This window comes from Chelon labrosus (assembly GCF_963514085.1).
Source record: "Chelon labrosus genome assembly, chromosome: 4".
NCBI classification, from domain to species: Eukaryota; Metazoa; Chordata; class Actinopteri; order Mugiliformes; family Mugilidae; genus Chelon; species Chelon labrosus.
The window spans coordinates 16879286-16949087 of record NC_140340.1 but is presented as its reverse complement, the minus strand read 5'-3'; the positions used below and the strand labels follow the sequence as shown (position 1 = coordinate 16949087).

The following is a 69802-nucleotide window of genomic DNA, read 5'->3' as shown; positions in this document are numbered from 1 at the left end:
ATATACATGGCAAATGAAGCTGATCTGATCAGAAGCAGGAATTCACAAGGTAGGACATGATGGTACACAATATTTACTGACATCACCTTTACACGTCGCCTCCCAGAAATAACAAGCAGATTTACACAAGGTACAGAACAATGTCATGCAACAGCAGCGTATGGGTTGAATTACTTAGGATTTGGTAAAGTCGACTAATATGTGGTGAAAGTCGAGTCACGTCGACTAGTCGATGACGTCACTCATAAAAACACAGTGAAAGTAATACTTTGCAACAATGAAATCTAAGTTTGCCGTGTCAAAAGAGCAGGCTCTCACAAAAGAGCTGAACTTCCCATCACTAGTTTGATGAGGTCGTTAATTGACTGTCGCTGAGAGGATTTGGACTGTTCCCCTGTTAGCATTAACGGATGCCTTTTCAGATGCGTGTGAATTGCAGTAGTACATTTGTTGTATTTCAAGACTGACTTACATATTCTGTATGTCACGGTACAATGGGTTTCATCTTTAGTGAAGTATTTTCCACGTACTTGATGAACCGCTGCTAGTCAGTCAATGACTGACTGGGCTCCTCACTTGTCTTCTTGGGGGCGTCCATGTTGTTATTGTCACGTGACGGGTGACTAGATGACTTCCTGTTTAAAGCGTCATATATTTTTGCAGCATTAGTCCTGTATTCATGGTGAAATAAACATTTAGTATTGTTTTCTAATGCTACCTTTGTTAAATAAAGCAATACATTTATTAATCTAAGGAGATTAAACACTCTATATTACTAGATGCAATAAACTGACAGGAGGACCTATTTCTTTCTGCAAAGAAGCAACCATGGAAGTAAAATATGGGCAACAGAATTACATAAAAGCACCAAAATAGCACACTGTAAAATACATGTTAACAAGTAAGCATGCTGTATTTTAAAATGGGTTAAATCATCTTTAACAATGCATCAGTTCATTTATGTTATGTAGGGAGAATCTTAATCCTGAAAATCTTCTGAGAAATAAGGAACAAGTATGTTAAACACATGTGGTGGTGATTTCAGCTTCTATTTACCATTAAAAATATCATTACTATGGTCCCATGAGGGCGTTTATTAATATATGATGACATTTATGTTATCCTTATAATAAGTTGAGTCAGAAAGTGTTACCATAAGTTTCCCACGACATTCTTGTTCACTTAGTTCACGGAGCTTTGTCACCTCTATGCTCTCAATGACCTCTGCATCTCCGGATCACTTGCAGCAGTTCACCTCAGTCACCCCTGCTGCCACTACTTCTCCTCAAAATGAACATTACAGTAGTAAAATCACACACAGCTTTTCCGGTGAGCTTTTGCCAGGAACCATTTAATTGTAACAGATTTCTGACCGCACATATGGCTATGCTGTTGCCCATCCACATTTGAAGAACAAGCCTCAGTGGTGGCCTCACTTCCACTCCAACACTTTCCAGTCCTTCAGCTTGTTACTGTCAGAGAGGAGGAAAGTGGGTCCTACTCTGTCCAGGGAATCCTGACCCAGATTCTGCCTTTCCCTCTGCAGCCAGGAGGCAACAGCAGCCACAGTGTCTAGCAGGAGGTCAGCAAGTTCACGGAGATCTCCTTCCTTACAACTCCAACCCTTCCCCATCATCTCTATCAATAGGAATGACCTAGTTTCTGGCCAAAGCCAATAATCTATTGCTCAGTGCATTGTGATAAACTAAAACAAAGAAAGTTTGACAGCGTCACAAAATCTCTGATCGTCAGGAATTTTAATGCAGAATCAAAGCCACACAAAACGTACAATGAATCAGGATGCACTGAAAAAAAAAAGTGATGGGAATGGCTGAATGACAGATAGCGTTATTAATTTTAATGAGAGTGGAAATCTTTTGTTACACTACTTAGAAACGTCTCTGTGAAAGTTTCACTGCCGCACAGTGAGACAGTGTGATGTGGGGCAAAACATGTAGCTGGAGGGTGGAGGACGTGTTGGTGGGGTGCTCCTTGCATTACTTCATGGCTGCTCTGTTGTAAATATTTTCGATCTTAGTGTAAGGGCGGGCTTCGTGGAAAGGGGCACCTCACATTCTAGGTCAGCACTGTTACGTGACCACTCATGTTGATGTGACTGTACAAAGCATTTCCATCTCTGCGACGGATCCCAGATAATCTCCTCCACTTATTTTTCCAGTGCTGCTGGCTCCATCTTGGACACTGTGCCTACGCCCCTGCATAAAGTAGTAGCCTCCACTTTGAACCCAATCATGAACTCTCTGACCTGTCAGTCATTTTGGACATGAGAAACATTGAGTCATCAGGTTTGCCTGCCCTGTGTGCTAATGACTCTGCTGCTGCCTTAGAGGGTCAGCTGCCCCCAATCTCAGTTCATCACTTATCTCTCTGGCTGCCGATGTCCAGACTTCAATGGCCTCGCTGATCCAACTGTGAGACACAAACTGTAATCAAAGTGATATCTAAAAGACAAAGCCTGAGTGGTCAGAGGGTTAAAAAATCTGGATTAGCACTAGGAGGTATTCAGTCAGTGCAAGAGGCTTCAGTTCAGTGGCAGCACCAAAGAGAAGAGTACATTTGACAGTACAAGAAAACTCAGAGCTTTCCTTCTTCACTTGTGTCAGACCATTTTTTTAATTTCATTTTTGATTAACTATTTACTTTTTTGAATTCTCTTCTTTCTGCACATAGATTTCTGCAACAGAGGGCATAAGGGACAGGGGGGCATTTCATGGAACTGATGATGGATTTGTTTTTGTGTGTTATATTCTTGTACTCACACCAGAGAAAAAAATCATCAGTGGCACAAATGCTCATCCTCCATAACAGATTGATTGCGGTAATACCATCGGTTTTCTGCACAAGGTCAAAAATGAGGGTGTTGCGTATGTTCTGTTTGCCCTTTGAGGACAGCACAAGAACACTTGTTTTCTCTATGACTTGGACCGGCGCAATGCCAGCTTGTCTGTGACACTGCCAGTGTTCACTATGCCAGTACAGATCAGGACACGGCAAGGTTGAAGTCCTGGAGTAAGGCCTTGCTCAACAGCCAGATGTTTCGAGCAGTTTGAGTAATATAGGCAATAAGGTTGAACAGATCTTTTCAGATTAGATTATGGACGTGATTCACTTTTAAAATGCTGCTGCTTTGTCACTCTCTTTACAGGAATGGTTTAATAATCATTTATATCAATAAAAGTAAACACTTTATTGTAAATTGATGGCAGAAAATGAAATAACAGTCAGAAATGCTTAACCAAATGCTTTCTCCAAAATGTAAAATTCATGAAAAAATATGATGCACTTTAGATAATTCATTCATTCATCTTCTGTAACCGCTTGTCCTGTGAAGGGTCACGGGGGGTGCTGGAGCCTATCCCAGCTGTCCTTAGGCCAGAGGCGGGGTACACCCTGGACAGGTCGGCAGTCTATCGCAGGGCTAACACAGAGAGACAGACAACCATTCACACTCACACTCACACCTACGGCCAATTTAGAATCACCAATTAACCTAACAAGCATGTCTTTGGATGGTGGGAGGAAGCTGGAGTATACAGGGAGAACATGCAAACTCCACACAGAAAGGCCCAGTCAGCCACTTTAGATAATATTAAATGTAAATGTGTCTTTTTACTGTGTGGGACCAGAGGAATTAGAAATGTCTGCCTAAAAAAAAAATTTAAAAAAACATGAAGTTATCAATTAATTAAAAAGTCACTGACTTTTAATCAACTTACTGCTTTAGATAGAAGTAAAAGCAGTCATTTTGAGTTTAATCAGTGTAATAACAAAAACAAAAAGTGTGACGTGATCTAAAGATGTGGATGTTTAATATAAAGACAGGAACCAATAAAATATAAAACTGGCATAAAATATCGTATGCCAAAGCTACCAGATATCAGTTGACGCTAACCTGTGTGTTCTGAATCTGAGAGCAAACGAACACTGTGTGCATTTGTAGGTGCGTGGGTGGTGTTTTTTTCTTTTTTCTTTTTTTTCTTGTGGTTAGGAGGGGGTGTTGGGCGATTGATGTGTGTGTGCTACACCTGGAGAGACTTTTGCTCACTCACCCAATACGCTGCAAACATCAGATGGAGTTCAAGGCTGTTCACATGCCACCTGAGAGTCTGTGAACGAGCACTTTAACGGGGTAACAGCACGGGGCCCTGGACATGTTATTTGAGTCATGCCAGCTCTGAGGGCGCTGTGTGTGTTTAAGTGTATTTGTATGTGTGTTGTTGTGGGGACCACTATCAATTGTCGACCTCGAAAAGTGAGGACACCGTGGCCAGTGTGGTCTTGCAAAGAGCTGTCTGCAGTTTTGGATTCGGTTTGGATGAAAATCCAGCTTAGGTTGGGGTTTAGGTTGTGGTCAGGCATTTAGTTATGATGGTAGGGTCCTCACCAGAGACAGAAGGACAAATGTGTATGTGTGCATGGGAGAGATTTGCAGGTGATTTCACCACAGAATCATCAACAGATTCCTAATGTCACTGTTTGACACTTATACAAACACAAGAGGATCTGGGGAAGTCCAAATTTGAAGCCACACAATGATGTGGGCATATGGGCGTTTGCAGTGAAGTAGCCTACTTAAAATGTCCACAATAATGTGCCAATAAAATAAAATGTCAAAAAACAAACAGACAAACAAACAAAAAAACTTCGTCCAGCCGCAAAAAACACACACTCCAAAACACAAACGGAGCAAACAAGCAGGCTGCAATCAGTCAAATATTTGCCCGGTGCAGAAGTGTGGCAGTAGTATTTGCTTTGCCAGAGATTCGGTTCTTCCAATCGCGGGTCGCTGTGAAACACGGTTGAAGCGAACCGCGTCACCTCCGCAATGGCCTGTGTGTTTATTTATAAAGCGGGGGGGGGGGGGGGGGGCAAGGGCACTTCCTCGGTCTATCTGGGGTCATACGATCCTCTCAACGTGGATCCATAAATGAATGGTGGGCTCGACAGCCACACCATGCAGGACCGGTCCCTGATTGGTTCGGTGCGCGGCAGGAATAAACACTCTCAGGGTATATATATTGCGGTAAGGTGTGACACTTCCAAGAAACGAGAATCCCCGAAGATAACCGAATAAAGAAGAACTGCTACTGAAGATTAGATTTTAAAAAAAAAATAAAAAATTCAGAATGAGGGCGCAAATCCAAAAAGTTCCTCAGATCGTTGAGCTGCTGAAGAAGAAGACTGTGGGGCTGCAGCACTTCAAGCCAACATCCTCAGTGTGCGTCCTGGAGGAGAAGGATGCTCTGGAGGCTGTGCCTTGCCCTCACGCTGCCTCCAGAGCGCACAGCTTGGACGCGATCCCGGGACCCACCAATTGGCCTCTGGTCGGCAGTCTGGTTGAACTCCTGCGTAAAGGAGGACTGACAAGACAACACGAGGCGCTGGTAAAGTACTATTTTAAACTTGTTCTCAAAATGTGCTGAATACGTCGTATAGTTTAGTTAAAGTAACGAACAACAACATATGTGATACGTTTTCATTTAAATCAGCTTTCTCTTAAAATTAATCCGAACTGACATCTTTTTCAGGTTGACTATCACAAGAAATTCGGAAAGATTTTCCGTTTGAAGCTGGGCTCTTTTGAGTCTGTGCACATCGGCGCACCTTGCTTGTTGGAGGCACTCTACAGAAAGGAGGGAAATTACCCTCAGAGACTGGAGATCAAACCCTGGAAAGCATACAGGGACCTGAGGGACGAGGCGTACGGACTCCTCATACTGTAAGTAAGCTGTCGACTCCTCGTTTATAACTCACCGGGACGCATTTTTTACGCGCAAGCAGAGGCGCAGATGTTTTGTAATTAAAGCGCACTGAATGGGGAAATCCAAACTGTTGGTTTGCAGGGAGGGAAAGGACTGGCAGAGAGTGAGAAGCGCGTTTCAGCAGAAGCTCATGAAACCGACAGAAGTGGTGAAACTTGATGGCAAAATAAATGAGGTACGATTCCGACCTGAAACATGAATTGAGTTATACTTCATGTTGGAGCCACTGGTGATCAGAGACTGAGACTTTCTGCTTGTGAAAACAGGTGTTGGTGGACTTCGTGGGCAGAATTGGGAAAATTAACGTCAGTGGGAAGATTGAAGACTTGTACTTCGAACTGAATAAATGGTCGTTTGAGAGTAAGTTAAGCTGTTTTCTGTTCACGTATTCTTTAAAGCTACAAACCAAGAATCAGATTCATTGCAGACTGACTTAGTAATCGTTTTCTTGATTAATTGTTTGGTGTATAAAATCTATAACAACTGCAAATCACAACAGCATGTTAAGTTTACATGTAGTGATTTGACTGACCAGTTGTCCCTAAATAACAGATGATGAATTTATTAAAAAAGACAAATAAGAGCAAATAAAGCAAATGAACATCTGGCATTTTGAAAGAAAATTACTAATCGATTACCTCGTAAAAATAGTTTTTGTGGATGTCTGTCAATTTAAAGATTTGTTGAAGATTACATCTGGCTTTCATGTTCCGTAATGATGCTTCTGTTTTTGTCTCATTTCATTACAGTATAAAAAGTGTAAATATAGGATTGCCGTCGTTAAGTTGTGTTGAGTCTCAATCTTTGCTCTTTCTTCTTGTCACTCAGCCATTTGCCTCGTCCTTTACGACAAGCGGTTCGGTCTGCTGCAGGAGAAAGTCAACGAGGAAGCCATGAACTTCATCACAGCTGTGAAAACAGTGAGTACGCTCGTCACTATTTCTCTCTTAAGAACAGTGTGAACTGCGAGCGAGGACACTTGCGGCCACCTGTGACGATCCTCTCCCCGAGCCTGTAGAAACATCACAGTTCATCAGGTTCAGCTCATGTTCTCGGTCAGCTGAACTGCAGCAGTTCAGTGCCTGACTGACGCTAACTGGGATTTACTGGTGCAAACCAATATCGTCCACAGTCAAGAGATGACAAGTGGAGGCTCACAAAGGTCTCCTGGGGCAGTGGATGCAAGAATCTTTAAATAATTCAATCAGGCTTTCAGGAGGTGATTACGTCTAACTCCTAATCATTTTCTCTATTCTTTTGTTCTTTCTGTGGCCCTGCAGATGATGAGCACGTTTGGTATGATGATGGTCACACCTGTGGAGCTCCACAAGAGCCTCAACACCAAAACATGGCAGGACCACACCACAGCATGGGACCGCATTTTCAGCACAGGTACAAAACCCAAGTATATGCCACACTTCAAAATTACACTCACACAACCCTTCTCCCTGCACTGATTACTCTCAAAGCTCAGGTACAGTTGATCTTTGCTCCCCCTGTGACGTACAGACCAGTTTGAGTTCAGTTCAGGCACGGGGGGAGGGCGGAATGAGAACTGAACCGGGTGCCTCAGTGGTTTGTGTACTTGGCACTCCGGGTAAATGGTAGCCAGAGTTGTGGTAAACCGCATGACCCAAGAGAGAGAAATATGCCAAATATTTGAAGTAGCAGGAGGTGGAGGGGCAGAGGGACAAAGATGCTGCTTACAGCCTCTCACAGGCGTACACGAACACACGCTTCCCCGAAATTCAGTGGCAAATTTCACAAGACAAAGGAACGTGTAGTGTGTTTACTGGTGTGTGTGATGTGGTCATGGGATTCAGATCCTCATCCCCTATAACAGTCAAAGATTAAACAATCCTGCAGTACAGAAATAGAGAGGCAGTGTCTGATCAGATAATATGGATATCATTCAATGTAACAACAACACACCAGACTATGAAAGATATTTAAAAGTGGAAATTACACTTCACACATTAAGTGTGTGGTGGGTTTTTCTTCAAAACTGTCAACATTTCAGATCACCACACTCTACCTCACTGACAACTGTAGATATATTACAAGAAAACAGTACAATAAATCTAGGAAAGTCTGGTGTAAATGCATGGTGTAAATCAGATAATCAATTAATCCACTTATTTCTAGCTTTACAAATGGTCCGACAACCAACCTTTGAGAAGTGAGATTTCAAAGCAGCACGAGACCTAAACAAAGACCAAATGACCTTTGCCCTTGGTGCAATTGCATCTGAGAATTGATGGAGAAAGAACTTTAAGAGGCTCTGGTCAAAAGTCAAAAAGGTTTCTTTAATCAGTGATTCACAGAGAGTCTAAATACAGGTTCTCTCTGGAGAGAAGCTCCTCTGGCTCTCTCCCTTACACACACAGCTTTTATACAGATAATCTTGTTATGTGGTTTCCTTGGTAATGTGAGTACTATCAGTCCCTTATCACAAGTTGCTCGCAACATCCTCAGTGCAATGACCTTGTGAAGGCACAAGAACAGATGAGAAATCCAACCATAGAGATGTTACATAAAGCATCATAAAGATATTAATAAAAGGATTATGCACAGGTTATACATTTAGCTGGGTCATTGTTATACAAGTCTATCTATGTGTACCTAGTCTAAAGTTGAAGGTACGGTGAGCATAGAACACAATCAGTGATACAATCAGTAGTATTTTTCTATCAAGAATTAATCCAGTTTATGTTTCCAAGAAAACCTTAACTACTGCGACTAAGAGGACCTATTAGTTGCTAATCACACTAAAGAAGGTAGAAAGAGTGGCACAGAACTTATTAAGGTGAATGTCAAAACCATTTAATAGCTTTACATGTTTTGTCTGCTACCTTTACATAGCCCTGTGTAAATCAGTATGTATCTTAACGGCTTCATCTTTACGCAGCCAAAGTCTACATCGACAAGAAGCTGAAGAGGAACGCCGTCAGAGCTCCCGACGATTTGATCGGCGACATCTTACACCACAGCTGTCTTTCAAAGAAGGAGCTGTACGCAGCCATCACCGAACTGCAGATCGGAGGAGTTGAGACAGTGAGTAACACTTTGAACAACATTTCATTCACAGGAGACTTAGGTTACGAGATTGATGCCTTCGCTCAGCTTAGTCTAGCATGAAAAGTCTTATAATAATTTTAAATGAAACTTTAAATGAAAGGGCGACCTATTTCCTACTTCTTATGCTAAGCCCAGCTAACGGCTGCCGGCTATAGCTTCATACAGATGCAGTATAGGAGCCGGACCAAGATTCTTAATATAGGAAAGCAAATGTGCTTCCAAAATACTTGAGTCTTTAATTGTATTTCCTCCAATTGCAGTTTTTTGTTTATCTGTACTTTATTCTCTTAGAGAAAAATGTAATCATCTTATGGCTGCAGCACACCGCCACATACAGTAGCTGTGATCACCTTTTAAATGTTTTACCTTTCGCCTATTTTCCTGCAAGTGGGGAATGGGGGGCGGGGGGTGCAGTCAACCTCTAAAATAAACAGGTGCTGCAGTTACAGTGCTTCAAAAGCGGAAAATGGATGTGGTGTGGGTGTAACTGAGGAGCCTTTGAGGAAGCCCAAACATTCTTCAGCTCCTTTCAGGACCCCACAGAGGAATGCACTCAGAGTAGCTGCCTCAATAAGTGACATCTCCTCTCTCCTCCTTCCTTCTTTTTTTCTCTCTTTCTCTCTCGCTGTGTTTTTACGTTTCTCAGACCGCCAACAGCATGCTGTGGTTTATTTTCAACCTGTCACGTAACCCCGGAGCCCAGAGGAAGCTGCTGCAGGAGATCAGAGAGGTGGTGCCTCCTGGCCAGGACCCGTGTGGAGAGCACATCAAGAGCATGCCCTACCTGAAGGCCTGCCTCAAAGAGTCAATGAGGTACAGTAGGACAGCAACATGATGGGTCTAGTTTCCAGCCTTCATACTAAAGCCTGACTAAAACTGTCCTCCTGCCCTAGTCCACATGATCTGATTGGACAAAAAGGACTCAAGTCATTAACAGGCGCCACACAAGCCGCCCAGCCTTATTGATAAAGCCTGTTTACTGCCTAAAAGGAAAACACTGCAGACTCTATAGTTAATAATTTCCCGAAAGAACACCCTAATTAAACATTGGTCAGAGATAAGACAATATTCATTTGCAAGAAACCTCATAAACTTACGATTCAGAATACACAGGAACACTATATAAACATACATAATGATGACATAACATCTGTGATGAAATCTGATTTAAACAGTCATTCACTTCGAGTCAGACTCTCTGGCTGCACCATGATCTCATCCAGTGCCACGGAGATTAAGAAGGAAAACTCACACACATGACTGCCTCAACAACAAGCTTCATGCAAAGCAGTGGCATGACCAGTGGTCCCAGCTTAAAATCAAACACGGTCACGTTCATACAGTTTCCGTTCCCTTATATGGCCTACTTTCTCCCATCTTCTCGTGCAGTCACAAGTTGCCAGAAATGTTACTAAAGGCCAGCGTCATAACCACATCACCCAGGGAATGTACATGACCTGTGACTGGAGATTATATCTCACCTCATCTTGCACCAGAGCATGTTTTGCTCCTTTTAAACAGCTTAGACACATGTGTGTGTGCGTTAGGCTACACTGAAGCTTCAGTGAGGCCATATTCTCAAGCATGTATTTTTTTTTCTCATTCTTACAGGTTATCACCATCAGTCCCATTCACCAGCAGGACCCTGGACAAAGACACTGTGTTGGGAGATTATGCCATTCCCAAAGGAGTAAGTGGCTTATTTCATAGTTCCAATACACCTGACAGGAGCAGATTACATTCTTGTATTAATTTACATTTGACTTGTGCCTGAACGTAGCATGTTAGAAAAAACAGCTCACGTACTGTACAAAGACTGAATGGAGCAATGTGTAATTTAGAAGGAGGATCTTTATTGGGATTTATAATCTACAGTATTATGTATTTCATTTATCTGTAAAATAGAAGCAATTCTGCAACTAAAAGCAAAAACTAATTGTTATTTCTCTCCATTTACAGACAGTGTTAATGATTAACAGCCATGCACTGGGCTCCAATGAGGAGTACTTTGATGACAGCAAGCAGTTCAAACCCGAGCGGTGGCTGCGAGAGAGCAGCACCATCAACCCTTTTGCCCACGTTCCCTTTGGTATTGGAAAGAGGATGTGCATCGGCCGGCGGCTGGCAGAGCTGCAGCTGCAGCTGGCCATGTGCTGGGTAAGATAATTGTCTGTCACACTGAACCAATGTACTGTAAGCTCAAACCGAGACAACACTTTGTGGGGCAAATCAAATCAACGACTGTGTTTCTTACAGGTGGTCAGAGACTTCGAGATCATAGCAACCGACAATGAGCCGCTCGACGTGATCCATTCAGGACTTTTGGTCCCCAATAGGGAACTGCCGGTCGCCTTCATCAGGAGATGAGGTAAGAAGAACAGTCATTACTCTCTAGATGAGAGATTAGCACTGACACATCTGCACAGTTGACGTTAAGCTTCTAAACAGTGACCAGTTAACGTTTGGTGTGGGAAATACACATTAGGGCTGCCTAGGCAACCAGAACCTGGGACATCCATTAACGACCAGGTGTCAGGTGCCCAGCATCGGCCAATGGCCAAATCGCCTCATGTGTGCACAAGGCATTAAGTGGTTTTATTTTCATTATTCTAAGTACATTTAGGTATGAATGCATGGATTCAGGACTGGTGTTTTAAATGTGATATAATGAGGTTTTACTACCGCAGGGGTTTGTAATAGCAACAGTGCTCCCTTCATATTTGAGGCATTGCCCTGGATGGTGCAAATTCTTAGAGACAAACACCATAAATATCATAATTCAATTATATCTTTGACTCATACAGTTTTCACAATTCACTTGCCGTGTAAAGCACTCAAATTGATTCATCCACAGCTTGGTAATAAAAACCTCTTATATTTGCCTGTCTGAGCCCCTCCAACTCCAACCTGAGTTTTTCTTTCTCACTCACTGCCAAAGTGAGGACTACTTTACATTCAGCATGATTAATCATTTCTTCTGTCTCTCCCCCTCTCAGGCTCCCTATTCCGCTCTTCTGGACGTAGAGACAGAAAGATGATACCTCTGTTGCTATGGTCCCGATGGTCCAATGACTCCCTGCATTGCTGCTCTGTAAATAGAGAAATTATTATACATGTAATAGTGACATAAATACCTCAAACTTATTTAAGACTATTACTTGTGACTGTTAATGACTGACCAAAATACCAGTTGTTATGTACAAATTGAATGTTGTTCCGAGGCAGCTGTCTTCGAATCATAACGTATATATATGTAGAATGTAGAAGAACAATGATAACTTAATGCTTCTCCTTGTTTAATAACTTGTATATATATCTATATATATTTAGATATATATATGTAGGACATGCATATGTTTATTTTTCACTGTGTATATAAAGTGCAATTATAATATTGTATTAATGTGCTTTGTTTTATGTAGAGACATATTTTATTCACCTAAATAAATGCATTAATAAATGTATAAACACCACACAACCTGTGTATGCGTTTTAAACTGGTGAAAGACTCGGCCATAAAGTCTTGGAGCAATTTAGGGTTTTTCCAACTTGAGGAATAGAGCTAAATAAACACCTTAAACCTTAACTGTTCTTTCTAACTGTGTATGTTTAGAGACAAGGGCAGATTTCTTTAGACTTTGCCCTAATACTAAATTCAAATGGTCTAATTCAAGATTTTTTCAAGATGTATTTTATGGGTAATTCAGCTTCCTTTTCGGCTTTTGATGGCTTAAAATTAAAAAGATGTGTCACAACTCATCCAGGTAGCTTCTTTGGTTCAGGAGTTTGGGTTTCAGTATACAGCTCATGAACAGATGTCCTGACATTTTCTTTTAGAATTTCTTGGTCCATCAGTGATGGGAAAATGCCCTTGCCCAGACTGAGCAAAACAGGCCCAAACAAGGACATTACCACCCCCATGTTTCACGGATGGGATGAGGATCTGATGTTGGAATGCAGTGTTGTTTAATCTCCAAACACGAGCCTCTGGTTTAAACCAAATAATTATACTGTCCACAAAACGTTTTCCCAGTAGTCTTCTGGCTTGTCCACATGATCTTTAGACAACTGCACATAGACAGAAATGTTCTTTAGGAGAGCAGTGGCTTTGTCCATATCACTCTGTCATGCGCACCATGGTTGTTCAGTGTTCTCCTGATGGTGTATTCATGAACATTAACATTAGTCAATGTGAGAGAGGCCTTTAGTTGCTTGGATGTTACCCTGGATTCCTTTGTGACCTCTCAGACTGTTATGCGTCTTGCTTTTGGATTGATCTTTGTTGGTCGGCCACACCTGTGGAGGGTAACAGTCGTCTTAAATCTCCTCCATTTCTTCACAATCTGTCTTACAGTTGATTCTCTACAGATGGTTTTGTAACCTTCTCCAGCCTGATGAGCAACTCAGTCTGTGGTCCTCAGAAAGCTCCTTTGCACGTGCCAAAAATGTGTTTGTGAAGACCAGACTGTGACAAATTCCTCATTTTGTTTTGTTTTTTTCAAACAAAGCGCGGCACTGAACGACACCTGAGTCTCATAACGTTGGTCAGAAACACTTTTTAACAGGTGGACTCTAATTTAGCCTTGTAAAATTAGAACTTAACTTGTAATCCTAGAGGTGCTTTTACATTTGCACCTCACAGATATGTAATATTGGCTCACTCTCCTGAATAAAAAAATACACAAGTGTAATATTTTTGGTTAATTTCCTACCTGGGTTCTCTTTGCTCACTTTCAGGACTAACATGAAAATCTGTTGATAGATTTTATAGACAAGCGAAGCTATTTTAAGATGATTGTATTGTTAAATGTATGTGGACACTGCAAATGTCACTGGAAAGATTTGAAGCCATTGAGAAGAACAAAAAAAACTCTCAGAAATCTTTGATTGGAGAATTGAAACTTACTACACCTAGCTTACAAGGCTTGTGCTGAGCTATAGAGCCAACTACCCAATTAAACGTCAATAATAATCCATAGCACCGGATATTGAAGACTGTCTTTATAAAGGCTTTACTGTAAGTACTATAAACAAGAGTAAAGCCCCCAAGGCGATCCATAGTTCCATAGTTTACCAATCCTCTTACGTATGTTGAATATACAGTGAGAAGAAAAACTACGTTGTGTGTGAGAGCTCTTCCAATCAAGAAACTTTTAGTGAGACTCTTTCAGCTTGTTTTAAAGTAAGTATTTACCCTTGGTTCATAATCAGTGATGTCTTTATCAGGGTTTATATACTCACCTAATCCTGCAATCATGTTACACAAATGACATAGTCTGCTTTTACCGTATGCCGATGATACCAGGGATCCTTATGGGATTAAACACAGTGTTATCATATTTGAAAAGAAAAGGGTAACTGGGCTAAATAATAAAGAAAAAAACAGGAGTCATGCAACACGTTTAGTGCATTGAGGACATAACTTCAGTAATAATCCATAGCACCGGACATTTAAAGCCGCCACAGACCAAGCCAACGATCAGTCTGTGGTCGCTAGATTTGCGTCCTGCACTGTTGCTACTAGTCGGCTCATCGTGTTGCTTCGGTGTGTCTGTACCTTTACACCACAAATTACAAATAAAAAGACTGATCATCTTGCAACACATCTAATGACCCTATAAGTTGGCAGCTACTGACAAGTAGTTTCATCTCAACCAGCTACAGCTCTAAAATGAAACTAAATGTATGAATTCAAACAATTTATTAATGTGATACACAGTATATTAGTCAGAGGAATTACTTATGCAGAACGAGTATTTTAACAGTTGATAGTTTAAACACCTCTGTGCTTGAGGACTGTATTCTACTGGTGTCTTCTGTCTTCTCACATCAGTTGACTCTCTGATTCATGTAACTCTGACGACTCTCACATGATTGTTATGTGACTTAAACACACATGTGACCTCAGGTGACTTCAACACGTGAACCTTAAGAGGTTAAAATGCTTTCGCTTAACTCCAGTCACGTCTGAGAGGCCACAGCACGAGAAGTCTCGAAAGCAAAACATTGTCAAGACGAATGAACCAAGATGGTGATTGTTCATGTTTTCTGAGCTACATGTCCTCTGTAACTTATAAACCTTAACATATATAAGCAATGAAAACTATAAAATGCTATGGCAAGTACTTGTAGTGGCCATTTAAGAGTGTGATTACTTCAATCAGAGTTTAATTACAGTCATTTCATCCAAAGCAAATGTGCATTGGGTATGAATAGCAAAATTTCTGAGTTTAATTTTAGGTTGATTTTGGTCCTAAGAAGTACTTTCAGCTTTTGAGAATGTTCAGTTGGAACCAGAGACACAATCGTGGCTATGTTTATATTCTGCTAATAATCAGAATAATGGACAAGTCAGAATAAAATAATCTCATATAACCATCTCACACGGAACAGACTGAACAGACTGGAAAGAGTTTCAGTCAGACTGAGGGGTGCTGTAAAACTTTGATAATATGTTAAATGGGCAGATATTAAAGTCAAATAGCCATGCAAAAGCAAGGAAAAAACACATACTCTCTGTGTATGGTTTCCCCCATGTGGGGTAAACATCGGGTGATGTAAGGTGACAGAAACAGTGCGGTAGCAAAACATGTTGTTCAAATAATGAAGAAAACTACATCAGCGGTGCCCTCTAGGTCATGTTTTTGTACTGAATGAATTTAGCGTGGTCAATAAAGTTGGGAGAAAACACTTCTTCTTCTACTTTTTGTTACATTGCCAGCAGCTTTGACTCTCAACTGTAGGCAGAACCACTTTGTTCATGTCCAAAAAGTTTTATTCTGCTGATATTCTTAATGTTTTGGGGCACGAATGTACGTGTAGACATATAAGTCCTGCCTTAACTCCTCATCTCTAATTGTCTGTTATTCATGTAAACGTAGCGAATGTCACTGGAAAGAATCGCTGAGATTGAGGAGAACAGCTAAATGTATAGTCATGTCTTAAATTGAAGGTTAGATGCTGGCGAAGATTGAAATCCCAACATGGTCATTAAGATTACTCTAACCACTGAGTTATAGAGCCACGCAAATCGTTTTGCCTCATTGTGTAACACCTGATAATGTTTAGTGATCAGAGCAACGCTAGTCATGTGCTCAGCATAAAGTATACTTATGAAAAGAAGAGAGAAAGCAAAGTCCTGAACTTCTCAGGAAGGATTATTGAATGATATACTGAAAATGTACACTGCCCCTTAAATAAATGGCTGAATCATATTTACAGAAATCTAAAGGGTTAAACACGGTTACTCTGTTAACAGGCTGTTTCGTTAACAGGAAGCAGAGTGACAAATATCTAAAACTAAGCTGCCTGAATGAATCAAGGGTTTCATTAAATTTAGTGAACTGACTCTTTAAGTAAAAAAAAACAGAACCAGAACCTTCAGTTTAGATGGGAACAACAATATACACAATACTGCCCCTTAGTGGCCAAAAGCTGCATGCACTGACTTTGAATTTATTACGGGTAATATTATGAGACTCAGTCACATTACATGCAGACTTTCTGAGGCAGGAAATAGTGGTGCATAACATGCTGAGCTAGGCGTACTTGATGGCACACTAATTAAAAAAAGAAACAAAAAAACATTTTAGTAATAAATTTAAAGTCCTCCTACAGGATTTCAATTCAGTGTAACTTTATTTCTCCTTACAAAAGCAGCGACTCACACCCAGTTTGAAAGGTGCACATTAGATAGATCAAATCAAGATATATGCTTATAGACTCAATGTTAATTTGAGCCAAATTAATAATCAATAAATATAAATAAAAATAAAAACTAAAATAAAAAACAGCATGTAGAGCGTCATTTGATACATACAGCATACAGCCTCCATTTACCGCCGCTATAGTGTACAATCATCAAAGTACTTGATGCACACAGGAAGAGATGTGGCCTGTGTTTGGAGGTTGCGTGGTGCACACACACATACACACACACACACACACACACACAGAGAGAGAGAGAGAGAGAGAGAGAGAGAGAGATGCACACACTCCTACTGTCTGTTTGTCATCATCAGCAGTGACAGGAAGCGTCTGACGCCGCTCTCTTTTTCATTCACGCTTAGGTGCTGTATTTGAGCGGCTGCCAACGTTTAAAAACGCGCCTTAGGAAACTATAACTTGGTCATTTTTGTTCAATCATCTAACCTCTTGCGTGCTACTTGATAAAGTTGGTGAGTTTGAAAGCTAATCGCCTACAGAGGATCAAACCTGTCGGGAGAGAAACCTACATAGTCAGAGCTGGAGATGTCTTCTGGAGCTTTGGGGCTTGCCGATGACCTGGGTCAAGACATAAGCCAGGAGGAGTTAGACTTTTCCGACTTGTTTCTGTACAATCCACCTGGAGAAGACTTTCCTGTGGGCTGTGATAATGGTGAGTATGCAAAAGTAAAAATAAAAATCTACATTTGTCATTATGTATTGTATAACTTCTTTCAGTTAACCTTGATTAGATCTAGAGTTTCATCATAGCCTGAGAAGACGTTTTGTTATATTGAGATGAACGTTTGGTTGCAAAGATGTCCTTTTGTTTTATTAGAAAGGTAAATCAACCTTTTTTCTAATTTATTACCCATATAAAAACCACAAGCATGTTTTCTTTTCACAGTTTAGTGGTGTCTCAGAGTAAATAATGTGGGAGTAAAATATTGAGATATTCTGAAAACTTAAATTAGTGCTTTCTTTCGTCAATGGCAGGTGACCCGAGTGATCTCCTTCAGAATGACAACCAGCCTCCTCTGCTGGTGGTTGACCATCACAGTGCGTACATGTCCTCCTCCAACCAGCCAGGTCACAGCCAGGACACCTCGGCTCGCAGCCCCAATACAGACAACCTGTCAGGGGCTGTGCTTGACTCCCTGGGGCTGACATCGAGAGCAGGGACTATCCCCGCTCCCAGCCCCAGGATTGAGATCACGCCATCAGGTGACTCTCTTAGCTCTCAGACCCTGGAGCCGAGCCCTGGCTCCAAAGCGCTGGGAGCCTATAGGGAGTGTGTTAGTCCTGCCAGCAGTAATTCCTCCACAGGCTGGCCAGCAGAGTCATATTCTCCCCAGGCTTCGCCGTGTGTCTCCCCTTCTAATGGAGGCAGCTGTGGCATGGGTTTGACTGCCTTGGACCTCTGCCCGGGCCTGCAGGGCATCCACACTTCTTCTGCCCAGTCCTCTCCAGGAGCCTCTCCTCGCAATAGCGTCACAGATGAGACCTATCTCCAGCCACAACACAAGCACGCCTCCTCACCGCATCCCCACCAGCGTTCCCGGTCCACTTCGCCGCATGGAAAGCGCTCCTACAACCAGGCCGACTCTGGTCACGGTAGCACTCCTGTTAAGCAGCGTTCACGGAGCCCCAGCCCCATCCCATCGCCCCATGACCAGCAAGGGTCCTATTACCTCCCCCAATACCAGGCCCTAGCTGACTTTCTGCCCCAAACTCAGACCTCGACCTTGGGCCTGGAGGAGATGCTGAGCAGCCTCAGCTCCAGTCTACCGAGAGCAGTGACTTCTGCAGTGGTGAGAGGCGCACATGGACAGGCCCAGAGACAGGACTGTGTCTACGCAGAGGGGTACCATGGGATCATTGAGCAGGAGAGGATGGGCAGGGCTGCAGCTGAGGCCAAACCTGAGACCTTCATGATCCCAGCTGTGTGGCCTTCTCCTTATCCAGTTCATCAAGTTGGACGGCCCACATTTAGGTATCTTGCTTGTCCTTTCTTATTACTTACGGGGGAAGTAGTGTCTCTCAAATATGACACAGTCAAATGAAATACAACTCTGGTACTTTGCTACAGGGTTCGCAATTAAGTGACATGTTCCCGTCTTATTCCCTTTCCCCTTCCATCTTTCCAGCACTGGTCTCTCCATGGCTCCACTTCCCTCTCTAGAGTGGCCATTGCCCAGTCAGTCTGGCCAGTTTGAGCTACTAATCCAACAACAGCCCAGATCTCACCACAGAGCTCACTACGAGACCGAGGGAAGCCGAGGAGCTGTCAAGACTACCAATGGGGGACATCCAGAGATTCAGGTGAGGGGATTTATATGTAAATACAAGGAAGGAGAAAGAAAGACAGACAGATACCTCTCACGTCAAATCTTCACAAAAGAGAAACGTGGGAGTGAGAGTTTGTAAATGTGCGGTGGTATTTCCTGGATAATGTGTTTATGTAAAGCCAACAGTCATGCAAATGAAGAAAGATCTCAAGTTACTACTCCCACAGTCATGGTTATGAGTCATGCTTTGTTTCTATGTGCTAAAAGAAACCCGCTAAAAGTTACAAATAAAGTTTGTTGACATACACAGAAATACAGACACATGCTTTATTTGCTACTCTAGTGAGTTAAATTATAAGCCTGTTGGCCTTCCTCTCCCTTTTGCTGAAGCGCTATATGCAAAGCAGTGTTCTTGCTTTGCCAGTTAGATAGTGACCTGTGAGGTCATCCCCTCGTAGGAAAGAGATTTAATGTGCACTGCAGTGTTTTTTTAAAAGACTCCTGCTTTTGAATGGTCTTTAAAGTGAATTTAATACATTATGAAACAGGCTTTTAAGCACCTTCGTTTCCCCCACCAGCTCTGTGGCTACCAAGGCCCATCTCCGTTAGGGCTGCAGGTCTTCATTGGGACAGCCGACGAGAGGATTCTGAAACCCCACGCCTTCTACCAGGTCCACCGTATCACCGGGAAGACTGTTACCACTCCCAGCATGGAGAGGGTGATCAATGGGACTAAAGTGTTGGAGATCCCTCTGGAGCCAAAGAATCACATGAGAGTGGTGTGAGTACAAAGAAAAGTCACACATATACAGTATATATCACAAATACTCAGAATATGTGGCAACATATCACCACAAATTTGCCGCCTATAACCTCAAGTCTATTAAGCAATCTGAAAACACCACAGAGAAATCTGAGTCGTCTGGGACATGTGTTTTCTTCGGGTTTTTTCCGTCTGTGCTAAATGTTATTTTTTTTATGCTCTTGCCTTGGAGGTTTAAGGGCTTTTTCACCTAGATTATCATCTTTTTTCACTTCCAACAAGGTGCTGTTGTTGCTGATGGAAACAAAAAAACGTATCACTTCCTGTGCGCCAGAGAGTTTTTCCAAGAAATAACCATCAGACACGGGATGTTTGCAGCAGCAAACTGAAACCGTTTGAAGATTGTAATGTATGATGAGTCACTGAGAAAAAGTAGCAAATAAGTTGTGTTACCAGAGACCACAACTCTGGCTTAACAAAACTAGGCTATGGCTGACTAATCATTTGAATCAGACACAGATTAAACTAACTATAGTTAGACTTCAGCGTGAACACAACACAAGATGACAACACTTCTTACAGTGAGTTTTGGCATCATTTCTTCCTTTACAGAATTGACTGTGTAGGGATCTTGAAGCTGAGAAATGCCGACATCGAACTAAGGAATGGCGAGACGGACATCGGACGAAAAAACACCCGTGTGCGTTTGGTGTTTCGTGTCCACATTCCTCAACCTGGAGGCCAGTTTGTGTCTCTTCAAGTGGCCTCCCATCCTATTGAATGCTGTAAGCCAAATAATCGTTTATACTCATGATATGGGAGATACTACTGTAGACCTTGCAAGTTCAAACCTGCATTTAATATGCCAAAAATCGCCCTAAAACCACTAGATTAGTATATTCTTACTCTTCTGTGGTCAGTCATACAGCTGTGTCTTTATTCCTCAGCTCAGCGCTCAGCTCAGGAGCTCCCTGCAGTCGAGAGGCAAGACCTGGACCGGTGCAGCGTACTTGGTGGTCAACAAATGGTCCTAACTGGACAGAATTTCACCTCCGACTCCAAGGTGATATTCTCAGAGAAGACACAAGGTGAGGATTTATTTAAATGAGCAACTATCTGTCCATGAGATGCTGGAGCTCTTAAACTGTAGCCTCAAGAGGTGCTAAAGATGAGTGGAAAGAATAGTTTGACATCTGGGGACAGTGTGATAATTCACCTTCCCGTGTGATGAATATGAATCTGTTGCCACAGTCAGTTAGCGTATCTTGGCGAGGAGACAAACCAGACTGAATCTGTCCAAAGGTAACAAGAAGGTACAACAAACAGTCACATCTCCCATTCAAAAACTTATCCACTACATAAGATCACAAACTTTTATTGTGAGATAAGAATAGAGATGTGCTGCAGCCAACTAATTTTGCCCTTCAGCGCGTCTAATGCAGAGCTCTCAAATAAAAATGTTAGCTCTTGCAGGCCTCATGTTGGGGATCGCAGTGTGTTCTCTTTATTTTATCTAACCAGCTACTACCGGTGGCTTTGTAATTACGCTGCAAACATGAAAGTGGCGAGATATTCTTGGTGTATAATCTCAATGAAACACTACCTACCCCTGTCTTTATCATTTTCTCTACCCACTGATCATCCACCGCCGTAAAATGACAATCGAAAAGCATCAACTTGTGTAGCCATGACACGTGCCTAAAGTGGCTATTTATGTGAATGATATCACAAAAGTTTTCTTTAAGCTGACCTGTAATTATTATGTGTATTTGGACTCCAAACAATGACAAAAGTATTAAGCTCTCACTATCCTGCTCGACTGTGTCCACCTACTCATATAGTATTTGTATTTTTGTGTTATTTGCCTATCACCCGGGAAACATCAACTTTCAGTGACGCACATCTTCCTCCAGCCCCCACTTTTTACGTTGACAAAATGAAGCACTAGTTTAAACTTTAATTGTTTTGCTGGCGGCAGCACCTTTTATTTATTTCTAAATGGAATTTTCTCACCTCGTTACTGCTACTTCTGCCCCCATAAAATTGTTGGGCCACGGGGTTTAGAGAGCAGGATGGATATAGTTGACTGCGTGTTCAGCCTCCTCGTTGCTTGGTGTGGGGTTTTATGCAACAGGATGTGGTTAGACAAACTGATAAAGACTCAGACCCAGAGCAGAGACTTTGTTTTTTTTTTTTTTTCACTGCGTGGGTAGAAAGCAGAAACAGCAGGTAAAGCATGACATGTGAATGAAACGTTAAAACCAGACATAAAAAGATAAAACAGTTTTCCACTGTTTGCGAGCAAATGTGTTCACATGCTGTAATTTAAATGAAGGAGATTATCTATAACCGTATTTCTCACGGTTCCGTGTGTTTTCTTACTTACTCGAGCGTGGTTAGATTTTGGGGGAAATGTTAGACAAGAATCAGTCATAGTATAAGCAACTGGCATAAAATGAGCCTAGGCCAGTATAAACCCAGCAGCAGATGGAACAGCTAAGCACACTGATCTTTTAAAGGCCTAAATATCCTAACCAGTACCTCCAAAGACAAGATTCTCAGTCAGCCAAGGCATGCATTTCTAGAAAGAAAGCTAAAACAGCAACTGAGTTTTTTTCTGAATCCATCAAAGTAGCTTCTTCGGTTCCTATTTCTGATAGATTAGTTCAGTTTAGTTTCATATCTGTGTCTGGTTCCCAATTAAAAACGGTCACATGGACATGGGCTGTTAATCCCCAATACTCTGAAGAACTGAAGATGCCACTTGTATGTATGAGTGGTGAGAACGTCTTCAAGTAAACCCAAACAAGTCCATTTGGCTTTGTTTTTGCTTTGGTTTTAAATTTTGACAAGAAAACTGGTAATGTATTTCCCATAAATGTCCCTATGCCTACTAACTCCTTTTGTGTTAATATCTACATACTGTAAATACTACATCCGTCTGCTTACAGATGGGCAGCAAATCTGGGAGGTGGAGGCTACTGTGGACAGAGACAAAACACAAGCGGTAAGTTAACTTATCTGTACTGACAAATACATTAACGTGCCCACGATGTCCCTGTTGACAGATACTGTATATTTATAGCAACATTGTCTGATACTTTTACACCCCCACATGTGCACAAAACAGAAAGCAAAACCAGTGGCCACGCTTTGTGTCAAAAAACAGCTTAATGAGAATATTACATTTCTGAAGAATACTTTTTTTAGATTTGGGGCAGCCTACGTCTCTCTGTTTCAGCATGAGGGTGTGGTTGAATCGTGATCTGCTTTTCTGTCATTGCTAGAACATGCTGTTTGTCGAGGTCCCTCCGTATCGAGACAGGACCATCTGCCAGCCGGCCAAAGTCAACTTCTACGTCATCAATGGGAAGAAGAAACGCAGTCAGCCTCAGCACTTCGTCTACACTCCTGTGATAGGTGCATATCCGCCTCATCTCAGCTCTGTCAGCACAGGTCTGATAAACGACTGACAATAGTTCCCAACCTGGGATCGACAGGGAAAAGTCAGGGTTGAGAGTTCTCACCTGTCTAAAGTAAAGCTAAAACAAAGGCGGCTGGATTGTTTGAGAAATATCACCACTCATCCTTTGTTTGAGCTTTGTTTTAGATATGCCATAACCTCGATCACTGAGAATCTTCACTGGCATGTTGTTCTCACCTCTGATGCTGAAAGACTTAATGCAGAGAACTTAGTCCTTTATTTGAACTTTAATCTCGTGCAAATGAAAACAGAAACAAACACAAACTGAACCTTAGAGTGGTTATGGTGTTTCTAAAACGAGGTACGTGTGTGCTAAGTGACCTGATAAAGTCAAAGTCAGAGGATACAGGAAATTGCTACACTGTAATTAGATCAAATCTGACTGCTCTAAAATTTCAACCTGAAAATATCTTAATACAGTTACCGCCTACACATATCTTATACTACACTGGTGTCAGTTGGTGCGACCAGCAAACTGCAGCCACAACACAGGTAGCATAGGGGGGCAAACTTAACTGTTGTCTGTCACTTAGCTATTGTTTTCACAGACGCTTTTAACACTTAACACTAGAAATGCCGAGACAGTTTAAAGTACATTTAAAAATAAAATATTCCCAAAAATAAAGAACTAGTTTACAGAGAATCCATCTATTTCAGTGTGTATTCAAGGTTTAAATATATTTATACTGAACATAAATCAGTGTTGGGCGGCAAAGTGGCGAGGTGGTTAGCACTGATGCCTCACAGCAAGAAGGTCACTGGTTCGAATCCATGGGCCGGCTGGCATTTCTGTGTTGAGTTTGCATGTTCTCCCTGTGTCTGCGTGGGTTCTCTCCGGGTACTCCGACTTCCTCCCACCATCCAAAGACATGCTCATTAGGTTAATTGGTGATTCTAAATTGGCCGTAGGTGTGTGTGGGAGTGTGAATGGTTGTCTGTCTCTGTGTTAGCCCTGCGATGGACTGGCGACCTGTCCAGGGTGTACCCCTGCCTCTCGCCCGATGACAGCTGGGATAGGCTCCAGCAGATCCCCGTGACCCTTAAGAGGACCAAACGGGTATAGAAGATGAATGAATAAATCAGTGTTTTATCATGAAATGTATTTAGAAGAATTTTCTGTAATTTCTTTCTTAATTTGTCCACCATTTTTGTCCACACTGAAATTAATATCAGACGGATTTCCGTGTAATTCAGTACATCTGTCACGAGAGCTATTAAAAACACTGGTGATGCCCTGACTTTTCCTGTGGTGACGCCAGAAGGTCAAAATTTTAAATGTATTCAGTGTAATAACTTGACATTTTTGACACTTACTTTAGTTTTTATAATGTTCCCAACATTTTTGTTATACTGGCTGACGTAGTGTGAAATTTGTTCATGATTGTCTACAGATACTGAGATCTTTGTTCTCAGTTTGTTACTACTTCTTCCAAAACTACTGACATTTGCATCAGCTCTGATTTTGTAAAATAGTTAGCAAGCGTTAGCATGCTAACAATCTCAACTAAGATGATGAACTGCCACCGTGAGCATGTTAGTGTAACAGTGATGACATTTAGCCCAAAGTCTGCCACGTCTCAATATAGCCTCACAAAGATACTAGCGGTGCTACAGACTCTTACAGTTATTATGTTTATGTCTTTTCATAAGTATCCACATGATAGACCAGTATTTTAAGTGTCAGATAATCTTTGTTCTTCTTTTTCAGCCATTAAAGCAGAGCCCCTGGATGACTATCACTTGAATTCCTACAGCTACTCAGATAATCAGTCTCTGTCTGGCATGTCGATGAAGTCACTCTACCATCCTCTGGAGCAAGACAAGCACCTTCAGGCCTTGAATGTTTCCTCAACACTGTATCTAACCACTGTGGACCCTCGAGCCCATGTGTTAACCCCTGATCCTCTGGATGACCAACGAGTCTATTACCAGCCCAGAACTGGCACTCTTATCAACAACCCAGTGCTGTACCACACTGCAAACCAGCGTTACACCAACTGCGGTGCTACGCTGCTTGGTGCCTCCCCAATGGCTTCCCATCCGGCCTCCACTCCCAGCCAGTGTGCCAGAACCCCTGTGGCCATGCTTGGTGAAGATCCCCAGGGTGGTGGTTCATTGGAAGCTTGTTTCGTGTCAAGAAATCAGGGTTTTGTCCAAACGGCACTGCCACTGGGAAAGTCACCACCTTCAAGATACATTCAAGGTCAGGCACCGGGGAGAGCTGGAAGTCATATGGAGCCAGAAGGGCAGCATCTGACCCAGATGGGCTCAGCTAGAGGTAACCATGAGGAACGAGCTCCAGAGAGGGTGACAGTCAAACAAGAAAACCTCAGCTACGCCTACCTGGAGGATGGTGAGTATTATTTTTACACTGTTTTAATAAAGGGGTCAGTATTCTTCAGACGTAGTGTGGGACTAATATTGAATGCCTGAATCTGACAATGTCTGACAAATTACATTTTGTCTAGTAATGCCCACAGTAGGTTTTAAACTTCTCTCCTAAGTTGTTTCTTTCTTCACAGAAATACTTTTGTTACTTTGTTGTATGAGTACAGACGAGTTGATCCCACACAGATCAAAGATGTGTGGTGTCACCAAATGACAAAGAAAAAAACAGAGTGCACTATTATAAAACGCATTCAAGCTGTAACTTTGACGTGAAATACTGAAGCTGAGGAGGATGGGTGTTTGTGGTCCAGTTTGCAAGTGCATACACGCACACTGCAACTGTACGCTTGCAGATCCTACCTTGTGGCTTTCTGTTGGGTCTTTCTATCCACTTTCCTCTCTGTTTCAGTCTCACTCTCACTCACTCTCTCTCTCACGAAGCACACACACTTGCTGAAACGTCATGAGCATGCCCGATCTCTTGTGAGATAAGACAAATAGACTTAGAGTTTCTGATGTGTTTGAGGATAACAAAGGAAGCAACACCACCATAAAGTGAGAGAATGTGTGATTTACTCTGACCTTGTTTGCTGTGACAGAAGGCTTCTATTTACGCCTGTGTAATGGAAGACAGAAGCAGGAAGTGTACTGTGTAGGCAAATACATGCAGACACACCCAAGTTAAAAAAAGCAAAGCTCTTTGTTCCGTCCTCTGATATAGACACACCACTGCGCTTGTGTTATTATTTCTGTTATTGTCTCTGGAGATTATCTTTAATATTAATGATGTTCATAACATCTCACGAATATTTGTTAGGAAGGGGATCCTTCGTCATTCAAGAAACCCCTCCAGATAAACCTGTGTACAGTAAAAGAGCAATAACATATCTATTTATTTATTTAGCTGCAGCACGTCAGCCATGCAGAGAGTGCAAGTCATCACTGGACTGATTTGTGTTTGAAATTAGTGCATTTCAAGGGGGGTCCTGGTGACTGAGGTCTTTAAGGCGCTAACCACAAACCTCAATGTCCCTGGTTCAAGTCTGGTGGAACCCCTTTGTTTGTTTCTTCTACCTCTCCCCCCTCATTTCCTGTCATTTCTCTAACACTGTGAGCTTTTAAATAAAAATGACAGTGTGACTTTAGCGACCCCTGCTGGTAATATTAAATAAACTATAATCCCATGACTCATAAAATAAATCACGCAACCTGAGGATAGATCAGGTGAAACAACACGACTCCTTTTATTTTATTTCATTTCTGTTTTATTTTTATGAACAGACTAGGAAAAAAATACAAAAAGGGCTGTAAGTGTAAAACTGACACAAGAAGAAACATGATTTAGAAGAAGATAAATTCCTTATGCATTCCTTCAATGTCACTTAAAACCAGCATCTCACCTTGCTTTATTCAGCCTTTTTCTGAACATTAAACATTGCTCGTCTCTGTGCTCAATGTTTTTCAGTGAATGACATCATAAGAAGAGATATGAAAAACCACAATGGAGAGTGATCTCGCAGCCCCGCAGCCTCCCTGATGTCCATCAGTCAGTGTGACCTGCAGACGTCATGAATAATAAAATCCAAGTGACTTTGAGGAAGCTTGTACTTGTAAGAACTGATGGCAGGTATTTATAGCAAACAATAGAAAGTGGTCCATTATAATGTAATAAATGTATATTTCAAGATTACACCATGTTTCTGTAGAACTAGGACAGATGGTGGTTCACTAACATTTTACATCAAAGAATGGGTCAGCCTTGAACATTGTTAACCTTCAACATTGCTATATATTCTAGCCTTAGCAAAGATAGTAGGTAGAACATGCACCATGCCTCATATAATGTGTATCTACTCTCTCTCTCGTTTAAACCGTTTTGCTTTTATTCTGTTCATATAATTGTACAATCTCTATTTGTAAGCATATAGAAAATATTTTATATTAAATAAACTCTGTTTATCTAAATCCATGTGGTTGAGCGTGATCAATATTCTCGGTCAACACACTTGTGATCATATTGTCATATTTATAGCACACTTACGTACCGACCAACCTTGCTATTACTAATAAAAGTATTTTTTCTCTGAATATTTTATTTCAAAGAAAAAAATGAACTGAGGACTAAGATATGATATAAACAAGATTTAAAATATATTTTTGAAGGCTGAATTATTCATGTGTAAAGTAGAGTTTGGAAGTGGTGAAATACCTATTTTATATAATTTAATAAAATAAAGCTACACTTCAATATAAAAATACAACATTACATGTACCAATCCTACATTCACTTCAGCAAACAGGACAAAAACAAGCAAAGTGATCATTATTATTGTACATTGAAACGATACATCAATAATAAGGTGTTTCTATGTTTTCAAATGCTAAAAAAAAAAAAAAAAAAAGCATCTCATCGCCATGAACGTTAGAGGGCAACATTTTCAAACCAATCATCTTCCACGGCGGAAGTTGATCGCCTTTGTAAGACGTCCCTTCCGGATTATTTTCCTCTCCCTTTGTAAACTAAATCTGCCTTTTTTTTAGGGTTGGGTTTCAGATTTTTACCGTTTTTATCTCTGACTTTTTAATTTTCTTTCCCGTAGCAACAAAGATCAGTTAAATACTTTTCTTCGTTGGTAAGATTTTCTTCTTCTGTAACGTATTTCTAGCTGCGCTCTTAATGTGTCTAAGCAGTGACTATTTCCAGTCAAATATGTGCAGCATTTTATTTGTTCATATCTGTGTAGTTATGTGAGAACAGACCACGTAATATAGTGACATTTCGATATATTTTGTGCCATAACTGTGATATTCAACTGTTCTACAATTTAGTTTTGTTTATCCTCTCTATTATTTTGTCTGACACCCCACTAAGCTACCTCAGTGACTAAACCCACAGAGACATATCTCCCTGCTAACCGTGCCCTGTTGAATGCACAGATAGGACACCGAAGGAAACATAGCAGACCAAACAGAGCAGCATAATGTCTGCAGAACTGGACCTGTCCCCTCCAGAAGTCCCTGAGCCCACCCTTCTAGAAAGCATACTACGCTACGGGTTGTTTCTGGGTGCCATCTTCCAGCTAATCTGCATCCTTGCCGTCATCTTTCCCACATCCAAAGGCCATGAACAGGTAGGTGGACACCAGGAGAGGAAGGAGAGGAGCAGGTCTGATGTGGTTTCTTTTCAAACAAGTTGGTTACATTTAGCTAGAACAGCCCCCACAAGGCTGATCATTTTTATTTTATATCCTTCTTGATTTACTTATATTTGCATGCATTTTATTCATGACATTTTTGTTTGACAGGGGACATTTGATGAGCAAGAAATAATGTGAAGAAATTAAAGGATCAATATGATCTTATTCAGCTGACTGTTTTCACTTTATTATGATAACTTAACTGAACTTACCTGAAGAAAAATCAGCAGCAATTGCACAGCAGACTGTCCATCACTTGCTAAGTTATATCGGTGCCTTTGGTCGGCTCAAGGAAGGTTGCCACACTGATTTCAGAACCTCATTTAGACTTATTTGCAAAGAGAGTTTGAATACTGCATCTGTTCTCAGTATGACAACATTAGTTTGTGTCGATTGTAACAGTAATTAGTCATTAACGTTTCTGAAGTTTTTCAGGGGAAACATACTTGAGTCATTGCTCCCTTACCTAATTTAGATTTTTTTTTTTTTCACTTCGACTAGGGGTTAATTATATTTAACTCCTAGTTAATTATATTTGGCTCAAGAAAAATAGACACTTGTGTGCAGTGTGTGTAGTAACGCCATACTGCCAAGTTCACCTCAGTCACTTAACAGCCAGTGCAGTGTTATATCAGAAACGTATCTGACCTCATATATGAAATGTGTCAATAGATAGATAGATAGATAGATAGATACTTTATTAATCCCGAGGGAAATATACTGTACAACATAATTTTGTAATTTGTCCTCAAAAATCTCATACAGTGTCACAAAAGAATTGAATTTCTTGAATGTCATGATTTTTATGGGATTCCACGCATTACACGGCACTGTGGCTTCATTTGATTTCATGATATTATTAGCTGCATTTGTTGTTACCAGAAATATATATTATCAAAAACTGCCAACCATCTGTCACTTGTAGCAAATGTAGTGTGGAATATCTTATTTTAAAAAATGTGTGAATAGGGAGTTACTAGGGCCTTTCACAATCTCCGTGCTAAAAACTGTCAGGAGAGATTATTTATAGACAGGAGCAATTAAATCCACCGTCTAATTATTCTATTTTCAGGCGTCGTCGTCAGATGCACTGATTACTCTCCACAGTATGTCGCCATTTCATCTTTCACAGCAGCCTGCTGTTGTTCTTCCTGCCAGATAGATGGGAAAGATTGCACTCACAGAAACACTGCTGACAGAAAGAAAGTGTTGAAACATGTCAGGGTTTCTTTTGTTTTGCGTGTGTGTGTGCATCTGTAGAGTTTGTTCAACTGTCAGTTTATTTGGGGTAGTTTTACACCAAGTGAACTATTTGAAATACTGCATTAATGAGCTGTGTGCTGATTGTACACAGTACACTGTTAAGTGATCAACATTAAGTTTTAGATTTTGTATGAACCACAAACCATTTTACTCAGGATACAATACTTTGCCAAATGTTGTGTGCAGCAAAAACAGGCTCCAAATACACCTGCAGAGCACACATTCTGTATCTATCTGTGTCATCTATTTTCACATCATGTTTCCATAACTTGAATTTGAGGGTGTTGAATGTTTCCTGCATCTTCTCTACAGGAGGAGGCCGAGTCCACTGATGGCAAGGCTGCTGAACAGATGAAGAGACCAAAAGGACCAGCACCCCAGACTCGACAGAAACCAAAGAAAGAGAGCAAAAAGAAGCGATAGATGGCCTTTTGTGTGTCTGCGTGTGTGTGTTACCCCATTGTGCGAATGACTGCTACTAATCATTGCCAGAGATGGAACATGGAAAATAACATTTCAGTCACTACAGATATACGAAACACTAACGTCATATATTACAATAAAAATAATGTTGAATTTTAGACACTTCATGTTAACCTTCTATTGTGTCTCGTTCGTCCTGTTCAGCACAGTATTACAAAGACCAAATTGCCATGGCATTTGCTGTCTGTTTATGCAGCTACAAATTGTATTGTGTCTGTTTTGCATTCATTGGTTTATAATTTCATCGATATAAAGGTATTTGGGTTGCAACAGACAAATAAATACATTTGTAATCACTCACAATGGTTGTTTATTACAGTCTTTGCCAATGTTCAGTTTGGTTTATAAAAAAAAAAAAGAGTCACACCCTTATATAATTTTGTATGGTAGAAAATATAATGACTGCCGTCTAAAACTACAGTTTTGTGCAGTGGAGTGTGATTATTTATTTTTCTTCCATTATCCAAAGTGGAAATGTAAAGTAGCAGTAAATAAGTAGATCATATCTTCACCTGACAAACACATTTTTAAATTTAAATACACAAAAAAATTAAGAAAATAATAAAAAATAGCTTAGTTTGAAGGACCAGAACTCAGGCTGGTCCGCATAACGTCAAAGGTTTAATATTAACAAGGAAGCGTTCGTAAGTACGTGTCGCTTAGCAACCAGTTTGCCTAGCCGGCTAGGAAGCTAACTGCTAACCCTAACCCTTTATTACAGAAAGCTTTCAGTCGTGACCACTAAAGATTTTAGAAAATCTTAACGGGGGTGTAGTCGTGCCTGCCAGACAAAACGGTCAATGCTGCCAACGCCTCGGCGATTTCAACTATTACGGCGTCGAGTTACGCAACACGACGTGAATCCTCGCAACGCCGCCGTTGCTCCGTAAATAGCGTAAATTCCATCATCATCATATTTGCGCTCTCGTGTTTCGTCAGTGATGCACTATTCAGTGCCTTTCCCCCTACGAGGCATGTCTTCTCCACACCACAGCACTGCTACTCCGTCGCATGAATTTTCCGCGCCGTCGACTCTTCCCAGCTGAACAGCCGAGGTTTGGTGTTTTGTCCGGCCCACTAACGAACACCGCAGCCGCCCGGCAGCTGTGCCCTTTGCTCCTGAAGGCAGTCCCCGTCATGACCTCCTCCTTTTGCGAATCGGCCGAAAATTGCTAAATGGGATTTGTGGCTGTCCCGAGGTTTCCACAGCAACTGGCCGTCCGCTTCCATTATTTCTCTAATGAGGACAGCCGTACGGGTCTAACACGGTTCCTCGCTGCGCGTCTCTGATTTTTGGGCTGAATCTCAAGACGCATCAAAGGTGAGTTAATTAGAGCATTTTAATTCTCGTAAAAACGCGATTTATTTGTCTCTAAATCGGGGCTTTTGGTTTGTTAGTGCACATTTTTTTTCTCTTACGGATGTTTTACACACAACGCATGAGACCCCTCTACACTGACTTGTGTTTCATTGTTGCACAGGCCATTCAGTCAGTGCTGCTCGCACATTAGACCAGTGCTCCTCCGTCTGTCTGTGCCTGGGCTATGTTGTTGTCGATCTACTACACCACTCACAATGCAAAGCATATGCGCAAATGTCACATTGTGACTCTGTGGCGGCCACTAAATGCTCGGGGAAGACGCAGCAAATCGATTGCGCTGAGAAAATAAAGCCAACAAGCCATCGAAATTCAAAATGGAGCTGTAACAGCACCTGTTTTGATTCATCAGGCCGCATATGCGCTGTATGTGAGCCCACGACAGTCACAGGAGCATTGTCCCCCCTTTTACCCCCGTTCCCATTCACAAATCCCCGTTTACGTGTCTAACGTGGATCGGTTTGGCAATCACGGGCTGTGAATATATTTTGATTTATTTTTACCCCTCTATTCCCTCCCATATAGCAAAGACATTATCATGTTGACAGCTGCTACTCCTGTAGGCAGCTACTACCCCACCCCGTGTTTCTTTGAAAGCAGCTTTGCTGACAACAACTGGTGTTTAATCCTGAGGAAATAGAATTTTAATTACGCGGTTAATCTATTTACCGTTGGTTTTGGTCTTTGGACAACTTCCAACTAATTTCCATTAGGCAGTCTCTTCTGTTTTTGCCATGAATGAAACACTTGAGTCATGGGGAAGCGCAGTAGCCCATTGGATTTTACCACTGAAGATGCAAAAATGACCAACATGGACAAAAACTCTACGTAAAACGTTTTATATGCAGAAGGAGACGAGTAAAATATTGATGTTGGCTCATCCCTGTACCCTTTAGAAAAAATAAATAATTCTAAGTTCCCTTAAGACCATCTCAATTGTCTTGGTTTGTCCAGTCAGTACATGTAGTTCTCTGTCATATCAAAGAAAACCCGAAAAGATCCTAATTTTAAGAGCCAAGATGGAAGATAATTATTTTTTTCTGAAAAAAAACTTCTGTTTTGGTATCATATATGTTAACTGGCTAGATGATTCAATGCCTTATTGTTGTAGCTAACTGTCAAAGATGATTTTGTGTTCCTGCTCTCGCATGAACATTTCATTTTATTTTATTAGTACACAGTACAGTGAAAACAAATGCATCCTAATATAACTTTCCTCCATTAAATCTTAGCTTCATGACTGTTTAAATGTACAGTTTGTGTTGGAAACAACATAAGAAAGGTTGTAATTCAAAAATGGAGGATGTAGTTTGCGGTGCCGTTAAACTGTATTTGAATTAAACACAACAGTTGGCAACGGGGCTGTCAAAAAAAAAAAAAAAAAAAATAGAAACATGTCAGTACAAACACCAGCCTCCAAAACGAAAACACAGTTGGTTAAACAACTCTCTCTAAACACTATAACCATTATGAAGGTAAGATTTAGTGCAGGACAGCAGAGTGCATTTGTTTTCTGTAGTGTACCCAGTGAACTGTCAAGTGGGTGCGTGTTAGTGTGTGTGAGTGTGTACAGTATATACATATATATTATTAGAGTGAAGAAATGTTATGGATTGTTGTTAAAAATGTAATTTTAAATATATTGACTTAATCATTTGCAACGAGTGTGACACCCCTGACGTGAAACAGGCTTCACGTCCTGTGGCATTAATCATGCTGGAGCTACCCTTCCTCATGGCCTGGATCACTTGCTGCCAGAGCCATCAGTTAAAGATAAACGGAAGTGTGTCTTATCAGCCGAAAGCCACAGTTCCCCGACTCCTTTTCCTCCTCTCGCTGCTTTTCCGTGCCCTTCCTCTGTGTGTTTGCCACTGCTCAAGAGTGGACATGAGGTTGGAGAGCCTCACACTTTCTTTGGGGTTAATACTAAAAATGTTTTGGCCGTGAAATGAGACTTGTGACTTGTGTGAACGCATTGTCTCTTCTTCAGCTCTTTGTAAATCAGCTGCCCCTTTTCTCGCTCTAACCAGTCTATACATAAATCCAAAAGCATGTGCAGTATAATACAGAGCGTATCATACTGCGCATGCATTTGGACTCATCATACAGCTTATAGGAGCGCAAGACAGTGTCGCTAATGTTCACATTTCCTCTCCTTTTGATCTTGAGAAACCATCTTCGCCCACTCCTTTCCTTGCCTCCTCTCCCAAGGGCAAACTGTAATTTTCAGCTGAAACATTGGCTGTTGCTCCGTCACTCTCTGCAGCGCAGTGACAACTGTTACCGTCTGTTGTGACTCAGTGAGGTTTGTTGTGGCCAAATGTTCTTATGTGCCTGATCAGAAATTTACAGCCTCGTGTGCTCCTCTTCAGATGGATGATTACAGATATTACACGGGCAGGGCCATTGTCAGAATGAGTTTGATGATTTTTTTGTGCAGTTGGAAGCTGTTCATAATCATAGTTGGCAACTTTCTTAGTACAAAAACCTTGGTGTCAAATGTGAGTTGCGCTTAAATGCAGCCCTTCTGCATCTTGGGTGATTGTTCATTTGATTTTTATCATACTATGAAATTAAAAACGGACATAAGTGTGCAGCTTAGGTTCATAATTTAGTAGTTTGAAGTCTTAGTTGCTCTCGCTCAGTGCTTGGCTTTGGAGAGAATAATTTCATACTTGACATAAAAGACAAAGTCCTTGTCCTGTGCAACAATGCATTAAGTTTACCTGAAGCTTTGGCAGTCTCACATTACATTCACACTGAGCAACAGGCTACAATAATACAATAATATATTTTAAATGGAAGTCAGCTGTATGAAACTTACGCCTACGTTGCCGGTGTGAAGTGCCACATGTCAAAGTGTATCAACTTTTTTTGATACTCCAATGACACGTCAACCAATTAAATGTGTTAGTTTCACCAGTTACCTTTTGAACTAGGAAGACATCCAGAACAACATCAAGAAAGGTTTGAGCAACGTTTCAAGAGGCGACTCGCAGACAATGTACCTGGCCACGCTTGAGCGTTTTGCACCTTTTCTCAAATGTAGCGCCACAATTTCCACAACTTCCTCGTGTGTGAGTTGTCCATGATCTGTTGTCCAAGCCCTCCTTGACATCGACGAAAATGAACTGAAACAAACACATAGGATTAGTTGACAAGTCACTACGAGGTGTCGAGTGTTTGTCGCTTCCATTACTTCCATTCCATTCGGCCTGTAGCTTTTTCACCTTGAAAGTGTGAACACCACATTAATCTGATAAATACCAAATCTCTTAATTTTCCTCAAACAATGCTTCCCATGTTGCGCTGTGTGTGAGGTACAGTAAGATACAGCAGGGCTACAAGAATAGAGGCTGCATTCTTTAGAAAATCAATGTGGGCAGGGGTTGTTTTAAGATCTTGGGGACAGTCTAGGATGTACAGGTTGTGTTTCGTTTTGTCTCTTTGAAGTTTTAAAACTTATCAGATGCTTAATGTAAACACAAGTACTATGGTGTTCATGGTTAATTCAATAATACCAAATTATAGGAATCCTTCTCTGGGGATGGGAAACCTTTGAGTAAAATTTCATGCAAATTCATCAAGAAGATGTTGAGATATTTTGAAGAAAAGCTTTTAGCTGCTGCGGCACTAGCAGAAATCTTGAACTGACATTTAATGGTAATGTCTGTTAAAAACTTCATGAGACTCACTGCACATTTTGACCTCAGCTGGAACTGGAATCACGTTCCGACTCTTGACAACCAATGTGAACTGCCTATTTTTTTGAAGATGGGCTTGAAAGTCAGATTGGCGCATGTTTAGAAGTTACATACAAATTGGCCTGATGTAGTTCGGTTCCCGTACCTGAAAAGTGTTACTACTTGCCTGCATTCATTTCAGGCATTTGAGCACTCCTTCCTTACTTTCTCTTCAGTATCTTGTTCTTTCACCCAGACTTCAGCTCATGTACAGACATCATTTATAGATTTAGTAAGTCTCAGTCAACACCAAGACTGTGAGAAAGGCAAGGTTAGTGGTAAATGCACTGTCAATGTTGAAGTGCTCACGAATATTGTTGAGGTTTCTCAGGTAGCTTTGAATAAAACCCATACTTACCCATGATTCATATCTAATCCTCAAAATCTCTTCAGAGAACACAAAAAGGTAGCGGCGTATTCAGAGTCGGCACGTCTTTGCATTGCATCTTTGTTGTTTGATATTTTAAAACATTTTGTACATCGTTTCATGACTCCTTTTTTAGAAAAGTTAAACAAATATGTTAAATGTCATGTATAAATACAGAGAAGTCACGTATAATATAATGTAAGTAAATTCCGTTGGAAGGAGATTTTCTTTTGCGTCCTAGGAACCAAGGGAAAGAGAGCTTCTTTGTCGCTCTCCCCCCACACACACACACACACACACACACATCATGTTCCTCCTTTATGTCCCTCTTCGCTTCCTTCCTCCCGTCCTGCCTTCCCGCTGCTCAGGTGCCTGTTCCTTGCAGTCGCTGGCAGCCAAAGCCATGTGGTGCATTCTGGTTCTCCCACATTCCTCCTCACCTTTCCCAATTCCTTATGTTTCCCATTATTTTATTTCTTCTTTCATCTTTGTAAGACTGTATAAAATCTTTTTTTTTTTTGGACCTTTTTTTATACATTAGTGTACATTGCTGAATCATCACCACCCCTCCACTCTCCTCCATTTTATATCGCAATGTTGGATAACGTCACGTGTTGGCACTTATTGATATTAGGCCACTCCGACACCATATTAGGAAAAGGCGTGAGGCTCTGCTACAGAGCCAGCACTGGTGTTTACATACGCAGCCTCTGAGGCTTTCAAGGGAGAACCTCAGCGAAGAGTTGGACACAATGCGCAGTGTGGCTCTCAGAGGTCCTGAATGCAAGATCATTACCTCATCTCTGATGAGCACGAATCAATTTGAGACCAGATCAAAGCTAGAGTTAAATTGTCTTATTCTGTCAAATGCCCTGATGTACCACCACTTAAGAAGTTGCTGTGTCCAAATTCACTATTACAAAAGTGTAAGTGGTGCAATGCTAATTTGATATATGAAAGATATGAATATACAAAGTACAGTTTCTTGAAGCCATCCACATAAAATTGAAATTTGATTATAACCATTTGTGTATTGTCTGTATGATCAACTTTATATTTGTCACCAACCCAGTTACTAATCCCATTGAAATGTCCTAAGTTCATGCAGAGTCAGTCACTGCTGTATTTTAGAGGCTCAAGCTTGAGGTTAGTGATGACCGGTCGGTTACTCAGATCCCCATTCAGAGACAAAAGTCTGCTGTTCTGAAAGTCCTCAGTGGTCAGCTCGGGTGAAGCGGAAGTAACTTAATGCTCTTTAAGGATTCAGCTTCTGTTTAAATTATGGGTACAATATGTATATTGGTCCATTTTTGTAAAGATATTAACGCCTCAACCTCAAATGTTTCTGCTTGTTTGTTTTCCTTTTAGATGCTTATAGGAATGTTTGCATTACATTGATGGTCTGGACTGCTCATAGTTCTTCTTATATATATATATATATATATACATACTGTTGGATTCCACCTGCCACAAAGTCGATCTGGACTAACTGGACAAATCGAGCCATTTACTCTCCACACAGTTCTGTCCATCGTTGTCTGTAGGCCTATGAGCCTGTCTCTGTGTGACTCAGTGTTGCACCATGGGATATGTTAACCCCCCAGTGCGCCAGATTACATCCTGGCAGGAGTTGAATCAAAGCTTGCACGACTGTACGAGGGTGAAATCGTTCGCGCTCATGCGCATTCACGCGCACTCAACAGCTTACACACCCACACCTCCACAGTGGGATCCTTCCATGTCTTTGAGAATCCCCATACCTGTGTAATTATGCTATGCTCACACATTGCACTTAAAACACCCACTAAGCCTCAGCTGTCCGTGCGGTATACAACAACCACCTACACGTTCTTTTTTCAGCCACTGCCAGTTCCTTCCTCCTTGTCTGTTAATAACCCTCCCTGTCCTGTCTGTCAGACTCACACAAGTGTGTTGGAAACACTCACAAGGATACATGCATGTGTTGGAAAAAAGGATGTGAGACTCAACTTGGTGTTAGTGTGCGATTGAGCCTCGTTTCCCAGAGACCAGGGAACAGCTGCTAACGCACATGAACACACACACACGCACACCTACGCACATGCATATACTGTCTGGAACTGAGTGCCTCTATTCACAAAGGAACAAGGCTGTTTCATGTGTGTGTGACTGTCTCTGTTTCAGCTGGCCTGAAATAGCTGGTCTCACAGTGAGTCACTCCACAATGCCTGCAGGGGAGGATTGGACTTGGTGTGTGAACAAGGCACTCCAACTTTCTGTGGGTGCACTTGACTGTCTGAGCATGTTTGTCTTTGTCTGCGCTCATGATGATGGCACACTCTTGACTTGTTGCTTTTATCAGGCCGCATTAGACGCGTTTGACATCAGGGTGGAAAGGAGAAGCAGCTGCATATTTACCTGTTGAAGATTAAACAGTTTGCGTCCTTGTCAGCTCACCAGTATTAACACTGGGCTACTGTACAGCCCACGTCTGACACTTTGTTTTCCTTGTAGATGCTTATTGATTCGGAGCTGATTGATTCAGATAGGAATGACCTTGAATGCATGTGTGTAGTTATGTGTCCTGTTCTCAGAGTATTTGCATGCTAAACGGTCTAACTGATCCTGGAACATCTCCAAGGGTACACTGTGGCAGATCAGGAGAGTTCATATAAAAGCGACGCTCACAGCACACACAGGAGTGAATGAACAGAAACTGAAACGGAGTCAGTTCCTTTTCCAGACTGAATCTGATTTTCTTTAGTCAGCAGCTTTAATTTATAATGGATTAAAACAATAGCTGTAGGTCTGTCTTATAATTTATCAAGTCGAGTGAGGGTTTGGCATGTAGATGAATGTATATGGGTCAAACTGCATTTGAATATTAATACGAAACTGACACTCAGATGTTGTTGCTGTCCGGGTTAAAATAGAGCTGTGGGTTTTATGTGATGGCAGAGATTAGTTGCCCCAGAGTTGACCACACTTTAGTGGATGCAGTTAAAAATAACAAAATGCATCACTAAAAAGACACTTTAAGCAGAGTATAGAGGTTTTTGGATCGTTTAAAGCTGTATATATTTGTCTTTTAATGGTGGACAGTGTGAGAGTAAAGCCAATGAGGTATTTTTCATCGTGTTAAAACTGCATCGTTACTCATCATTGGCTCTCTTCCCAGGTCTGCACATGGGGGCGGGCAAAAGCAAGCCCAAGGAGCCGGGCCAGCGCTCCATGAGCCTGGACGGTACCATAGGCACAGGCTCAGACAGCGGGCATTTCCACCACCTGGGCCCCGCCCAGCAGACCCAGACCCCCAACAGGAGCCCCGCTGTCGGGACAGGCAGACGAGGGCATCAAGGGCAGCACCAGCTAGCCCCTACAAATACCCCTGAGCTGGCCCTCTTCGGAGGGGTGGACCACACAAATGTCACATCACCCCAGAGAACACCATGGTCAGGTAGGAAGCACACACAACAAGGCACTACACCAGTGTTTTAAATAAGATGATACGCACAAAGCAGCATAAATAGGACACAAAAAAGGTTTTTAAAAAGACCTAAAGTAAAACAAGACGGATTAATCAAGTAAATAAAACTTGCTAGAAAGAAAACTGCAGTACAGGTACTATATAGAGCAAGGTATGGACAAGTAGTCCCAGATTTAGATCAATAAAAAGTAGCAGCAAAGAGAAACAGCTTGCTCTGGTATAACTAACAATGGAAGCGTTGGAGCAGTCATATCCTCAGGCACCGCAGTTAGTTCATGGGTCGGGAGGTAGTTAACAGCAGGTGGGCAAAATAATAACCTGCATCATTAATGAGGAAAATAACAGCTAATTTAATCTGAAGAGATTAAAGATTTCAGTCTGCGCTCAGGCTGTTGTGAAAATACCTGTTAATGCTATCACATGATCATATCTCAGTGACATGTAACAGTAATGTGTGATCACGTCTGAGCTGAAGAATGCTTTGCTGGGGCGGTTGATTAATGCGTGGATGGTGATTAGGATGCCGTTGTCTCCCCCTGGTTCCAGTCCTGATGTCGAGATAACCGGCTGCATTTGAAATTTCTACTGTGACTGAAGCTGAGAAACAGATAAAGTGACACTGATGAGAACCTTGACTTATTGCATCTCCCAATCAGGCCTGAGAAAAAAAAAATCCAAAAACTGGTTCACAGTGAGTCTCATTTGCACAGACAAATATTTTAAAGCTGTTATTTTGCAGCCATCAAACACAAAGACTTAAAAACTTCTCTTTAACTTTGAAGTCCGATATGTTACACTGTCCAGATTTCCACTTGACATTTAATGCTGTAATGTGTCTAGACCAGCCAGATGGTTAGGTTAATGTTGCTCCATCCAGAGAGCAGAGGCCTGCAGGAGTGGTTCTGCTGCCCGCATACTCCTGCCGCGCATCTAATGAGGCGATCGATGATTGGCTGCAGCGTTCCCTGGTTTAGATTGCAGGCTCATTAAAAAGAAAGGGTAAAATGCTACTCTGAAAATAGAAAACCATCGATATAATGGCTTTGTCCTGGTAAATTGGTTTGTACAGACACAGAGCAGGGGCAAAATATGTAGAGCTGAACACTTGACAGAGCAAATTATCAAGAGAAAGGCCTGTAATATAGAGGTTAGATTATGAAAGTTACTGTGATTTGGCTTAAGGGGAGGTAGTAATGTCTTTTTATTTTAATCACATTATTTCCTAAATGCATATTTTTGTTTCTTGCAGCAGGTGTCACTACTTTTGTGGCGCTGTATGACTATGAGTCACGGACAGCATCTGATCTGACCTTTAGGAAAGGCGACCGGCTGCAGATTGTCAACAACACGTAAGATTCAACAGTGTTCCCTCTGGTGCCATGACTTCACAAAACGTCCAATTGATCAGATTTGTTTGACGCACAAGCGAGCACTGAATGCGCACAAATGTGTTCATGAATGAGCACAGACAAACGCAGCGAGAGTCAGAGCTGTTTAACTGGGGAGCGATGCAGACAGCACAGTCTGATCCTCCCCATCTGTTTACTAAAACGGACCAGAACGGCGCTTCGCTAATTCATTCTGTTCCTCTTGGGCCACTTCCATCATCATAATCTTTAAGACACTTTATAGAGAGACGGCCATATTGAGATGTTCGCTGACATTCCTTTCCTCCTCGCAGATAACACCAGTGTTTTCCTTTGTTGTGGTTAGATAGAAAGAACAAATTTTAGTGCAATCCTGTTTGTATTTAAAAGCTGCTATTTCCTAGTTAGGAGTATTTTTATGAGCTCTTTCCATGACTTCCTCCCATAAATCTGTTCTGCTGTTCTTTATCTATAATCTGGCACTACATAGGAGGGCTGAAAATAGAACAAATTCACAGTTTATGCACAATGAGCTCTAATATATAAAAGAACATAAAATGAGCATTTGGTCATTTCTGGAAAGCATCCAAGAGAAATTTACTCAATCCTGTTATTGGAGAATTATTATAAATATCACAAGTCTCCCTAAAGTGGAAATAAATCTCTTAAATGAGCCCCACTGTGTCGTCCCACAGCATATCCAGCTCCTCTATCTGTCTGTGCCATGCCGCTTGCCTTGCTGTGTCTCCTTGCTGTGTTCTGATGTGTCTGCTGTGTCTGTTATCTCTCCTTCTCTCTTCCTTTCTCATGCCTCTTGGTTTCTCCTAGGAAAAAGTACAGCTTCAGGTCAGTAATATTTAATGCAATAAAAATAAAAAAATAAAAAAAAAACTCACACAACCTTTTGTTCACAGTCCCTTCGCTGCTGCACGGATTCGTCTGATCGAGCTCATTACAGTGATAAATATTGATGCTGATATAGAGAGTGATTCAGTGCTCTATAATGCTTGGTGGATATGAACATATGGAACGTATCTTGAAATGTGAAAATGTGAGGGTCTTCAGGTAGAATAAAAGATTGCCTGTGTGTTCGTTTCCTCTCTTCACTGGGTGTGGGGATGAGGTCTGTACTTTTGAAGACCTCATTCTCTTCTGTTTTGTTAAGGGCATTATGGGTTTCAGTCAAGTGATGAGGAAGTTTAAACTTGTATGAGAAATATAGAAAGCACAGTATGTAGATTGTGCAATATTGACAGGCCAATATCCCATGACAAAAAGACAATTTCTTACTTAAACTGATTGTACGCTCACTTGCCAGTTCACTGGGTACCCTACTGAAAATGACATGCATTCTGACATAACAGTCCTGCACTAAATCTTCATGAAGGTTATGGTTTCAGCATCTGTTTAAAACAACTGAGAGAGTGTTTTTATTTTGGAGGCCGCGGTTTGTAGTACTATTGAGCTGCATTGTGTTTTACCGACGCATGTTCCTGTTATTTTGATAACCTTGTTGTAGCCTGCGGGCTAGGCTAAATAACAGAAACATTTTGTGTTTACTTCAAATCCAGTTTAAAAGCGCCACAAACTACATCCTCCACATCGATCATACAGTTGAGCTGCCACCAATTCCAACATAAATTGAACATTATAACAGTTGTGAAGGGGAAAACTGGTGCAGGACAGTTATATAACAGAATGCATTCATTTTCACTAGTGTACCTAATGTTTGAGCAAGTGATGGCAAAATGTATTCATACGCAGCTGAGGAACATAATATACTCCCGCTTGCGCAAAACAACAGCTGTTATGTAAATCCTTAAAAAATAAAAAAATAAAAAATTTAAGAGCCTATGTGGATTGCATAGTTGGTTTAATTATTTTCGTTGGATTTGTGGACTATAAAAATATTGACTAACATTTTTAAAACCGTGAAATGTTCTGATTGCCTCGTTCAGATTTCTGTTTATGTTTGACTCTCTCGCGCTCTCTTCCCCTCTCTCTCTCTCTCTCTCTCTCTTTGCTTTACAGAGAAGGGGACTGGTGGCTCGCTCGCTCCCTAACGACAGGAGAGAGTGGTTATATCCCCAGCAACTATGTGGCTCCGTCCGACTCCATCCAAGCAGAAGAGTACATTGAACTCTCATTGTTTTACCCTTTGCAGTTTACTTTGTAGTTTCTTTCCCATTCATACATATAAATTCAGTTTCCAGTGGAGGGTCTTATGGTGACGCATGCATCCATGACAGGGGCATGTTTATAAATTAAATGTAAATATGCAGTATATCATACATACTCCCGAGAGCAGCCGCTCTGTAGTAGCCTCACTCATCTTACTCTCTGTGGCCCACTTTGACAGGTGGTATTTTGGGAAGATCACTCGGCGAGACTCGGAGAGGCTCCTTTTGAACCTGCAGAACAGACGAGGAACCTTCTTGGTGAGAGAGAGCGAGACGACTAAAGGTGAGAGCAGACGTTTGCATCACTCGGCGGGCTACCATCATTATCCAGATCCATTATTGAGGCCAATTAGCTCGTCTGCCTTTCTCTGTGCCAGTTCATAATGGTGCATTAAATCGGCCATTTTGAGTATTTAATGTGAAAAAACACAGCTTAGAGACACTGTTGAAAATGGATTTCTTTATTTAACCAACATGTTTTCAGCAGGCGCGCTTTTATCCCGGGTGTTTTCTGGTGGTGTTCCTGGTGAAGTAGCAGCCGGTTTAATGTACAGAGCGGTTCGTTTTTGATGTAGAAATAAGGGTGGGAATATGGGTGGCACGGTGAGAAGGTTTGGAGTTTGATTCTGCTGTAGTCTTTTCTATGTCCTTCTTTTCTCTGCGTGCTCCAGCTTCCGCCTACTGTCCAAAGACGCTGTCCAAATGCATGATAATAGGTTAATTTGGTGATTCTAAAGTGGCTGTATGTGTGCATGTGTGAGTGTGAACGCTGTGATGAGCTGGCACGTTTTAAATCCTATGACTTGGCAAAAGCTTTGAAGCCTCCCAAGTATTCCTTATTTAGCAAGACAGAGAAGAAATAAACGTAACATACAATGATGAAATTATGCTTTAGAAATGTACCGCAAGAACAAGTTAGAGTTGCAACATTTAGTCGATTCTGGGGAAAATAAACGGAACTTCCACTTTCATAATTGATCAGTTTCATGTTTCTCAGGGCCTGATTTGCAGTGTCATGTGACGTTATATATTTTAAGGTTTTGACGTGTCAGAGCAATCACACATCATGAACACATCATCTAGGCTCTGAGAGGATTTTTCTTTTCTTGTATTTTTACAGGTTTCATAGACTAAGCAATTAGTTAAAGGGGAAATGAAGCTGATAACAGTCCTGATTTGCAGCTGTAAAATGTTGTAAAATGTAGTTGTAAAATGATGAGTGACTGCTACTGAGTAACAGCCTTTCAGTTGTGTTTCCTGGCAGTGCACCACAGTGTTCAGAAACAGATTATCCAAGATAATTATCTCTTCAAAACACGTTTATTAAAAGTCTGAACTTTTTATTTTTCACTCATTAAAAATGTGTGAAAAGGGGAAGTGATGACGCTTCTTCTGCGTCCCTGGAGCAGCTGCGATTTACTTTGAAATAAGTAGATCTTTGGGGACTCAATTTAAAAGAGGCAGAAGCATGTAATTAAGTGATTTGTTAACTTTCACACAGGCCTGTGGTGTTGTGTCTTTGTTCTTTGGGCTTGTGTTCGGAGTTTCGCCTCTTTCTCTGAAAGCCTGTTGTCAGATCTAGTCCCTGTGACGTAGGTGCACTCTTCAGGGGGTTGTTTAGGAGGAAGTGTGGGGAAAAAGGAAAAGAGTAGAGTGGGTTGGGCTGGTGAATGGATAAGGGTGAATCACTCTGCCAGAACTAGGTCAACCTAGGAGGGTGCTGGATTTCCCTCCGGCTATAAGCTTCCCAACAAACACACGCTGAGAAGAGGGGAGGAGAGGCATGTAGCGAGGGAAAAACTGTAAAGGGGTAGACTCGTATGAAAGGGGGAGGATCAGGGAGAGTAGGAGGAGTCCTGGCAGGAGATACGTTGGCCTCTGGGTGCGTTCTGTATTAGATGTCCAATGTGAGGTTCACAATGAATCAGAGATGGGCAGAAAACATGCCGCTCACATGTTGTATGGTGCGAATAGTGCGAATGACTGTTGGACCTCGTGACTTCAAGTCCTTAAACACAGGAGGCGAAAATCCATCATCTAACATTTGTTAGAGGCGTTAGTGCTTCTCATTTACATGTCAGCAGAAAAATGCTGCAGTTGTGTCTCTATAGATTGCGTGAGGGCCTTTCGCACGCATTTAGAAAACCACAGGAAATATATTTCTCATTTAAGCAGTTTTGATCTTGAATGTGGGTGTTAAGATGGGTCAGGGATTAAACTACTTAACTACCACTGCAGTGATAATGCTGATATGAGGTTCATCTGGTTGATAAACTTCAGGAAGTGTGCATTTCCTGCACTAGATCTTCTTTTTTACAAAGACCATCCGTCAGCAGAACTCCAGACCAAAGCCGATTGATTTCTCATTTTCTTTCTGTGTGGACCGGCCTCCCTGTAGAGCTTAGGTTTGCTAAGCTAGTTCAGCCTTTTTAATCAACTTGTGTAACATTTTGAGTTTGATTTCTCACATTTGTAAGGTCTAATATGCCATGGAGAACAACATTCTTTGGCTTTGCTGGTTATCTGTGTCCCAACGAACCAAGAGGGCCTTTAAGGCGCAGCTGTTAGGAAACACCACAGAGCAGCTGTCACACAGGCATCAGCCGCCTGCTTTTATTGTTCTAACCTGTCTCTGTCTGTTGTCTTGTCTCGTTCGCAGGGGCATATTGCCTGTCAGTGCTGGATTATGATAACACCAAAGGCCTGAATGTTAAACATTACAAGATCAGGAAGCTGGATAGTGGAGGTTTCTACATCACCTCCCGCACCCAGTTCTCCAGCCTTCAGCAGCTAGTCTTCCATTACCGCAGTGAGTCCTCAGACACGTCAGCCCCCTGTTAAGAAATGTCAACAGTGCTGATGGTTAACCTTTTCTAACTCTGCTGCCCTTCGCCTGCCCTTTCACTTTCTCTACGTCAGAGCACTCTGATGGGCTGTGTCACGCTCTAACAGACGTGTGTCCTGTGGCTAAACCTCAGACACAGGGTCTGGCCAGGGACGCCTGGGAGATTCCACGAGAGTCCCTCCGCCTCGACCTTAAACTGGGACAGGGCTGCTTTGGAGAAGTCTGGATGGGTAAAAATCCCACATACCACAGCACATAGATTATACTTAGAAAATTCAACATATGTGCATAATTTATTGTTTTTACGATAACTATTTTATTTTAATATTAAATCTACAGCATAGAGTGGTTTACATCTTTCTGTCTGGTTTCTTGACAGGTACGTGGAACGGTACCACACGGGTTGCCATTAAAACCCTAAAGCCTGGCACCATGTCTCCAGAGGCCTTTCTTCAGGAAGCACAGGTCATGAAGAAGCTGAGACACGAGAAGCTGGTCCAGCTGTACGCTGTCGTGTCCGAGGAGCCCATCTACATTGTGACAGAGTATATGAGCGAAGGTGATGCAGGATATTACGGACTAGCGTCCACTGATGATTTTGTCAGGCAGTTCGGAATGAAATGTGTTAAATGATCTTGCACATATACCATCTTTTGTTTATTGAAGAAAGAATTTAGAAAAGTTTTTCATCTTCAATGTTCAAGTTTTGTAGTGGCACTAAAATTTAGACATTTTTATACACAGTGATTATTTTTTATAGACACATTATCTGCAATACATTTTTTAATTAATTTATTTTACAGGTAGTTTATTGGACTTCCTCAAAGGGGATTCAGGGAAGATGCTTCGTCTTCCTCAGCTGGTAGACATGGCCGCTCAGGTAAAACTACAACACATTAGGTCTCTTTAATGTTAACCACAAACACACTCAAAAGTTATAATATTGTATTAAAACCTCTCTCCTACCAGATTGCAGCAGGGATGGCCTACGTGGAGAGGATGAACTACGTCCACAGAGACCTACGTGCCGCCAACATCCTGGTGGGAGACAGCCTGGTGTGTAAGGTGGCTGACTTCGGTCTGGCAAGACTCATTGAAGACAATGAGTACACTGCAAGACAGGGTAAGAACGCACATCACAGACGTGATACTGAAATCAGCCACTGAAGGAAGTAGTGGTTTGTGGTAGACTATAAAAAACATCCATTATTTCTTAGGAGCCAAGTTCCCGATCAAGTGGACAGCACCAGAGGCAGCTCTGTATGGTCGTTTCACCATCAAGTCAGACGTCTGGTCCTTCGGTGTGCTGCTCACAGAGCTGGCAACTAAAGGCAGAGTTCCCTATCCAGGTAAAAGCTCCTGATGTTGGTGTTTTGCAAATGAACTAACAGAAACCACCATAGTGACTGTATTAAAAGAAGATGGTCTGTCCTTCCCTAAATTGGACTTCCTGTTTCTCTCCGTAGGTATGGTTAACCGTGAGGTGCTCGACCAGGTTGAGCGCGGCTACAGGATGCCTTGTCCGTCAGAGTGCCCCGGCTCTCTGCACGAGCTCATGCTCTCCTGCTGGAGGAAGGATCCAGAAGAGAGGCCTACATTTGAGTACCTGCAGGGCTTCCTAGAGGACTACTTTACCTCCACAGAACCCCAGTATCAGCCTGGGGAGAACCTATAGAACCACACACTGAACCGAACCTGGGGATGGGGGGCCTCAGCACAGACCGACTGCACTAACCGACCTCAGAGGAACACGAGGAGTGGGAGGATCTGAACCTGTGAAAGTAAATCTGGAAGGAACCTGAGATTCTTCTGTGGAAGCAAAACCGAGATAGAAACCTGCGGAAGTCCCCTCACGTGCCATAAAGGAACTGCTACAGAAGAACCTGGAGAACCTCCTACCTGCAAGCACTCAGTTTACTCAAGCTCTCCTGCAGAAAAGAGGTTCAGAGCCGTAAAAGGAAACCTCTTGCTGGACGGACTTTGGCTCTGATTGAATCGAGTGACTAAAGTTGCGGTGTGACTGATGTGGGAGGAATCAAATCAGGATCTGCAGATGGAGCAGGGGAAAAAGAATAAGCCTCCTGCCGAAGAGAGAAGGTGAAGGGAGGATTGATCAACCAGGCATGAGCTGTTTAGTGAACCCTCCCTCTTTCCCTCTTCTGTCGTGTCTCTTTACCCTCGTCTGGTACCTTTACCGCCCACAGAAGAGCACTGCCACTGTGGCTAGGGTGCCAAAGGAAAGTCTGTCTCTTTAAACGTCCTTTATCTCCTCTCTTCCTCCATTTCTGTCCGACTTTCAGTATCCAGTTTTCTCAAGTGCTGCTTCTTTAAAGTGTCTCCAAATAATTCTACTTTGCATCTTTATGTTTACTTGGACAAATATGTGGTTTGAGGTCTTTGTTCAGGAGCAGACTAAAGTTTTTGCTTTTTTTTTTTTCAGTGATCAGTAGGCAAGATTGTTAAAATGAAAATCAAGGTCAGGCCAGGGTAAATGTACTCGACAGGCAGGTTCTGTAACGCTGAGGATTAGGTCATTTAAATGAACAATTGAGGCCTTTCTCTCTTATTTAACCATCCTTCCCTTTTCTTGCTGTATTTCTTGACATGCATTGAAAGGCCTGCTGGATCCAACCTCAATTAAAAATGATTTTGATTCAGGTAGCGTCTCAGTGCTTTTGACTGATTCAGACTAAAAATAATCAGCGCTGTTAATCAGATGAATATATCAGTTTCTCAGAAGCATAAATGGGATAACTTTCATCAAACATTTATGTGACCTATAAAAGAGGAAAATACGGCTGCCAAACCAATCTTATTACTGGTAAATATCCAACACAAGACGGGAAGACCCCGAGTGTTAAAGCTTCTCGTGTTCCGTGCCAAACGCATTTCTTTACTGCTGTTCGTGTATATACTGTTTTATTATCAATCACTCAACTGCTTACTTAAATTAAAATTCCCCAGTAAATGCTAGTGAGTAATCAGGACAGATAAACCTGTTCGCTGAAGTAGACAGAAGGTTTTTATTCACAGCTGTTGTCCATATAAAATATGCAAGCAGGCAGCCCTAGTGAAACTGTAAGACTCCGATCAGGTAACCCTAATAAAACTGTGTTTATGACTTTACTAGATTTTTAAAGCCAGTTAGCATGCTTTTGTGCCGTTCTTCTCTTGACCACTTGGCTGGGTTTGTATTTATGCTGTACCGTACATCAACATGTGTATGTTTACTCAAGGTTCAGGTGAGGCACGGGGGGGTCATAGACTTGTGAACATGGGTGCCATCAATCTATGAATTTCTTTCAATATACATCTTACCCACTGCTCACTGTCATACTGTACATACTGTAGCTCTCTAGGGTTGGTTTTTGTACCATGTGCGCCACTTTCAAATGGTGTTTATGTTGGGGGATCACGCATTTCACAGCGGTTTGCTTTACCTCATAGTCGAGCAGATAAAAAGTTACCAATTGTTGCCAACAAATGCAGCCACGCAGCAATAAGAGAGACGGCAGTAACGGCCACAAACACGAAATTATTATCCGGTGACGCCTTAGGGCGACGACTAATTGAGTTAATGTTACGGACAATTCTGAAACCACAATTGGAAAAAGGGGGTTACAATGTTAAAGTGTGTAAAAGAAAAATGAGGTCAAAGATGTAAATAGTATCTTAAACAAATGACTGTGACTATCATGTAATTTGTTTTTGTATAGCTTTTCTTTCATTGCACCTCCACGTTGAGGTTTTTACGGTGACACGCCTGCTCCCAAAAAAATGTTTCATTACCAATGTGACGCTACTGTAAATGGGGCTTTAGGAATGTTTTTTTTCTTTTTTTTAATTTTTAAGTTTGGGAATTAATATAAAATTCTGTACCTGCAAAGACAATTCAGAATCGGGTTTGTCGTATTTATGAATATCTTTTCGAGAACATATTGTTATTATCAGTGCTTTCCTTTTTTTTTTCTTTATTTATTTTAAGAATGGAAATTACCCTCTTTTGTTTTGACACACTGAACCGCCTACAAGTCACCGCAACAATGTGGAAGTCAGTGGACTCATGACAAGTATGAGTAATGCCATGATGTGATTCGATTTTTCCGTGCCATATTAGAGAAGTGTCTCAATCTTATTTTCTTTTTCTTTTTAATGTTCCTTTTTTTTATAAATCTATGCAGTTTGGGTCTGGCATTCCTGCAATTTTATGGCCATTTTGCTCTAAAGTCAAAAATAATGATCATGAAGAGAAGGTGTGAGCATTTTGTAAGGACTTCTTTTGTCTTTTTTTTTTCTTCTTCTTTTTGTTCTGATGTAACAGAATTGAAATAGGTATCGTGCCACTTTATGTTGATCTTTAAATGTGCAATAAATTATATTTCAAATGTGTTTTGATAAGAGTGTGTGCTGCTGTGTGTGCTGTCTTTAAGAACCCAAAATATCACGCAACTTGAGCATGAGTCGGTGAATGCCGTGATGAGCGGCGTTTAGAGAAGTGAGCATGTCATGTGATAACCGCCGCTTCAAGCTGTGGGAATTTCTGGGACTTTCAGGGGACATTTAAAGAAGATTTCATGAATGAAGTGTATATTTAGAAATGTTACTTTTTTAAAAAAAATGTTGAGAGAAGATGCTTGTATTTGCAGCTAAAGTGTAAGCGCTGTAAATAGACAAATGTCAGTGGAAATTTAGGCAATGAAGTGGAAGTCTTCAAAGAAAAGGGCGTTAGATTTGATGTCAGCTGAACTGTAATCGCTGGAGGAAATGGGGAAATGGGAGTTGGAATAGCGTTTGTGGGTTAAATGTGACGAACTGAGACATGAAGGGGTTTGAAGCATGTGATGAAAGGATCGTCTCTAACAAATATTTTCTTCTTGGTTTGTTAATGTTAAATATTCTTGCTAAATGTCTGACTCAGATCAGATGAGAAAGAACAAATTAATACAACTGTGAAGAGTTGGAGTCATCCAGGTCATGATATACATCAGGCATAACATTATGACCACTTTCCTAATATTGTGTACAGTTGTGACTCATCAGAAAATGGACATGGGACTTCTGAGGGTGTCATGTGGTGTCTGGCAACACAGTGTTGTTAGTAGGGGCCTTTGGGTCCTATGGTTTGAGGGGAGGGGCCTCTGTGGATCATCCCATCATGGGATCTAGTAAATTTGGAGGCCACGTCAGGCCTTGTGCTGTTTTTCAGCTGTTTTTGTGTGTGTGCCTGTGTCAGGCTGCATCCTGCTGGGGATGACTGCTGCCATCAAGGAGTGTCATTGCTATGGGGTGGTATTTAATGCTTTTCACCATGTCTAATTTCTCAAACGGGCTGCTCAGTTGTATGCTGTTGCTCCTCAGTTTTCTGGTTCTTGTCAGCGTCAGACACTGACCGTCAGCGAGTTGATAAAAGTTAGTAGACAGAAAGTAGCAGAGCTTAATTGCTGAAAAAGATAAGTTGTGTCATCAGGGCTGTCTTAATCCCCGATCTGTTTACTGGGCAACGAGTGAGAAACTTTTGGTTCCCTTTACTCAGAGCGTCCGAGGTGATTCAGCCACATGGGGGCAGTATTTATCAGGCGTATCAAGGACACTCAGTGGACAATGAGCAGCAGGCCACTTTCAGCAGCAGATTGTAACCCACCTGCTGTGGCAGCCTCTACTAAACAACATTAACCTTTAGAAGCCTTTTATATATATATATATATATAAAAAAAAAAACTTGATGGATTAAATCCAGTGATGCATTTTGTTTCCTCCGAAAAATCCTACTTACGGCACTGACCTGTAATTTAAAATTAATTACATATGGGAAGAGGTCTTCGGGGCCGTGTGCACTTTGTCTCTCCCTTTTTGCTTTATGTCAAACCCCCCTGAAACTGACTGCAGCTGATAATTGATCACAGATGAGTTCTCCCCATATTGGCTCGAATCAGTGACCATACTGAGCCAATCGGCAGTCGACGTTTCCCCTCTAATGAACAGCTACTCCTTCCTGTGGTTTTCTTCTCTGCTGTGATTAGGAGCAAAAATGTATCAGTTGATAAAGTGATTCATTTCTAACGAGACACAGTCTGTTTTGGTGAGGAGGGATGTTGATCTAGTATCTGTGCCAAACAGGAATTAACCGATGCCTAAAAAAATAGATCAACTTTCAGTCTTCTACTGTGTGTGTTTGCCACGCACATACATGAATGGACAGGCATGCACATACAGTATATATCTGTGTGTGCGCGGGGCTGTTGTTTTTCCCATCTGCTGAGCCGCAGCGCGAGTCATTTATCTCAGTTATCCAGACAGTGTCAAAGCTCCATCTGTGAAAACAGTAAACACACTGACTCACACTCTCTAAGTGACTGCTATTGATACCAGACAAGAAGGCAGTGCGGATTCACACAAGAATATAGTATGTCTGCAAACACACACACATAACAAAAGCGCTGCAGTTACTGTTTGTTTTCATCGCATTACAGTGACAGGAGCATGGCAACCTCAGAAAGGAGCTGGATAGTAGTCATGTTTAGTTTATTTTTTCCGACCAATGGTCCGTGTTGATGCTGCCTTTTAAATGAATGAAGATATCAGATATGCTGGATCATCCACTGCAGTCAAATAATAAATAACTCACTTTGTGTCTCCTTATTTCAAGTGTTTTCCCTCTTAATCCTTTGACACTCGACGTAAAATAATCATTTCACACCAGCAAAATCCAGAACACATTGATCCACAAAAACGTCTGTAGGAGCTGAATTTAAAAACTCAGACTGGAGGCAGGAGTCAGACAAAAGAAAATAAAAATATATCCTGTTACTATCTATTTAATTTAATTTCTCCCATGCTGAAAGAGATCTTTGTCAGGTGTCGTCACCTTTCTCTCTGACTTCCTAGGTATCCAGAGGAAACAGACTAATGCAGACAGGTTAACGGGTTTAATAACAAATATATTCCATTTTAAAACTCTCTCTCAAAAGATTAACAAGATTAAGAGCGTGAGAGTGACTAGAAGAATCAGAGGACACAACTATATATCACTGCTCCACTGTGAACAGAGGTGAAAAGTTACTGCTGTGGGTAAAGTTACAGGCTACTTTGCACTTTATTCTATAACTTTTTTAAAGGGGAACATTGCACTTTATTCAGCTGGATTAAAACTAGCATATATCATCTCCACTATTAATTCTGCATCAGAAAACGCTCTCTTCTTGGCCGATCGTCCTATTTAATGACACCTGATAGAGGAGTATTACATACTGATAAATGCAGTAGCACTGAAGACATACCTCAGTGGAATTTAAAAACTCAACCTGGAGGCAGAAGTCAGACAAAACCTCCAGACATTTCACTGAGAGTTTCCAAAGAATTTAATTTAATAGAGCATCTATTCTATCTCACTGAAAGAGATCTTTGTCATCTTTTTGTCTGACTTTATAGCTATCTGGAGGAACTAGACAAGAGCAGACAGACAAATGGTTTTAATAACAGAAATATTCCATCTTAAAAATGTTTGCAAGAAAAAAAAAATGGAAATGTCATGATAAACAAGATGCAGAGCATGAGATCCAATAGATGACCCAACACTGCTGCAATATACACCCATCAGGCATAACATTATGAACATCTTCCTAATATTGTGTAGGTCTCCCTTGTGCCTCCAAAACAGTTGTGACTCATCAGAGAATGGACATGGGCCTTCTGAGGGTGTCCTGTGGTGTCCGGCAAAAGAAAGTTGTTAGTGGGGGTCTTTGGGTCCTATGAGTTGTGGGAAGGGGCCTCTGTGGGTCAGGATTGTTCCAGTGCATCCCACAGATACTTGATCAGTTTGGGATCTAGTGAATTTGGAGGCCAAGTCAACACTTTGTGCTGTTTTTCATGTTTTTTGAGTTGTTCCTAAACTGTTTTTGTGTGTGTGTCTGTGTCAGGCTGCATCCTGCTGGGGATGACTGCTGCCATCAAGGAGTGTTATTGCTATGCACCCCATAGGTTGGTGCCTGGTCTGGTCTAGGTGGGTGGTACATGTCTATGTAACATCCACACGAATGCCAGGTCCAAAAGTTTCCCAGTAGAACATTGAATTGTCACATGATGACATCCTGTCAGTGGTTTGAATGTTATGTCTGATCGGTGTTATTTACTTGAGTGGTAGGTGGTTTTAATGTTGTGGCTGATTGGTGTAAACTGGCGAAAACTTAGTGCTGGAGGTAATTATTGTGGCATTTTTTGTTTTTGGTATTTTACTTTACACTTTACTCCAAACATTTTTAATGGGAAACAATGCACTTTATTCAGTTTGATTAAAAGTAGTTGTTTAGTGCTCTGCCCAGTAATACAGAAATGTAGATTCGGAAAACTTTATTTGTCCCCAGGGGCAATTTGAGGCACATGCAAGCAACATGACGTGGTAAACAAGACATTTTTAAAGAAACAAAAAATGGAACAATACACAATATATAACAAAAACTATGCTAGAAATGTTTGAAATTTATCAAACCGTAATCTAAATGTGTCTCAGAGCTTTGAATATGCTGCTGTTAAAACCCAGATAAAAGACGCTGCTCTGCCTCAGTGATGTAACACACGGAAAGAAACGAGTAAGCTGAGTGACATGAACCAGAGTAAATGCGTATTTTTGACTAATTTAAAACTTTAGCGTCATGTTATTTTTAAATTCACATTTTTCTGTTATCCGTCTCATTCTTCTCCTTGTTGCTCCTTCTCTGCACTCTACATGTTCTCCATTTGAAGGGAAGACCTGCTCGAGGACACCCACATGTTCTCCATCATCAGCCAACTTCAAACACCAGGAAGATCACTCAGCTACGTGTACAAACAGCCCATTCAGTTTCCTCTGGAGGATATACACTGTAGAGGTCGTGAATAGCAACACAGGATCTTTTTTGATATCGGCGGATAAACAGGTGTGCAGACAGCCTCAAACTTTAATCAGTCTTCCTTTGTTGTCAAGCACTGTGCTGTGTTGACAGAGCTGTTTGGAGCCCAACCTGCATGACTGCCTTTACAACTTCCTTGCCAACTTACCACGGCTTAATGGAGCACTTTGTGGCACAAAGTTGCACCCTGTTGCTATTACTGATATCAGTCACCTTGGCAGCAGAGGTTTTCGCCTTGGGCTCAGTCCTGACGTGCCAGCGAGGATTGTGTTGAGACAGTTTTGCTTCGCATGAAAACCCGTGCACACATCTTCAAGAGACCTGAAAATATGCCCCGCACTTTCCTTTTTTTTATGCTGGATTGAGCCCAATAAGATTTTTTTTTTTTTTTTTATCAATGGAGTTATCTCACACTCTTTCATTGCCTTTCAATGGGTTGTTTTTGGAAGTTTGGGGCCCAGGACGAACAAAAATAGTCTTTTTGTTTGTAGTAATCTGTTTGCAGGGTTGCCAGGAAAGTGTGTCTGCTTTTATTTGACGCAAGGTGTTTGTTGTGTCAAGGCATTTGGTGCTAAATGCATCATCACATCGCTGCTCCCTCCTTTCTTCTTTGGCTCTTTTCTTTTTTTTATTTCACGCGTTAGCAGCGCGTCTAAGAATGGAAGTGATGAAACCTCTTGAAATGTCTCAACAACTGACTTTTCAATCTATAACCACAGACAGGTCGAGCACCTCAACATCTAATCGGCTCAGTGGAAACACAATTTGTGCAGACGATTTTTAGAGGATAAATTCTACTTACTGTGAAGATCGTCTGACTTTTCAACCAGCTCCACAGTGATGCTTTGAGTTTCCAGAAATGTATCAACAACTGTTGAAGAGATTTCCATCAAAGTTCTGGACACACATCTATCATGAGACCAGACCTGGAACAGACTGTTTACTGTTCCTGGATACAGTACACGTGTTCAAGCGTATTAAACATACTGGACTTTGTGCCCAGATGTACTCAAGCAGCTTTATTATAACTTCAAAGAGCTGCTATCATTGCTCCTTTCTTTCTTTCTTTTTTTTTTTTTTTTTTTGCTTTTATACCTTCTAGTTTCTTTCCGCTCCATGTCCACTTTTCCCCCTGCTCATAAATCCTCTCTCCCTTTGTCAGCTCTCCTCCCTTCGCTTACACTTTGTCACATTGCTCTTTCCCACTCACTCCCTTTCCCCCTCACTTATCACCGCGGACACACTCCCTCTACCTGTCTCCTCCATCTCCCTTTATCTACCTCCCTCTCCCTCCATCTTGCTGCTACATTCATGTTTCGGGCCTCGCTGAGACCGTGATCCGGTCCCTGCCCGCTCCCTCCGCTGTTATCCATCATCCTCTATTGGTCCATTCATCACATTGCCACTGCACTATTGGTTCATTCATCAACCAGCCAGTAGTCCCACAGCTGCAGAGAACAACCAGCGCAAAGGCCCAGGAATGTGCAGGCTCACAGTTTGGACCCTAATGTTGCACGGCACTTGAAACTGTGCAGGAAGAATTCTGTGAAATTTTCCCAAAGGCAAGATTCCTTTGAAGGAAACTATTATAAAGTGTTCAGCACTTAGAGACACTAGTCTCTCTGGCAGAGTAATTATGATTCTGGAGAATCTGTTTTCTCGATTTCACTTAAATGGGAGATGTGAGTGGAGACACTTGTGGTTGATTAGCTTGTCAGACGCAAATGAGTGAACAGGCATCTGTTAAGATGATAACTGAGAACATCTCAAACATCAACCATCAAATACAAGTAGTGAAAAGTAGTGTTCACAATGCTTGGCGTTTAAGTGGTACAATCAGATGTAAGTCGTGAGAACACTGCTGCTAGGCAACTGTTGCCATCTAGAAGCCACCGCGGCTAACAGTTTAGCAAGTTAGCAAGGTAGCTTAATGTTTAAATTGTGAATGTCAATGTTTTCCTAGGACCCATTATAAAATTATGAGAAAAAAAAAGACAATACGATTTAACAACTTATTATCCACTTCCACCATTCCTCAAAACTTCAGCTAATATCGAAATATCATATTTTATCAAAGTTTTCCAGAAATTAGGTTGGAAACAACACAAGAGGGCACCACTCGTTTTTTCTTGTAGACACAGTAGACATTTGAATGCAGCACAAGCCAATGGTGGTTTAATTACTACAAAAATAAAATGTTCCCAAGTTGCTACCAAGCTTGATATAAGAATAATAAGAATAAGAATAAGAATAAGAAAAACCTTTATTAGTCCCGCAATGGGGAAATTGCAGTTTACAACAGCTTACAGAAAAGGCAGAATAAAAAATAACAAGAGCAAAAAGAGTAGTTTATAAAAGATAAATAATGAAATAGAATAGGATAAAAATATTGCACGATATACAAATACATAGCTATACATATACATCCAATAGACTAGGATGACCAGACGTCCCCGGTTTCAGGGGACAGTCCCCGTTTTTGGTTGCCTCCGGGAAAATACAGAAAAAACTACCTATGTCCCTGTTTTTTGAAGATAAAATTTGTATGTATTTCAATCAGATTGACAGTCAAACTAAAAATGTCCCCGTTTTTTTCCAAAATTTTGGGATTATGTCCCCGGTTTTGGTCTCGGACATCTGGTCACCTTACAATAGACCCAACTAGAACAATGATTGGACAAAAACATTACTACAATATATGCTGAGATTATAGTAATACAGTGTTTTGTACATTGGTGACGAGTTGTGACGTCTTAGCTGACGTTTTCAGAGATGCTAGAAGTGGAAGTATTGTAGTCTCAAATCGTTTTTTGTGTGTGTGTGTGTGGGTGTGTGGGTGGGTGTGTGTGTGTTCTGGTTTTTGTTTTGTTTTTGTGATTCTGAGGAAAATTTTGAGATTTTCATCTTTTCATTATGCCCTTGCATTTCCTACATTAAGTTACCTTATCGTTAGCTAGCTAAACCGTTAGCATCACTAGCTTCTTGACTCCAACCGTTTCCTAGCAGCGATGGACCCTTCTCCAGCAGCTGATGCTGCCACGTGAATGCCAAGCATTTTGTGTACCCAACTTCACATGTAGGTCGAGCAGCATAACTGTAACCAGTGAAATAAACCAAATATAATGATATAATGACAATACATGAAATATAAAATAATAAACTCTCTGCTTATAAGATACAGACTCAGATTTGTGGCAGCTGAACTCATCCTGACTAAATACACTCAGGCATGCACACAGAGACACAGTCATGACATGGACAGAAACACAGACCTCTGGATGAGGCACCGCCGCATTCCTCTGGTTACAAATAAATGTTTGCAGACCAAACACACACTCTGGCTCTGATACAGAGGGTCAGGGCCTCTGTAAAACACATCTCTCTCCACACACACACAGGCCACTACATAAAACCAAACTATTAGACGAGGTGGACAGCTCCTAACAACCTGACGCAGACTCACATGCTACGCCCACGTTCACACGGACGCAGAATGTAAACCACCACGATATCTCCATGTGATATTAATTACACCGGGAACATTTTTATGCATCTATTAACAGCTCTATTCCCAGAGGATGCAGCTGTCCCAGTCTCTGACAAATCAGCCTCATTTGCCCGTCGCTGTCCCCGTCTCTTTCCCACCAGATAAACCCTGAGCTCCCCCAGAGAGCACGGATGATAGACAGAGAGAGAAATATACACACATGTGAATGTACAGTTTGGTATTTGTTAGCAGGAATGTGTCACTCCGGGAAGTGGGTTCATATCATCACCACCAGCTGAAAGTTCATAACCTCCCCATGACATCACATTTGGTGATTTTTAGTGTTTACTTTCAGTTAAAGCTGTTGCTTAACTACCCTCCCTGAAGACTGACAAAAGTATTTAAACCCCAGGTTTACTAAACCTTTTCACAACCAATTAGCTCTTAACAACTGTCCACAGTGCCTTGTTTGGAGGTACTTGGGCACTGATGTGTGTGTTATGGTCTGAGTTTTTGTCTTATGTTCATATAATTTGTGGCTTTCCCATTGTGGCTGATTAGGTTTTCCTTTTTTCCCTCCTGCAGTGGAGGTGGTGGCTCGGGGGTGTGGCTGACCCACTTTTCCTGAGGTGCACAGCAGAGCACACCTGAGTTCTATCCAGAATCACCACTCCATAAAAGCCTGGCTGACCTCCCCACACCAATGTCAGATGATTCGGTTTTCAAGCTACATCAGTGTCCTTGCTGTCAGCCAGCCTCCATTCACCGCCGCCTGCAGCGCATCGTTAACCAGAGCGGCTTTTTGAGTTGTTGTTTTTTGTCTTGAGAAGAAGCGAAAATAAACCTTTGTTAAACCTACTTCCAGTCTCTCTGCATTTTGGGTCCTCCCTGCACTCAAGTCATCACAGATGTGTTTGTGATTATCAAATGGGGTGACGGATGTGAACTCCAAGAATGAAGCATTAATATTCAAAAAGCCAGGATGTCTTTCATTTTAAAGAATCAGATTACACAAATAAAAATACTTTTATCTTAAGTGTTATCCGGTTTTGCAAATTGTAGCTCAAGTCTGAATAACCCAACTTATGTGAAATGTTTCATTTTTGGTACAGACAACATGAAAATTTACATTTAGCAAACCCAGTTCTCTCTTCAACTGGGCTACATTTTGTGTTCCTTTCTGGCTTGTTTTTGGACCAAAAAACAAAACAAATATGTACCGTAGAACGTCCCAAAGCAGATGTGGACAATTTTGCTTTTTCTTTTTTGTTTACATGTCTTGCACACCACCAACAAACCACGCTGGCTTGAAACAGAAAAACCACACACCCTCAGAGGGACGGCGTCCACCACCGCAGACAAGCTCAACACATACCAGTGTGTCAAACGTACACCAAACATCCCTCGAGTCAGCCCGAGGGACATAAGTCACAAACTGCCACAGTTCATGGCAGTTCATCCAATAATTTTCGGGATATTTCAGTCTGGACTAAAGCGCTGGACTTCTTAACAGCGTTCTCAACATCTCTTTCTAGAAACTGGTTATTTTGGATAATGCTCAGACCTCACTGAGAGCAGTTTTCATTGGAACTACTTTGTACTGAATAAATAGTCCCTGTGAAAATAGTTGATGCAGAAAAATCGGCAGCAACATCTCTTTCCAGAAACTTCGTCCCTAGTTAGTTCTGATAATCCACACTGGGGAGGAGGCCGAAATGTCAGGAATGACTGGAAAAAGAACAACAAAAAACATCTGCATATCAAGCTACAACATTTGGATGAATTGACACTTTAACTTCTCTTCGAGTTTTTCATAGTGCAGCCAGTGTTTCCTCCTTGTCCTTACTGTGTTCTTCTGTTTTCACCTCCCCAGTGTCTTTTTGTTTGTATGTCTGTTTGCGCCTCAGTTGGTCCACCAACCATAATGCGTCCATTTCTTAGAAAGTTTGCATACGTGATTTGTCATACTGCATGTTATTTGACTTATTGTGTTTCCCTCTGCTCTCCCTGGGATACCTAAGCCAAATCTGTTCAGCAGCCTGCCAGGCACGCTTCATTCTGCCTGCAATCTACATCCTGCTTCACCTCCTCAGCAAGAACCACCAACGCTCATATTCAGCCTGCAACCTTACAGAATACTCAATAAAACTGGGCCCACAAGAAAAAAAAAACAGCCAACACAACTCTCTGTGGATAATAAAGAGGTTTAATATTCAGGATATGGGGACATATCAGGGTCAGTACTTACTGCTGACACCTGGATAGAATACAGAGTTTGTGTGATTGCTCCTGCACTCTAACTTCACAGCGAATGAATGTGATGGCATGTCTGCTCCAGTACCGGCACCCATATATCAGCCTGTTGCCGCACAGCCTCCAGTGGTGCAACAGGGCACAGCTGAGGGTCCGGTGCCAACCTTGACAAGGGCCTCCTCAGTGCCACGTCGTCTCCTGCAGCGCTGCACCTGTCACCGGTTGTGTGGAGAGCATGCAACTGCAAAGACATGTGGTCCTCGTACGCATTCCTTCCGCCGGGGTCATGAATCACACTCTGCCCCCACCTCTGTAACCACCGACCGACGGTCCACAGAGAGAGAGGAAGAGTGATGGTGGGGCGAATAAGAAGTATGCACAGTGTAACACAGGGCTTTGTGCATGTGTGCTATCTGCTTATGTGGATGTACGTTCACTGCTTTGATGCAAGCCATACATGTCATTACACGTGCTTAATTAGAGGTATGGTTTATGTTTGAGGGATAAAGCAGGAACCAATCTGATTAAGCGGATGTAAGAAAACACACACATGCATATCGTACAGTGTGTTTGTGGCTCCTGTTGCGTGTTTACTGTTGACAAGAGATAAACTCCAGCTGGCTGTGACGCTGCCTGAGAAGATACTGAAAGCAAACAGCATGTTAGGATTAGCATACAGTTCTCATATATACTATTTTACTTTAATTTCCCTTTTCGCAGCTTTAAAATTAATTTAATTTTCTTGTTATCAAAATTCACCCTAATATATTTGTTTTTATTTTGTTTTTTAGTTTTTTTCATTTTGTTGAGATGTGTAACTGTATGACTAAAGTTTTGTGGGCTGGAACAAAGTTCAGCCGCACAGAACGAGTTTGTGTTGACGGATTGCAGAGGTTGTTGGCACCAGTTCAAACTACGAGGCCAAAATAATAAATCACGCCGTTCGTTTCTATTATCTGCCCACATATGGAATAATGGCCTGTGGCTCATTTTAAGAGCAGGCAGTGGGACATTTCAGATTTTTTTCAGAAACAGCATTTTCTCTTGAAACTCTTACTTAGAGAACAATTTCAGGATAAATATAATAAGCATCAAGGTTTGAGAGCGAATGAGTCAGTGTGAGTGAAATTGGTCACTATTGTGCACTTTTCTGAACAACAGCAAACATTAAACCTTCTATAATAAATACAAATTATCTGCTTGCAAAATAATAGTGTTTCTGTGATCAAATTATCCACTTTCACAACTGTAACTGTAAAATTGTAAACCAAAATAATTTAGAGCACGTTTAGATGCTATTGTGCAAGGTTCAATAAACCACTCAGGATCAAAATAATAGTAGAGGTAGAAAAATGTTTGGAGAAAAAAAACTATTACTACTTCTGCTTTGGTTTCAGCTAATATACTAAGACTGTTGTTTATTAGAAATATATAACAAAAACAGCACATCTTCCAGACTATATTCATCATCTTGATAAAACTCCAAGATTGTGCCACTACTACTATGTCCACACGCTGGCTGTATTCCGTCCACTCACACTCTCCCACCAGGGGCCCGACATGCTCTGGGACGTTAAATTCCACATGGCTGAGCTACCTGGCGGGGCTATTATTGGACCACATGCCTGACAGGACACAAGGCACAGAGGGGCTGGGAGGAGACAAAGAGCAACTGTGGAGCTTATTAGTAAAAGTACTGGAGACAGATGGGAGGGTGAGGAGCGTCCCGTCAGACACAAGACAGTCAACATCACACAGAGCAACAGAAACAGAGTGAGGGACAACTAAGCAAAACATGTAGTAAGTAGACATATACACTATGGATCCCAAACATTATAAGGCTAAACCAGAGTCTTTATCACATCACATTTCTCTGTCAAATATAAGCAGCAATTTCCAGGAATAAAAAAAATGAAGCCAACGCAGATGAGCCAAAAACTGCAATTCCTCAAATTCCTTAAACATGTTTATACAAAAAATAAATAAATGAATAAAAGATTTTGATCTTTGCCAATTTGTGACAACAGAATAGGAAGTTAAGTCAATTGTTTAAATTAATTCAAGGCTTAATGTTATGCTTAACCAAGAGTGTGGCAACTTTGAATAACAGGTTTTCAGCTGCCTGCCTTTGCTCCACGTGTCCACTCACGCTCCACCTGTTTGACCATTTTTGAATTTGCTGAGAGTTAGGAGGAGACCGGTACAGCCAAGATGGCGACGGCCACAGCCCCCGCACATTGAGCTTCAAACCTGCTCTTTAGTAAACCTGAAGACTCAAGACTCCAGCTGTACTTGCAGTGTATGGAACCATAAATGGCATGGCAAGCATACTGGTAAAAATGTATATATCTGTAACGACCTCATCTTTTCTTTAGGAATTCATTTTTCTTACAACAAGTTTCCTGGTTGTTAGCTTACTAAACTTTTAGCTTTTAACTTTTATGTGGCTTCTAGATGCAGACAGTTGAGCCAAACACTATATGGACGATCATCGGTATGTGTACTGGCTGTTCTAGTTTTATGTAGTTTTTTATGTAGGTAGCTACATGAAAACATTGATGCCTAGATTGTTAAACGAATGTTTTTATTAACTTAGCTAGCTGCTAGCTAGTTTAGCTAGTTTAGCTAGCAGCAAACTGACGGCTGATACGGCCGTGGCACGCTAAATATCAAAGATGAGTTGGCTTCAGCTTGTTTTCAGTGCTCAGCAGCAATGCATCAACCATTCATGTGTGTTTGTATTTACTTAACTTTTAAACAGACGACGTAACCAACAACCTCAATGAAGTCTGATTCGCCGACAATGCAGCTGACTGCCAAATTCTGTGTGAAGGCAGTCTCAGTTAAACCTCGGTTGATTATTAGGTTAAAGATGCTGATGTTTAAATTCAACTTCATTAAAAGACAAAGTGAAAAATAAATACAAGGGTCAAAAAAGTTTAATGTAGCCATTGGTGTAATTTACTTAACCAACAATGTTGTTCACAGATAGACACTTGTGTTTTCTGAAACCGAGAAAAAAAATTAAGAATGTGAAGATAAAAGACACATTTTCATCATTTTTCACATGCCTCATTGTACATTCTTGGTTGTTCATACTGTGTTTTAACTACTAATTCACAGTCAAGGAACTTTTAAATTAGCCGTGAAGCAGAAATTTTTGAATTCTTCTGGCACTCATTAACAGCGACGCTGGCCAAGTTCATTTGATATTCCACAAAGAAAAGCACTTTCATAAAAGCCCCATTTACGCACAAATGTTTTCACTGGACAGATGGTTAATTTTCCCGAGCTTCATGTGTCCAGAAAAACAAGAAACTGAGATGCTATTTAGGACGGCTGGAAGATAATCTGCTGCCAGAGGAGCATGAGATCATCTCTGAATCAGCAAACCTACGATCCATAATAACCACACATTACAGCCAGACGCTGTTGTGTTTGGAGAAATATACGACTATCCAATGTTCTCGTTTCCACGGGGCAGACGCTTCTCACAGAGAAGCTCATATATTTGTAACCTCCTCTTCACATCCAACCGCACATGTCCTCCTCTTCATCACCCTCCCAGGTCAAGGGTCTGGTCTAGAGAAGAGACAGATATAACTTTTCGTGAGAGGGAGAGAGTAAAATGATTTTGTCGGAGAGGTCAACCACGGAGGAGAGGAGAGGAGAAAGGCTGCCAAAGCCAAACACAGCAGATGTTCGTTTGTGGTCGTTTGGTCTCAGCTGCAGTTGGGTGTGAAGCAGAAAGATCTCAATGTGATTTACATCCAGATCTTTAATCGCTACATATCTGCTATTTCTTTTCTTTTCTTTTTTCATCTCCTCACCTCCTCCTCTTCTTTACATATGCTTTCGTTTACCAATGACTCTTCTCCTCAATCTGTCCTCTACTTTCTTTGTCTCTTCTTCTCCCCCCTCTTTTCCTCTTGTCCCATCTTCTCCTGCTCTTCTTCTTTCCATTTCCTGTCCTATTTTCTTGTCTCTCCTCACCACCTTTTCTTTATTTCTAAATTCTTCTTATTCCTCTCCTTTTCATTCATTTCATCTAGTTTCTCTGTTTTCCCTCCCGTCCTCTCTTTTCTTTCCTTTCCTTCTCCTCAGCTTCCCCTTCCTTTTCTCTCTTGTCATCTTATCTTCCTCTTCCTCATTTGCTCCTCTCTTCTCTCTTTTGTTCCTCTTCCTCCTGAACGACATCTCATTTATCCTTTCTTCTCCTTTTCTTCCCCACTTTTTCCTCATTTCTGCTACGCTCCTCTCTTCCCTTGTTCCCTTCTTTCCTTTCTTTCTCAACAATCGGATGCTCTCTCTAACCTCTGTTTCCCTGTTTTTCATCCTTCTGTTTCTTCTCCTCTCCTTTTCCATTCATCTTCTCTCACCCTCGTCCTCTCTCCTCCTCTTCTCCTACTTTCAGTCCTCTGTGTATTTGCTTATCTCATTTGTGTTATAAAATCTTGTGCTGTTGCTAAAACTGTATGTTTTTATCACGTTTCTGAACGTGACTCGGCTAGAAACTTCTCAATTATTTGTTCAGAGGGACGAAGGAAGGCGTGGGACCAATTATCTTTCACTTATCACTGAACTGAGGGCTTAAGAGTTAAATCAGATTTAGTCTGATTTGTGTGGAGATAGACAAAAATTCTCCCTCTGGCTGCAGCTCGCAAATGGAAATCATTATGTGTGATTGGAGGGTTTGGCCGACGGAGAAAAGCCCTGCTGTCTCTGAGACTGACACACTGGACTGCCCACCGGCTCTCAGATGGTATTTGTGATAAATACCCCATTGGATTATAAAGGCCTCTCTTTGCTGCCTATCAATCTGAATCACCGTTAAGTTTCAGTATCCGTGTGTGGCTGATGAGCTTCATCAGCATCTATCCCAAATGCAGCGACGCCTGTTTCACACCAAAGATTCCCATCGCATGCAGACAGCGACGTCTACATGCCAGAGTCTGATAAGGTCTAAAACAAGATAATTACCTCAGACCTGTTGTTTTCCTGTCGTGTTTTCCACGCAGCTCGGCTCCTGACCTATACTTTCTCCTCCATCACTCTAATCTCTTTTTCCCCTCTCGCTCTCCTCATCTCCTCCCCCCTTCCTCCCCCCTTCCTCTCCCCTTCCTCTCTTTGCTTTGATGTTCCTTGTCAGTATCACTCCTCCCTTTCCAAATCTGAACACCAGACACTCTGGTTAGCCCAGATTACAGGGTGGAGGCTGAGAAGAAAAGAAAAGACACACAAAACAATAATTTTTCCCATTGCTGTCAATACATGAAAAAAAAAACAGTGTTTTTCTCTCACTTATCTTTAATGGTATCTGTTGTGATCTATCAGTCTGGTACGTTTCTGCTGCTGTGTTAAGTCCATGTATAAAGTTTAAAGTTTTGCGTTGCTTTGTAAAGTGAAAAACGATATTCAACTTCTTCTGGGTAGAAAACTAAACAACAATGTGAATATTTAAAGGGTAAGTTGATCACACACACTAACAGTAAGTTACAAAACTTTAATTCTCAGAGTGAATTAAACAAACACACAAAATAATGTAAAGGATACGAACTTTAAGGGTCTGCTGATACTCTAATCCTACTAACAACTTCCTCAAAGCTCCCTCTGTGCCTTCAAGCATGACTGTTGTCCAAAACCAAGACTTAAAGCCGCGATCAGCCACACCAGCCACCTTTACATGGATAGTATTTTTTCCACCATGATAAAATTGTTCTGATCAGCTGCATACTCAGCCTGAAATAAAAATGATCTTATGAAGATATATGGAGAAGAATAATACCTTTCCCCCAACGTTACTGACAACACTGAATTCATTGAATAGAAGGAGATGACCAAGATGGACTGAGGAGTCGATTCCATCTTCATTTGTCTTTTTGAACACTTGTTTGAACAACTGTTGTTTTTTCTGTCTCCTTGTCCCTCCTGGTAACTCGTCACCTGATGTTTTCCCTACATGGAGCTGAGAGCGACATAGAGCTGACAATACTCCCCAACAAGTTCTCAATTTATTTCTATATTCAAAACGTGTTTAGTCTTTAATATAGTGTATGTAAGAAACGTTCCTACCAATTAGGGGGGACCAAGTTGGTCACAGACAGGCTGAAGAAGTTGGGAAGTACTTTATGTGGAGATGTTCTTCATTTTTTTTTAAGCAAATACCGACAACCTTTATGTCCAGGTGCATCAGTGAAAACTTTAATTATAAACTGAAATAAATAAAAGTTGCTATGAAAGTACTGATGTGTTTATCTCAGTTTTTCTTGCGGTACCTGTCATATTTTGTTAATGAAATTCCTAGAACGTGGCCTCCTTCATCATATGCACAAAGCCTGGTACCCCTTCTAATAAAGGAAAGACTTGTAAAAGCACAAGTGAGAGTTCTTCAGTGGCTAGACTGCTACCATGGAGGCTTATCCCCCTAAAACCACACAAAAATCTCCTTATCTTCAACCATCCCCCGCTCCATCTCGTCTACAAGGTCCACTCAACCTCAACACCCTAATCTTGACCCCGGCCCACTCAGTCCCACCCCCCTAATGCTGACCTCTCTACCTCTCCCTCCTCTTCCTCCTCTCGTCCCCCTGGTCGTGTCAGTATAACGAATGCACCCCCGTCCTGGAACCCAGCGTGCCGCCAGGCAGTGATGGATGTGCACATCACAGCCACGGTTTATAAAGCCTCCGTGAATACAGTGCAGCCACCCCAGAGCCTGTCAGTTGAATCCCTCCGCTCGGCCCTTAGCGCTGTGCTCAGAGGGGCTGCCTGCTAGGAACAACTCTTAAAACCCGATAGTAGAGTTGGTGGAAAGCCTCATCCATAAATGTCAACCCCTTCGCTCTCTAGCCCCCACTGCTAACAGCAACAGCAGCCACGGAGAGTTTTAGTTCTCTCGAGCTCCACTTTATGGGGGTCCTACATGGGAAACCTCCGGCGTGAAACTGAAGATGAATCGTTGTCACTTAGGAATGCGTAGCACGGACATAGAGAAGTTGTTTGTGCTTTAAAATTCTCTCTTCCTCTGTAATGGCACCATTCATTTCTCCAGAAACATGCCGTTAAACTTTAAATCAAACAGGAACAGGCAGCGAAGTGTCCATCACTAAACCGTCACCTCTGCGCGAACTGGCAGAATATTACATTGAGTATCTATTTCATCCCATTCTCTACACAACCCAAAGCTGTGCATTCGGACAGGAACCTGAGCGCTGCCTTGATATTGCAACTCCCTGGACAGGAATTGTGTTTGTCTGGCTGCGTGTATGCACAGGAGTAGGAAGTGGTGGATTGAAGGACAGCGTCAGACACTAAGCCCCAAGATCAGCCACCTGTGTGTTATCAAGGGCAGCCTGTAATCCTCCCTGCCCTGTGTGTGCCCTCTTTGCCTCCACACAGAAACACAACAGAAACACTCAGACAGATGTGCTCAGTGGTTTACTCCTGAACAAAATAGCACCATAACTCAACTCCGCAAGCACACTTCAGATGATGAATGTGATAATCTTAGCGGTGAGGAGGTGCAGAGTATGCGTTTGATATCCATTTATATTGCAGGGCGTCGCAATGGAACGTAATCAAAATATTTCTTATGTGTGTATTTGAAGTTCAAAAATCCTCCATGTCCTCCAGGCTGCAGTGAAAATAAACCCACTTCACATCTGATGAGGGGGAATTTTTCTCCAACATATAATTCAAATGTACAGAGGAGCACGAGTGCAGGTGAGGACCTCAAGATGCAAATGGAGGCAATATGAGCTCGGGCTGCAGACTATAATTTCCTCATCAAGAATAAAGACACACTGTCACAAGTGCTGCTTCAATCCAAACCACATCTCAACAGGTAATTAGACATCAGCCGTTCCCTCTTTAAGTGAACCTACAGCAGGGTCCTTTGGAGCCCAGAAACGCAGGAGCCAACATGTCAACCGCACGCTACACCCACAAACCACTGCGACACTTAATTTAAGAAATTTTCACTTGCTCTCTCCGACCTGTTTTTGCTATTTGCTCCTGCAGACGTTTCCAAAGGGGGAACTCCATTGCTGCAACATGGGTAAACCTATCCAACAAGGGAGCCCATTCTTTTGAAGGATCACTAAATTTCTGGTGTAATTTAATTCCCGCATGCCTCCTGTCCCGTATCATGGCTGCGTGTCTCCAGGCTACAACACCACCGTAAATAATGGCCGGGGGCTCCACCTCTGCTTGTCAGGCTGTTATTCCTTTACAGTAGAGAAATCATAAAGGGACTCCAGTCGTAAATACACATCGTCCAACAGCTATAAAGACTCTGTAAAGACTCCACAGATGAGAATTATGACGGTGCAGGACCGTCTGTATAAATTAAATACCATAAAATGTTGAAATAGGATGCTTATTGTTATGTAGAGGTTTAACATAATACACTCGGAAGGCCATGACAACGGAAAGTACAGTGTTGGAGAAAATGTCAGTGGGCTTGCTAGACAATAAAATGTTAAATGACTCCTGAATTAGCCTAAATAAACATTATGTGAAGTTAGTTTGAATTTGAAACCCCAAATTACACTCTTGTGTCAACAAGTTGCCCAATCAGAACAATAACAGACGTCCTTCATCCTACAAATTCAGAAAAACAGAGAAACTAGAGTACAAAAGTGACTATCTTCAACTCATAAGATCTGAACCAGCAGTAGCTCTGTTATTGTGCAAATATACAAATCATGGTGCTTCAGGCAAAATGCAAGGTCATCAATCATCTTAGTATGTCACAACTGCGAACGTTTCGGTATTGTTGAAGGGAATCGTGTCGTTGTAGGTGGGAGCTGGTTTTCTTATTGTTGTGCCTACATTTCACCGCATTGTTACCCACAGGTTGACAATTTACACATGGTGATAAAGAGATTTTATTTCTCATTATATGATACAAGTATCATATAATGAGATTACACGGTCAGACATGGAGGGTTGGTCCTGAGCTGCTGCACTCACACGCGCCGCCACTGTGGGCCAACCGGACTGGTGCCTAACACCTAGCATGTTTTGATGATGGGAGGAAACCGGAGTGCCCAGAGAAAACCCTTGCAGACATGGGGAGAACATGCAAACTCCACACAGAAAGGCCTCCGCCCCAAGGATTCAAACCAGCGACCTTGTTGCTGTGAGGCACCAACGCTACTCACTGTTCCACCGTGCTGCCCTGGCGATACAGCGTGTGATCAATGTGGATGCAGAGACTTGTGCAGTTAAGGAGAGAGTGTAACCAAGGTTATTTCTGTAGCTACAATTTACAGATGTCATCGGCCGCATGTAAAAGTGGATGGGTTGAAACAAATTAACAAATACATGTAGTTTAGCATTAAAAGCATCGACAACATATTCAGTATTTGCAAAACAATCGTTGTCAGCAAGGAATATT

General features: G+C 41.6%; 4 protein-coding genes across 5 annotated transcripts; all 4 read left to right on the top strand.

Moving 5' to 3' along the window:
* Nucleotides 1-4956: 4956 nt before the first annotated feature.
* On the top strand, nt 4957-12388 carry cyp24a1 (cytochrome P450, family 24, subfamily A, polypeptide 1). Its single transcript, XM_084543809.1, has 12 exons — nt 4957-5405; nt 5550-5740; nt 5865-5958; nt 6050-6143; nt 6612-6703; nt 7064-7175; nt 8692-8837; nt 9508-9674; nt 10473-10551; nt 10821-11018; nt 11118-11229; nt 11858-12388. The coding sequence occupies exons 1-11, from the start codon at nt 5148-5150 to the stop codon at nt 11226-11228; spliced, it is 1542 nt and encodes a 513-aa protein (XP_084399935.1). The 5' UTR covers nt 4957-5147; the 3' UTR covers nt 11229; nt 11858-12388.
* Nucleotides 12389-16894: 4506 nt separating this feature from the next.
* On the top strand, nt 16895-27656 carry nfatc2b (nuclear factor of activated T cells 2b). The gene is made up of 10 exons (XM_084542737.1): nt 16895-17238; nt 17562-18558; nt 18713-18887; nt 19432-19634; nt 20229-20401; nt 20564-20704; nt 22568-22623; nt 22904-23036; nt 24809-25453; nt 26954-27656. The coding sequence occupies exons 1-10, from the start codon at nt 17112-17114 to the stop codon at nt 26998-27000; spliced, it is 2697 nt and encodes an 898-aa protein (XP_084398863.1). The 5' UTR covers nt 16895-17111; the 3' UTR covers nt 27001-27656.
* A 322-nt stretch (nt 27657-27978) lies between these two features.
* manbal (mannosidase beta like) lies at nt 27979-30930 on the top strand. The gene is made up of 3 exons (XM_084542639.1): nt 27979-28121; nt 28426-28619; nt 30261-30930. The coding sequence occupies exons 2-3, from the start codon at nt 28470-28472 to the stop codon at nt 30369-30371; spliced, it is 261 nt and encodes an 86-aa protein (XP_084398765.1). The 5' UTR covers nt 27979-28121; nt 28426-28469; the 3' UTR covers nt 30372-30930.
* A 506-nt stretch (nt 30931-31436) lies between these two features.
* LOC311487590 (proto-oncogene tyrosine-protein kinase Src-like) lies at nt 31437-50166 on the top strand. Of its 2 annotated transcripts, XM_084543920.1 has the most exons (13): nt 31437-31752; nt 39077-39355; nt 40635-40734; nt 41581-41598; nt 42784-42882; nt 43112-43215; nt 45592-45741; nt 45852-46007; nt 46157-46336; nt 46581-46657; nt 46747-46900; nt 46995-47126; nt 47244-50166. In XM_084543920.1, exons 2-13 carry the CDS (start codon nt 39085-39087, stop codon nt 47450-47452), a joined length of 1650 nt encoding a protein of 549 aa, XP_084400046.1. In that variant the 5' UTR covers nt 31437-31752; nt 39077-39084; the 3' UTR covers nt 47453-50166. The 2 variants fall into 2 exon arrangements, with proteins under 2 accessions (XP_084400046.1, XP_084400047.1); XM_084543921.1 differs by lacking the exon at nt 41581-41598.
* Nucleotides 50167-69802: the final 19636 nt, after the last annotated feature.

What these genes read in the sequence shown, in the direction of transcription:
- cyp24a1 (XM_084543809.1), top strand. Translation starts at nt 5,148, where the DNA reads ATGAGGGCGCAAATCCAAAAAGTTCCTCAGATCGTTGAGCTGCTGAAG. An exon ending in TTGATGGCAAAATAAATGAG is followed by an intron (nt 5,959 to 6,049) that starts GTACGATTCCGA and finishes TTGTGAAAACAG; the next exon opens with GTGTTGGTGGACTTCGTGGG. An exon ending in GGACCGCATTTTCAGCACAG is followed by an intron (nt 7,176 to 8,691) that starts GTACAAAACCCA and finishes ATCTTTACGCAG; the next exon opens with CCAAAGTCTACATCGACAAG.
- nfatc2b (XM_084542737.1), top strand. Translation starts at nt 17,112, where the DNA reads ATGTCTTCTGGAGCTTTGGGGCTTGCCGATGACCTGGGTCAAGACATA. An exon ending in ATTCTCAGAGAAGACACAAG is followed by an intron (nt 20,705 to 22,567) that starts GTGAGGATTTAT and finishes GTCTGCTTACAG; the next exon opens with ATGGGCAGCAAATCTGGGAG. An exon ending in CGTCTACACTCCTGTGATAG is followed by an intron (nt 23,037 to 24,808) that starts GTGCATATCCGC and finishes CTTCTTTTTCAG; the next exon opens with CCATTAAAGCAGAGCCCCTG.
- manbal (XM_084542639.1), top strand. Translation starts at nt 28,470, where the DNA reads ATGTCTGCAGAACTGGACCTGTCCCCTCCAGAAGTCCCTGAGCCCACC. An exon ending in CATCCAAAGGCCATGAACAG is followed by an intron (nt 28,620 to 30,260) that starts GTAGGTGGACAC and finishes TCTTCTCTACAG; the next exon opens with GAGGAGGCCGAGTCCACTGA.
- LOC311487590 (XM_084543920.1), top strand. Translation starts at nt 39,085, where the DNA reads ATGGGGGCGGGCAAAAGCAAGCCCAAGGAGCCGGGCCAGCGCTCCATG. An exon ending in CCAGAGAACACCATGGTCAG is followed by an intron (nt 39,356 to 40,634) that starts GTAGGAAGCACA and finishes TGTTTCTTGCAG; the next exon opens with CAGGTGTCACTACTTTTGTG. An exon ending in GCTAGTCTTCCATTACCGCA is followed by an intron (nt 45,742 to 45,851) that starts GTGAGTCCTCAG and finishes TCTCTACGTCAG; the next exon opens with AGCACTCTGATGGGCTGTGT.